Source organism: Megalobrama amblycephala, linkage group LG24 (genome assembly GCF_018812025.1).
Source record: "Megalobrama amblycephala isolate DHTTF-2021 linkage group LG24, ASM1881202v1, whole genome shotgun sequence".
Classification (NCBI taxonomy): domain Eukaryota; kingdom Metazoa; phylum Chordata; class Actinopteri; order Cypriniformes; family Xenocyprididae; genus Megalobrama; species Megalobrama amblycephala.
Window position 1 is genome coordinate 26,057,880 of NC_063067.1, and position 72,089 is coordinate 26,129,968.

Consider the following 72,089-nt stretch of genomic DNA (forward strand, 5'->3'; position numbering starts at 1 on the left):
TGGAGACTTGTGACCAGGGCGTTTCCATGACGGCCTCTCTGTGAACTGTGTGTGTGCAAGATAACCCTCTCCTTTCTCTGAACGCTTTATCCGTAGGGCTGCGGCAGAGATCCACACAAACAAACACAGCCGTAGAGAGGAAATACTTTCACTGCGATGTGCCGCCCCAGGCTGACACCCGTAAAATCTTGTCTGGCGGTTCTCCGCCCATTCACACAGACACACACATCACCTGTTCCTCTACATCTCTGGCTAGAGTGCCTGTGGTTATGTGAGAACCCTTGTGTATGTGTGCTGTGAATTAGACGTCCTCTTTTGTACACTTTGAGAGACCGATGTATACAATGATTTACTTACTCAAAGGGGCAACTTCTATTGTGTATGTGTGTGCACCCAAACAATCCCAAAGACCACACACACACTTGCAAATACAACATACACCCACGCTTGATCACTCACGCTCACAACCCCACGCACACACATCTTCCTGTTGACCGTGGCTTATGCCGTTGAAATCCAGCTGCAGTAACAGTTGTTCGCCGCTCTTCCCGGATCTCCACAGAAACCAGAGCCTGGCTGTTATCGGATCCTGCTCGGCTTTCCTCCTCGGGAAAGAAGAATGCAGTGAGAAGGAGGGGAGAGAAACAGAGGGAGGCAGGGTGAAGGAGAAAGAGAGGGAGGGGGGGCGATGGTTTGGTCATGGTCCCGTGTGGGAATATTTAATAACAAACATTAAAAATACCACAGAAAGACTTTGCCACATTCCCACGGTCCAACTGCAGCCAGGGCCTGACAGCACGGTTATAAATACCAGCTATAGAGTGGCCCCAGAGTGCACTTACAGTACAACACACACATACAGTACACACAATCCACGCACATAGACACACAGTTACCGATCCATGTACAGTACATCTGGAGAAACTATGTGGAGTTGCTTGGACACTTTTTGTAGCATATACATCCAAGCTTAAATGCATGAAATGCATGCTTACGCAATAATACACAATCACTCAGTCCAAGGACCTGCATAGGCTTCATTTTAAGGCATCATAGCCTTCATTAGGTCGGCATTATAATTAAAGGCTTAGTTCACCCAAAAATGAAAATGCTGTCATTAATTACTCACCCTCATGTTGTTTCAAACCAATGAGACTTTCATTCATCTTTATCTGTCATAAAAGTAACTCCAGTGGTTTAACCTCCAATTTATGAAGCGACATGAATGCTTTGTTTGCACAAAAAAACTATTTACCACTTTATTTACAAAAAAATATCTACAAAATATTAATACTTCGGGTCAGAGGTCATTCTTCCGCCTGAATTCAACTTGCATATGGCAGTTGCCGGTAGCCAGTTATTATAGTTTAAATATGGATAGTTTTCTTACAAAAACGCATCGCTTCAGCCTTTATTAATGCCCTGGAGCCGTATGGATTACTTTTACAATGGATGGATGTGCTTTTTTGGGCATTAAAATCTCTAGCACCATATACCATTATAAAGCTTGGAAGAGCCAGGATATTTTTTTATATAACTCAGATTGTGTTAGTCTGAAAGAAGACATCTCGTGGTACCATCTAATATTATCACCGTATCTATATGGGACGCAACTTTTTTTTTTTTTTTTTCAGCTAAAAGCTGTCTACACTGAACGCAACAAGCCGACCATTGCAAAGCACTTGGACTACATCAGAAATAGAACAGGGAATCTGTTTACTGTCGGTAATTTGTTGTGTTATGTCGCGACGTGCCGCATCCAGTGTAGACAATATCACTGATTATAATGGGTTCTATTATCTTTGGACGCAAGTTGGTGAATGAAGATACTTGCCAGGTTACGTGTCACTACTCTGCTTTATTAATTTATCCAGTGTAAAACCTGGACACCGCCACACAAATGTGTTTTTTTTTAATGACTGTCTTATTACAGGATTGAACACAGAGTAACAGCTCACTACCAGTTACAAAAGACATTGTAACAAGTCAAGTCAAATCACTTTTATTTATATAACACTTTTTACAATGTAGATTGTGTCAAAGCAGCTTTACATTGATAACTGGTACATAATTTTGGCTGCACAGCAGCTCTTAAAGAATAGTGTCAATGCAGGTAGATCAAAGCACTGTTGAATATATCAAATGTCAAGTGTCCCCAACTAAGCAAGCCAAAGGCGACAGCGGCAAGGAACCCAAACTGCAACAGGTGACATCAGGTGGCAAACAAGTGGCAAATAGGTGTTAAAATGGAGAAAAAAACCTTGGGAGAAACCAGGCTTAGTCGGGAGGCCAGTTGTCCTCTGGCAAACAGTGCTTTGTTACGATTCAGGTTGCTATCATAAGTCCGATAAGATCGCAGCATTCAAAGTATTTATTTCAGTTCCATCAAGTTGAGGATCGTATTCATCACGTTGGTATGGACGGTTGTTGAGGAACTGTGCCACTGGTTGTTGTGTTGATGAGGCCTTCACAATGGATGATCTAGTTGACTCAATCTCTGCTGATACTTCAGGGTTGCGTTGTGGTTGTGTCAAGGCGCAGGTCTTTGGTCTCACCTGGATACAGCCCGGATCTGCTTGACTATGGTAAACCACGGGATAAACAGAAAGACTAATATTAGCATAGATGCCATTCTTCTTCTGATGTAACGAGTACATCTGGTGTTATAGGAAGTGTTCCTGGTTCTGGCTGACCTAATTTATGCAGGTCATGACCTAATGACCTAATTTATGACCTAATTTATACACTGCCTGTGACAGTCTGTCACAGGCAGTTAGTAGAATTTTTCATTAATTAATTTCTTAAATTATCCTTTGACTATGTTCTGGCCCGGCATCTAGTGGCGAATTTTTTTTTTCGGCCCGATGCCAAACTTACTTGCCGACCCCTGCGCTAGGGTATGCGAATAGCATGCAAGACATACATTTTGTCATCAGCATATTACACGTGTATTGTACATGTGCGGCCGGTTTATTTAATCGCCCATACTTTGTACACTACTCGCGTATGAACCTGGAATTTTTGTTAGTTTGTCCACAAGGTGGCAACAATGGACCGGGCCATTGTTTCATAGTTGACAGAGGAATGGAGATGAAACAACATCAACAACAAACTAAAAAGTATACTTTGACAGGCTATGAATTTGGCTGTACATATATGCTAAGTGTATGCTACTAATTTTGTCTCCACCATTTTGTCAATAAGTCACTTTCATCCTCACTTCGGACTGGCTGAGGAAAACAGGGGAAGCTCTCACTGACTTATTTTCCGTTCCTGAAACAATGAGACTGGAAGCTGGCCATCTGCCCCCGTCTTTGTGTGTGTTTGTGTGCATGTGTGTGAGTTCTTTCGCTCTCAGTCTTCACAGGTCGCAGGGCTTAACCCAACATGGCTCCCTCGTTCCTGTTATTGGACAAGACATTAGTCTCAGTGTCAAGGAGCTTTAGGGTTTGCTGCCAATTTTAGATGTACTACAAATGAGGGTGTGAAACAGCAAGAGCATAAAAACAAATGATCAGTTTGGTGTGTGGTAACTTCAGTGGTATAACAGAGTGCTTTGAAGCATTTATAGAGTGGACTAATTTAATGTGACACATTTGTTTACCAATAAACGTATGGTCTTGATTTTTTTATTTTTGGTCTTTTTAATGTTGAAGACAGTGGAGAGGATAGGAAATGATTGGTAGATTGGTAGGGGGGTTCATTTTCCCACATGTGCATGGAGCATGTGTCAGTCCAATGCTATGGTTGCAATCTACAAAATCTATTAATCTATATATATAAAAAAATAGAGATTCTTTATGCAAACTGGAATCAAACTTGTTCTTCTCACATGTATATCACTGTTTTGTATGTCTGAAGCAAGTGAGCTAACAATTTTGGAAGTGATTTGTCATTTGAGTGATCATAATCAAGGTACACAACAATACAACCTATTTAAGAGATTAGAGATTCATCAGAGAGTCTATCCAGGACCACCAATAAGGGGGGATAACTGGTTCTTTTGTCCCGGGCCCAGGCTTGAGGATTGTGAAGGGGAGGACCTAGAAAATGACTGTGCCAGAGGGATCAGAAACAAGATTTTGTCCTGGACTCAATAATTACTTACTACAGCCCTGCATCTACCCCTCACAACTTCAATTTCATTTGTCTGTAAGACAGCATCTATCCTTACAAATGCCTCTCAGTGATATGCGTTGTGCATTTGAGTCCAATATCATGGACTCAAAGCTTTACTAAGTCTTGCTTTTGCTGTGCATATGGAGTTTGTAATCTTACTGATGTTTGATAGAGTGCCATAACAGCATGAAAGTAACACAAACTGGCCAGATTAATCACTACCATATTAAGGCTACAATGCTTTAGCACTCAGCTTGGGACATTTCAAACAATACTTCAGCAAAGAACAATATTTAAGAATTAATTTGATCTGACTCTTAAGATGGACACTCCCTTGAACATGCAGAGGAGAGTGTTTGACTCATTGCAACAACAACATCTTCTCTTGTGTCTTATCTACACAAGCAACTCCTTGCTAGTTCCTATGGTTGGAAACAGTATAAAAGAGTATTTTCTCATTGTCTTGCTTGTTCTGTCTTCCTTACAAAGGCGGGTTCCACAGAGCGTATTTATTGCGCTAATAAAATGAAATGCATGTCTGTGGTGGCAGAATTATTGTGCAATAAAAGTCTGAAGAACCAAAAGATTCTTACCGCAATAATCGAGTCTTAGACACCACAGATATTTCACTTATGGTTTGGCCAGTGGCTGGTATGATGTCACAGGCTACGAGTTAAGTAGGTGTGGGTCATTTTCAGGGTGAAAATTGATTTTATAGTCACAATATCTGTCTGAAATAGCAACTAACTACATTAAAGTATAGGGTCATCCCTACTTTTAGTGCTTTGGGTTATTCTAGCTACATCCATTGCAATGCTCTTAGGTGAAAATTAGAACACAGACAAGCCATGGGATGCTACCTTTTCAAAGTTCTCAAATTTCTTCCCTGTTGAGCTTTCAACTATCAAGACTTAAAAAAATATTGTGAAGTGGAATGTGAAGAGAAGTTTATTTACCTGCTAAAAAGTGACAAACTAACTTATTCGTTCACAAGTTCACCTCCTCTGATCTGATCTCATAGGGAAGGGGTGGGCAACTCTGGCCCTCAAGGTCCACTGTCCTGCAAAGTTTAGCACCAACCGTAATCAAACATGGCTGAAAAAGCTAATCAAGGTCTGCAGGTTTACTAGAAGGTTACAAGTTTACAATGTTTATTCCACATATACCAGTAAAATTAGATAGATTAGATAGATTTTAGTTTGCTTCATGCTAAGAAGATTATTGCATTAATATGGAAGGAGACCCAAAAACCCTCCCCTAGTCAATGGATCCAAAATGTGTCCTGTAAACTTACTTTAGAAAAGCTGACATATGTAAGGGACGTTAAAAGTCTTTTACAAGAATTGGACTCATGTGGAGTCCAACCAAGTGGATCAGAGAGCATGGGATGATTGAACTGATCATCTTTTGAGAACTGATGACGTCCAGTATTTCATGCAGATGTAGAAGTTCTGTCTACCTCTGACGTAATCCATGAATAAGAGCCTTTTAATTACGCTCGTTTAGTGGTGTATAAAAGTGCCCGTAGTGTCGCTATGTGTGTGCGTCTTCTCTGCCTCAGGTAGTGAGTCACCTTACTTCCGGCGGGGCGTGTGGACGTTTGTGAGGTAGGAGCTGTTGGCAGTGATTGCGGTCTGTTTGTGGGTTTATTATACAGGGTTTCATGGGTTTATTTTTTTGTTAAAGGGTGGACTGAGGAGCTTTGTTGGATGCCATCATCTGTTTTTACAGAAATGCGTTTAGCACGCAACGGTTTATGTGCCATGTGAGTCGCATTACAGGTATGTTTTGATTTTGAGCATATAACCGTATGAACGTTAGCGGCCTGGCTGGTTAAATTTAAGTTTTGCGTGTTGAATTTTACATTTAAGGTGCGGGCCAACATGCAAGTGACGTTACAGTGGGCTTTGTGTCTCGTTTAAATCTTTTTCGTTTGGATGCCTGTCGTGCTGGCATATATAGATATATAATTTATATATATATATTACTTTGTTTATTTTCTGTGATTAATTTAAGTGGCTTTTGTTATTATATTCTTCTTTTTGCCTTGTTTGATGTGAGGTTGTTGTTTTGAATGTGTCTTTTTTTGTAATACTGCTGGCTACTGTTTCCAACCTGACAACCGAGTGGTTATTGTGGTGACCGGATGCAGCCCCTTGACCAGTTTGGTAGGACTGACCTGGCGAACTTGCATACTGGTTGAAACTGTGTGATGCATGTTTGTTTTACTGTGTTTTTTTAAAATGACTTTGTCAGTGGCTGTTTTAGTGTTTTTTTTTGGTTTCCCTTCAGAATTGGGGCAGCCCGCTGCAGAGGACCAGCGTCTCTCGTTGCTGTGGTGGTGGGTCTTTTGCCTGAATGCAGTGTTCACAGTGAGGTGTGGCGTGCTGTGATGTGACTGCTGGGTTTCTTGGATTAGTGTGGCCAACCCCAATTCTGAATTTCGTAAACTGCGTGAGAGTAATGGGTTTTATTGAATTAATGTGGTATTTTCTATTATCTCAAATAAAGATCATTGTTGAAATTGACACCTCCTTGTCTGGTATCTGACTCAGCCTTAACGAACCTGTGAGCCTAGTGTATTTTACCGTGAAGGGCGATCCCCGGTAGTAGGTCCCCGGGGTGGCATAGTTGGTCACTTAGATACAGTTGAATTTCCTCTTTAATTGGGAAGTGATGGGTGGGCAAAAGGGAATTTAAATTTAAATCCTTTTTCATTTCTCCCATTTATTCCCACTGCCACATTTGGCGTATAGTCAGCAGGATGTATTTGGCTGTTGTTCAGTGTGGCGAGGGGGGCGTGGTTCAGCGAGGTCTGCAGCGGGAGAGAGCATCGGGAGATCTTTGGTGAGTGAGCGAGTTAAATGTAAATCACGAACACCTGTTTCTCGTTTCAGTAATTGGCGCGGAGACAGGTTAAAACGCCGCGAGAAGCAGGAGTCGGTGAGAGAGAGGGGGACTGCTGACTGAGCCGCTGGTGCACGACAACTTGGAGTGAAGCCCTTTGTGGATTGTATATGCCGTGACCAGGAGTGAAGCCCTTTGTGGATTGTATATGCCGTGACTGGAGTGAAGCCCTTTGGGGATTGTTTTGTTTTGTGCCCTGCACAGTTTTTGTTTGACATTTCTGAATTTTGAAATAAAGCTCAGTCAGCAGTTAACCGCCGACCCTGTCCCCTTCCTTCCTACACTAACGAACATTGTTTGTACTACATTCAGATTCAGACCTTGAGTAGAGTTGTCTTTCTCTTGTTTTTTTGTATGTTTCTACATATTTATTTTTGCAGAACGTTGGTGACTGTGCAGTGGGGTTTTGATTGGGTGAGTAACCTTTGCAGCACACTATGGACAACGAACTACAAGAGATGAGGGATTTATTGGCCCAATTAAGGGCAGACACCGAAAAGCTGCGACAGGAGCGGGCGGCGGTCGATCCTGGAGCAACTTCTGCTAGCACGGCGTGGCCTTTTACACCTCAGTCAGCTGATACGGGTGCCGGTGTGGTTGAGCGATTTGTGTTTGTTCCAAGAGACCGACGCTGTCCAAGTTTCAATGGCAGGTCTGGTATCAGTATTGACGAGTGGGTCGAGGAAGCCCGAGCGTGTATGCGTATTCGTAATATGACGCCCGCTGAGCAGGCCTATTTTCTGTATGATCATCCTGAAGGAGAAGCCTGAGACAAGATTAAATATAGGTCAATTGCTGATAAAAGTGATCCAGACAAAATTGTTTCAGCATTGCGCAAATTATATGGTTGTGCAGAGTCGTATATCACACTACAGGAAATATTTTTTCTCGGTAGCAACAGGAGGGAGAAACCTTGTTAGAGTTCTCCCTGGCTTTGCTGAGTGTTTTTGAGAAGGTAAAAAGCCAGTCGCCTCCACGTTATTTCTAATGGCGATATTGTCGTGAGAGATCAATTTGTTTAATGTGTGTCCGATAAGACGCCAGTCCACTGTAACGTTGTTAGAGGTCACATTAGCCAGTTGCTTGATGCGCAAGTTATTTGGGAGAGTTGCAGCCCATATGCCTCTCCAGTTGTGTTGGTGAGGAAGAAGGATGGTAGCCTACGCATATGCGTAGACTACCATCAGCTTAACTCCAAAACATGCAAGGACGCTTTCCTGTTGCCTCGTATTGAGGAAACATTGGATTCCTTGACAGGTGCCCACTGGTTTTCCCATTTAGATCTGGCCAGTAGGTACAATCAAGTTCCTGTTTCTGAATCCGTCTGCCCTAAGACCACCTTTTGCACGCCCTTTGGGCTATTTGAATGGAATTGGATGCCCTTTGGCTTGTGCAACGCGCCAAGCATGTTCCAACGCTTGATGGAGCGGCTCTTTGGCGACCAGCAGCACCAGTCCGTCTTGTTATATCTCGACGATATCATCGTGTTTTCTTCCTCCGTGCAACAACATCTGCAGAGACTGAGGATGGAGCCGAAGGCCTCAAAGTAAAGCTGGGGAAATGTGCATTTTTTCGTGAAAAGGTAAGGTATTTGGGGCATGTAATTTCGGCTCAGGGAGTGGCAACGGATCCAAGTAAGGTGGAGGCTGTAGCTCAGTGGCCTTGTCCTAGGACGGTGTCAGAGTTGCAAACCTTCTTGGGGTTTATCAGCTACTACAGGCATTTTGTGGAGGGGTTCGCCATGTTGGCGGACCCATTACACAAAATAGTGGCCGAACTAACTCCAGGTAAGTCAGGTAATTGTAGTCAGGCGGTGGCAGTGGTATGGTCCCCACAGTGTGAGGAAGTCTTTCAGACCTTAAAACATAAGCTTACGACTGCACCAGTCTTGGCATATGCAGATTTTACGCAACCTTTCATACTGGAAGTTGATGCAAGTTATGCAGGGCTTGGAGTGGTGCTTTCACAGGAGGTTAGTGGGAAGGTCAGGCCTGTTTCTTACGCTAGCCGTAGCCTTCAGCCGGCTGAGCGTAACACTGCGACATACAGCTCTATGCGGCTCGAGTTTTTGGCTCTTAAGTTGGCCCTTAAGTTGGCCATGGTCAAAAAATTTAGAGAAATCTGTTAGGGCACAAGTGCATTGTACGCACCGATAACGATCTATTAAGTCATCTGGCCATGGCCAAGCTGGGTGCTACAGAGCAGAGGTGAGCTGCTGAATTCGCCGCGTTTGATTTTGAGATCCAGTACCGGGCGGGTAGAGCTAACCAAAATGCTGATGCATTGTCATGGTTACATTCTGCGGGGCAATGGACTGATGGTAATGACTCGCTAAGGGTGGTTGTGCCGGAGCTGTTGAAGGCGAGCAGTGATTATAGAACCAGTGCAGGTGACCATGTTGAGTGCAATGCATGCTTTGCTGAGTCGTTCAGCACCTGACATTATGGCTTTACAGGAGGCAGACCCAGTCATAGGAGAAGCCTTGAAGTTTTGGCAACAAGGGCAATACCCAGGGCCACAAGTGCGGCGACTCTTGCCTATGCCAGTGACCATGCTCCTTCGAAAATGGGACTGGTTAGTGGAGCAAGAGGGCCTGTTTGAATTGTAAGGCTTTCCGTCCTGACAGAGGGGAAGTGGTGCTCTAGGTAGTAGTGCCGGTAACCTTGCAGCCAGAGGTATTGACATTCATTACACCAGCACCATGAACATCAAGGCATTGAACACAGCTTAGAGCTGGTACGGCAGCGGTGCTACTAGCCAGGTATGTCTGCTGATGTGGCCCATTGGGTTCAGGAGTGCGAGCGGTGTCAGCAAGCCAAAGATGTGGCACCAGTTGCTCGAAGTTACATGGGGCATTTGTTGGCCTTCCAGCCGAATGAGATAGTGGCTATTGATTTTACAGTGTTAGAACCATCTCAGGCTGGGCAGGAGAATGTGTTAGTAATGACTGATGTATTCAGCAAATTTACTGTGGCGGTTCCCAACTGGGATCAGCAGGCTAGGACTGTGGCTCGGGTCTTGGTGGAGGAATGTTTTTTTAAATTTGGGGTTCCTGGGCGGATTCATTTGGACCAAGGCCGCAATTTTGAGTCTAGCTTGATTCAGCTGTTGTGCAGTCTCTACAAGTTGGGTAGGTCTCGCAGCACTCCATACCATCCAGCCGGTAATGGCCAGTGTGAAAGGTTCAGTCAGACCTTACACAACTTGTTGCGAACCTTACCCACCGAGAGAAAGAGAGACTGAGCATCTTGCCTAGCACAGGTGCTGTTTTGCTATAATACCACTCCCCACCAGGCCACCGGTGAGTCTTGCTTCTTTTTAATGTTTGGGCAAGAACCAAGGTTGCCTATAGATTTCTTGCTTGGCCAGATCCAAGAGACAGTGGCAGGTTGAGTACACAGGTGGATTGAGGAGCATCAGGCACAGTTGCAGGTCGCCATTGATGGTGCTAGAGAACGGCTGCAGGTTGTGGTAAGCCGTTGTAAGGCGGGATATAATCATTGGGTGAAGGAACTACCATTGACTACACTACGGTGTCTGGGGTTGCCATAAGATCCATGATCTGTGGAGTTCCACTGTGCATCAGGTAGTTAAAGCCCCTCAGACAGGCAACTCTGTGTATACATTGGCCCCGGTAGGTGACCTGAATCAGGTACGGCATGTCCATTGTTCCGCATTGAAGCCTCAAGTCCAAGGGGAGGCAGCATTAGTTGGTCTCCCTGAGAGTCTGGTTGACTCACCGGTGCCGTTGGAGACAAAGGGTGGAACTGGAAGATGTGGATGTGGTGTCTGAGGCTCCATTGACTGGTTGTGAAGGGTCTGCTGAAAGTATGCCAAAGATTTAAGAGCTCCGGACTCTCCAGCATGTGGGGCTAATGCCGTTATGGCTTTGTTTAGGCCATGAACATTAGGATATTAGGTTTTGTGGGGTTTAGATGTTCCACCGTCGGGACATTGGGGGGGATTGGTAGACTGTAGCAGTTCTGTCTACCTCTGACGTAATCCATGAATAAGATTAGTGCCTTTTAATTACGCTCATTTAGTGGTGTATAAAAGTGCCCGTAGTGTCGCTATGTGTGTGCATCTCCTCTGCTTCAGGTAGAGAGTCACCTTACTTCTGCCGAGGTGTGTGGACATTTGTGAGGTAGGGCCTGTTGGCAGTGATTGCGGTCTTTTTGTGGATGAGGATGGACTGAGGAGCTTTGTTGGATGCCATCATCTGTTTTTACAGAAATGCGTTTAGCACGCAACAGTTTATGTGCCATGTGAGTCGCATTACAGGTATGTTTTGATTTTGAGCATATAACCGTATGAACGTTAGCGGCCTGACTGGTTAAATTTATGTTTTGTGTGTTGAATTTTACATTGAAGGTGCGGGCCAACATGCAAGTGACGTTACAGTGGGCTTTGTGTCTCGTTTAAATCTCCGTTTGGATGCCTGTCGTGCTGGCTGCTTCACTTTACTTCTTCTACTATGCTATGTCTCCATCTCAACGGACGGTGCAAAACAATAGGGATTGGAGTTGGGAAGAACTCATGTTCATGAATTAGATTATTAACGTTACTGTAGTATGAAGCAGAGCAGGACCGAGTGTTGTGGGAGCTGAACGAGGCCACTGGAGCGATTGCGCAACACATGCCTCATGAGCAGCAGAACTTTTATTATGACACAGTCGCCGGTGCCGCTTTTCCACTTTTCCGGTCATGAGTATGAGGTAACGCAGCTCTGTTTATTATATTAGATACATTTGAGTGTGGTGAAAATGTTATAATGTAATAATGTAAAAGCATGGTACTCGCAAAAAAATCAAGAAAATTAGATTTGAACATTAAGACTAATGTGTTGAGCTATAAAACAATCTGTTTTCTGTCTATAAATATATCAAAATAGTTGTTCCCTTGTCTATTAAAACGTGTAATATATTACAGCGTCTTTGGTGTTTCCATGGTTTCTACAAAATAAAACCGGAAACCGAGGGTAACACGGGTATGACGCAATTGACAGGCGACTCCTCACACATCCCGGTGCCTTGGTTAAAATTGAAATTTTCTCATGATTTACAAATAGCTGGAAACATTTGGGATATTGTAAGTACTCAAGTGAACAAAATATATAACACTGGCGTAGTGGTTTTTGGATATTTTACTGCAAAAATATTACATATTGTACCTTTAAGTGGCTTTTGTTATTATATTCTTCTTTTTGCCTTGTTTGATGTGAGGTTGTTGTTTTGAATGTGTCTTTTTTTGTAACACTGCTGGATACTGTTTCCAACCTGACAACCGATTGGTTACTGTGGTGATTGGACACGGCCCCTTGACCAGTTTGGTAGGATTGACCTGGCGAACTTGCATACTGGTTGAAACTGTGTGATGCGTGTTTGTTTTACTGTGTTTTTTTAAAACGACTTTGTCAGTGGCTGTTTTAGAGTTTTTTTTTTTTGTTTCCCTTCAGAATTGGGGCGGCCCGCTGCAGAGGATCAGCGTCTCTCATTGCTGTGGTGGTGGGTCTTTTGCCTGAATGCAGTGTTCACAGTGAGGTGCGGCATGCTGTGGTGTGAGTGTGCACATGTGACTGCTGGGTTTCTTGGATTAGTGTGGCCAACCTCAATTCTGAATTTGGTAAACTGCGTGATAGTGAATTAATGTGGTATTTTCTATTATCTCAAATAAAGATCATTGTTGAAATTGACACTTCCTTGTCTGGTATCTGACTCAGCCTTAACAAACCTGTGAGCCTTGTGTATTTTACCATGAAGGGCGATCCCCGGTAATAGGTCCCCGGGGTGGCGTAGTTGGTCACTTAGATACAGTTGAATTTCCCCTTTAATTGGGAAGTGATGGGTGGGCGAAAGGGAATTTAAATTTAAATTCTATCCTTTTTCACTTCTCCCATTTACTCCTACTGCCACACAGATAACTTGCATTCCTGTAAATGGCAAAATAACACTGTGGATACTTGTGAACTGATTTATGAGGATGTACATTTTATTTGTTTATTTTTATGTTCCAGTTTTGTCATAATGTTCTACATTGATGTTTAAACAAAGCCAATAAATATATTTTGGAAAGAAATGTAAAACATTTAGCTTGCTGGCTGAGAACAAAGTGGAAATAACATCCTGAGTTTAGATTTTTAGAAAATAAACCAATAATCAGGCAACAAGGGGGGGGGACTGAGACTGACTAGAGACTGACAGAGCACGTGGCACACAGAAACAAACAAAACGCCAAGATGCACGGAGCATGGATGTCAGAACCCCAACACCGAAACTGAAACAAGACTAGACTGAAGCGTCAGGATCCAGACACCATGCCCTGAACATCTAAGACACAGACATAAGAGAACAACCCCAACCCCAACAACAGTTTTTGGTTCACATCCCCTACCATTATCAAGGTGTTTCTAGTTTAGAGGAGAGCTTAAGACCGCATTTAGCAGTTGTTTAATCCAAAGTGTCTTATATTACAGGGACAATCCAACTGAAGTAGCCTGTGGTTAAAAGACTTGGCAGCTCAAGGCTTGTGTCTTTCAGGGCCTGAACCAATAACCTTCCGGTTACCATGACTTCTACTACACCACTCTATCCTCAATGGAAAGGTCTGAGGAAAGTAAAATCTCAGGTCTCACATAGTCATTTTTAGCACGAGCAAAAAAGGACACCATCAGCAGACGCTACTGGAAAGAGTGATGAAACATGCAACACCATTTGCCAGTTGCAAACACTTGATGTTCCAAAAGAGATTGGCGGATGCCAGGAGAACATTACCTCCCTGAATTGCATGGTGGCAAATGTGAAGTTTAGTGGAGCAAGATTTAACTTTTTTTTTTTTTTGGATATAACTCCAATGGGGAATTCTAATACAGGAGAAAGCAGTGATGCACTGCTGCGTTATTCTCAGCATGACGACGTCCCTGTGCAACAAAATGAGTTATGAGGTGTGTGTATAGGAACTTATCTGACCAGCACAGAGCCCAGGTGTCAACTGTACTCTATACCTTTAGGATCAATACTATTTTTAGATTAAAGTTTGTGTGAATTGGGCATTGGCTGTGTTATTAGACACTCTGTGCTGCTGTCAAATGTGCGTGTACACTACAGTGAGTTTTTGACTGCGTCGTTCACTCATGTTCCACTTGTGCGTCAGCACTCTTACCGCAGTCTCTCTTTCCAAAATCTCTCCCAAGTTCTTTCTAAACCCTACAAAACCACCACTGCCCTCCCCATCTCTCTCTCTTTCTCACCCAGCTGTGCAGAAAGTGAACCCCATTTCCTCAGCTGCCTGTTTCTCTCTCTCTCTTTCTGGACCGATGTGTGGAAAGCAGGCTTTAGTTTCTGTGGTCACCATTCCAGGGGAGCCTCCCTCATTCCTGCCGGTTTATGTCAAACAAGCTTTGCCGGTCTCCTGTGTAGCAATAAATTAGCCTGGGTTTAAATACTAATCTTATAGAGAATTTTCATCTAGTTTTGATGTGCTCTGTAAATGTTTTTGACCTCTCTGGAATGTCTTTTCCCTAAAATTTTACACATTGTTTGTGTATGATTCATAGTCTTTAGTGCATGATGGGTTCATAAATTGGGAGGTGGCTGCATAATTTGGCATGGATATGTAGTTTAATTAGCTCAAACAGCAACGCCTACTTTAAAATGCTGTAGTTGACTGGAAAAAAGCATAAATTTAATATTCTTAGTGGGGTCATTTTACTTATTTGTATGCTTGTCTGCTTGATAATGATACTCACATGAGCTCTAAAGGTTATAACATCATTGACTTTGTGGTGGATCTTGAATCATTCTTATCATGGTGTGTGAGAAAACTGAAATCAAAATTACAATTAAAAACAATACTTTAGCGCCCCCTGTTTGTCTAATATGACCAATTCTGCTTTTTGAACTAACAATTAGAAGTTGCCAGCAGATGGCACTGTAAACTAATAACAATAAATGTACACTTATTACAATAAAGCAGCTTAGGCGGTAAGGGGTTTCTAAGTGGAAATAATTAATAAAATAAAATAAAAAATCACCACAAAACTCTAGACATGTACATGCTTCTTATAGAACAAACAGTACTGAGTCAGCAATAAACTGAAGTTTATTGATTATAATGGTTTGACGTGATTCCAAAGGTTTCACAGATTTAATTTCACAGAGAAGGTTTGCTACTTTATCAAGCAGACATGAACTTCTACCTAGACTGCTGAGGTCCTGTGGTACAGAGATAGACAATATAACCCACACCCCTCCTTCACCTAATTTTACCCTTCATTGCTGATCCTAATAAGGCCACAACTACAGTAGGGAGTAGTGTGTGTATGTATTTGCGTGTAGTTAATGAACATGTCAGATGCAAACACACCTGGGGATATGGATATGTTACACAGCAGGGTTCTTACAGCAGGCTGGTTTAAATAAACAGAATTCCATTAATGTTGCAACATTTTCCCTTTTAATGAATGATGCAATTTAATATGACTTATATATAGCCAAATTGAAAGGAAATAAAATGCTTTAACCAGCCAAAGGTCTTCCAGTCTGGTGTGGTTTATGTGGTATCCCAGCCTGTCAGCTGATTCCTTGAAACCCTTCTCACAGTTTGGTGGATTTTATGTCCCTATGAAACAACACTGTTTTTTTTATTTTTATAATACATAAAAATGTTAATCAACTTTTTGCCACATGGCCTTCCATGCATAGATCTACCATTAACGCAAATTCATAAGTATTAGTATATTTACTTGTTCTTCTTTAGATAAAATACAATTTATTGTTCTACATATTTTTTTATGTGTAAAACTGTTAAATTAGTTAACTGTTAAACTGTCTCTCAAACTCCAGTCTGCCCTGTTAAATTGGTGCTACTTTAAATCACAGGACTTGCTAAAAATGAAATAATTTCCTTGGAAGGGTAGCAACTTCAAGAGAAAAAGTAAATATTAGTCATAAACTTTTCTCTCTTTTCCTCATTTTTATTAGACTTACTTAATAGTGTAAAACATAACATGTCCACCCTGTTGTGACAATTTATACTGGACATTTTTTTTTTTTTTAACAGATTTTATATGTCTATTAAAATTCTTCCTAAATGTTAATCTTCTGCTATACCACGTTGTTATGTATGCATGCTAATAATGGACTTCATTAGCTTAAATGTCCACCCTGTTACACATTACATTGTAAAATCTCATGTAACAGGGTGGACAAATTTCCTAGAATGTGAAAGTGAAATATTTGGTTAGAATTATTATACAGTCTTGTAGGAATGACCCTAAAGCCATTAAACATACCAGTTTATCTAGTTTTGGTCAGGTCTGTAGTCCAGATAATCACCATATAGGCTTGTTTAAGCTAGCGGGTTGCTGGATTAATCTGGTGTTTAGCTGGTTTAGCTTTTCAGTCAGCATGGTCTCCCTGTTTTTTTTTTTGTTTTTTTTCATCAGGGTATTATATCAAAACTTCATTAAAAAAATACATCTTGAAGTATAAAAAATAGCCATTACAAATAATAAATAAATACTGAGCAATTATCTTTACAGGTAGTTTATGAAGTACAAAAACATAAGGGCTGACATGGCATTTTGCAAATATTGATGTAAATCTAGGCCGTACTCAGAAAACATCTTAAGTTTACTTAACTTGCTGATTTAGGAGAAACTCTTAAAAATAATGGGCATGTCAGTCCTAAATTCACAAATAATTTTATCGCTAAAACTAGCTCCTAAATCTGTGAAAAGTTAGGAGTAGTCAAAAGGACTCCTAAGACTAAATAACAAACAATCCTAAAATGGCTGTTGCTGGCAATCTGCCTCAGCAATCCACCCAAAGACACAGACACCTATTTGTCAGAGTAACTAAAATGCTAAATATATCTCTGTGGCTTGAGCTCAGTTTTGGAAATTGTTGTTCTCAAAGTGCATTATGCTACAATAAAGACAATGGCCAGCAAGACATGGTCTTGGCCTTGTATCACACAATAATACCAGCCTGCTCGCACAGAGCCTGTGATTGCTCTGTGAGGAACAGTGTTTCTTGGTCAAGAGGGACAGAAGGATGGGAAGAGGGAGAGGGGGAGAAGGATTATTTTGTTCTTCTCTCCACTCTATATTACATGGTCAAAGCGGTTAAGCTCTGCGTGAAATCGGCCAAGGTTTTGTGCCACAATACCACAGAGCAGCTTTGCTTTTAGTTCAGCCTAACCTCCCTCTTAGACTGTGGGTGGCTACAAATATTGAATGCTGGTGTTTATAGTGCACAGATATATTTCAGTGCAGGTTTGGCCACAGTTTGCAGAAATATAAATGTGTGTTTTTCTATACTAACAAAAAAGTACCATCGTTAATTGGATGTGGTACTGTGGTAATATCTTGGTTTTTGGACATGTAGCATTGTGGTAGAACCATGGTAATCTCTGAAATACAGTAGTGGCCAAAAGTGATGTGCAAAGTGATTTGCTTTTAATGACCCTATAAGTTCGATTGAGCCATCAAAATACAAGGAAAATATTTTATATTTTTTAAATATGAGGGAAGAACAAAACACTAAACTTGGTTAAGGTATTGATCTGACAAAGTTATTGGGCAAAAAAGGCAAACTACGGCTACATGTTTTATTTTACTATACAAAAAAAAAAAAAAAAAAAACATGCATAGAAAAACCAAAGCTCACAGGAAAAATCATACATTGATTATAATAAAATCAGTTATGAATATTTCATTGGTTCTCTCATTTTTGCATTGTTCATAATTTCTTTGACAGTCTTTCAGCTGCCATGACAGTTGGCGTGTTTCATTGCATTAAAATAAAAGAACTGACTCCAAGCACTATGCTACGCCATATTCTTACAAAACTTTTAAAGGGGCCATAAACTGCATTTTTAAAAATGTATAAAGTTCTTTGAGATCCACTTATAATGTTAGCAAGATTTTTACATTAAAAATATCCTAATTTAGAAGTAATAGAATAGAATTCTAAAAGAATTTCTATCCTGTTTTTGACACTCTCTTTCAAACACTTTTGATGGACATGCCGCATTCAAGACTTGCTATGATTGGGTAACAGTTTTGCATCTAAAAATCATTTTTCAACTTCCCACCATTAGACTTGGAATTGTTTTGAAAACTTCTGATGTTCGTCATATATGTTCGAACCAGACTCTGTTCCCGAATTGGAAGACAAACCTACACCTTAAATACCAATGATACTTCAGTCTGCGACAGTGTGGTAATTGATCATCTTTATTTATATTTATCCTCATGTATTTGTGAGGTAGCATTGTATTTTATTACATTATATTAGTGTTGAAACAAAGACGAAATGTGTTTATCTCATTACATAGTTGAAAGATTTGCCAACTGTGAAACATTTATGAATATTAAATATGCTTCATAAGTCTTGGTTGTGGCAAATAGTTTAAGTACTTGGAGTTACCACAGTTAGTTTACACCATAACTTGGGGTGTTTTGTGTTAACAAATTATGAATGAATGACCATCGTTTGTCGCACTGTCGTTCTTATATTCATCGTTCATCATTTTCGGTAAAGTAAAAGTAAAGTGAGTACAACAGACAAAGCAATAGTGACACAAAGGTAAAAACACTATTACTCACACTTGTGTGTTGCAACATTACTGTCGGATATACATGTAGCACTACATCATTTTTTATTTTCAGTAAGCCAGCATCAAACTGTCTTATTTAAAACAAATCTGCAGTAAAATGAAGCGAACAAACAAACAGACTGACGCGATCTGGAACTTTGTTAAAAATAAAGTTCATCCACACTTAAGATCACAAGTAAGTCAATGCAAAGACATTGTTTTTCCACAACTTGACACTTCAAATATCTTGTAATCCTCAGAGGCATTGCTATCGCTTTGTTGCTGGAGTAATTCTGTGTTTGCGTCTCTCTCGTATTTACTACTACATTACATGAGTGAATTGGTGGGCGGGGCTAAAGTTTTGCGTTCCGAGACCTCTTAATCAAAAGATCAAAATTTGATTTCTCAATTCATGAACCCTTTAATAATATTTGACAAAAGGGTGACATTTTCCTTGGTCAGTCATCACTTTTGGAAACTACTGTTGCTAGGGTCTTAGATATTGTATTTGATGATGTCTTTTTGTTGGGGAAAAATTAATTGAAAATGAATAAATTGTAAGTGGGTGTGTAATTAAATTACTTGATTTAAAGGGGACCTATTATGCAAAAGAGTGAACATAACAGTCTTTATGTATTTATTTTTGAAGTGAATGTGCCCCCTTATACCTAAATTCATTTATGTCATTTTACACCAGACTGCTTTGTGAACAAGGGTCAATGCAAAGGGACAATACAAAACAAGTTTTGCTAAAAAGATGTTACTCAAGGATGGATCAGTACCAACTGTTCATGATCCAGCTTATAGTCTCCAGAGCGATACTTGTTACAGCAGCAATGAAGAGAAGAGCACGTACTTTATTACAGTTCATCTAAGTTGTTTTATGGATATAAAGTTTACCAGTTTATTAAGCACCCCTGAAAAAGGCTTAAGGTCTGTATATATTTGTTTACTGTTAGTTGTAATGAATGTTTTTGAGTAATTCAATCACTGTGTATGTTAATGCAAGGGAGAGAGAGTTTATGGATAAGACTTTAATGCACACCTCTTGTACTTTGTTTTATTCAGCTCTTACGGTGATATTTCTGGAGTGAAAACGGATCCTTGATCTTTTGTATGATGTACAATAAACTTCATAAAACTCATTAGTAAAGTTTTGGCCATCATTCGGACATGGTCCGCTACAACAGGCTTGTACTAATAGTGGATAAAAGCAAGATGACAACATAAGTTATAATCGCTATTAAACTAAACTATACCTGTTCTGTCTCCATGCAGCATATATTCTTTGGCTCTGTAGGCATCATTGTCCGACTCCGGTTTGAACATATAAGGCTGAACACACCTACTGACAGTCTCTGACATTTTATTGCGTGAGATTGTACTGTTTTGATGTTGCATGAGCTCTTGAAGCTCCGCCCTCTTCTCAAAAGCTCATTTGCATTTAAAAAGACACACACAAAAACTGCGTTTTTGCTCACCTCCAAAAAGTGGCAATTTTAACATGCTATAAAAAATTATCTGTGGGGTATTTTAAGCTAAAACTTCACATACACACTCTGGGGACATCAGAGACTTATTTTACATCTTGTAAAAAGGGGCATAATAGGTCCCCTTTAAAGGTGCCATCGAACGTTTTTTTACAAGATGTAATATAAGTCTAAGGTGTCCCCTGAATGTGTCTGTGAAGTTTCAGCTCAAAATACCCCATAGATTTTTTTAAATTAATTTTTTTAACTGCCTATTTTGGGGCATAATTAGAAATACACAGATTCAGGCTGCGGCCCCTTTAATTGCTCGCGCTCTCCGCCCCCTCCCGAGCTCTCAACTCTATCATTGCATAAAGAAAGTTCACACAGCTAATATAACCCTCAAAATGGATCTTTACAAAGTGTTCGTCATGCATACTGCATGCATACATCGGATTATGCGAGTATTGTATTTATTTGGATGTTTACATTTGATTCTGAATGAGTTTGAGGCTATGCTCCGTGGCTAACGGCTAATGCCACACTGTTGGAGAGATTTATAAAGAATGAAGTTGTGTTTATGAATTATACAGACTGCAAGTGTTTAATAATGAACAAAACGGCGGCTCTTGTCTCTGTGAATAGAGTAAGAAACGATGGTAACTTTAACCACATTTAACAGTACATTAGCAACATGCTAACGAAACATTTAGAAAGACAGTTTACAAATATTACTAAAAATATAATGTAATCATGGATCATGTCAGTTATTATTGCTTCATCTGCCATTTTTCGCTATTGTCCTTGCTTGCTTACCTAGTCTGATGATTCAGCTGTGCACAGATCCAGACGTTAATACTGGCTGCCCTTGTGTAATGCCTTGAACATGAGCTGGCATATGCAAATATTGGGGTCATACATATTAATGATCCCGACTGTTACGTAACAGTCGGTGTTATGTTGAGATTCGCCTGTTTTTCGGAGGTCTTTTAAACAAATGAGATTTATATAAGAAGGAGGAAACAATGAGTTTGAGACTCACTGTATGTCATTTCCATGTACTGAACTTTTGTTATTTAACTATGCCAAGGTAAATTCAATTTTTAATTCTAGGGCACCTTTAAATGTGAAGCATGAAAAAGGTAGAATTTGCAATAAATAAATAAATAAACAGGTTAAAATAGGTTTCCCAAATGCACTAAATTAAACTGTGATAGGGGAAAGTATTTTAACACTAAATTACACACTTCTCCTTTAAGGGTGTATTCCAGGTACAATCACCCCACGGAGATGAATTCCTCCTATAAACTACAGCTATACTACACTCAGGAGACACCTGCCTGAGCCCTGACTGATCAGCACAGCAGCTCAGATCAATACATGGTTTCTAATAGAAGCTCTCACACAACACACTTAGTTTAGACACTTAAGCCTGTGGAGATGGGGAATGGTAGAGCAGCAGGGATCGACTTGGAAGAGTAGAAATGAAGCATGGGAATAAATGAATGCATGTCGAGAGCTAAGGGAGGCTGGGATTGGGACTGTGAGCATGTGTGATGGATGAATAGGTGAAATTTGAACAAGAGTGTAAGAAAAATGCAATGAATATGTGAAAGAAAATGGCACAATGAAAATTAAGGAGTGACTGAAAAAAATAAGATCGGCAGTAGTAAACATCTAGGACTGTTTGTTTTGCAAAAGGAATATTCTGGCTTCATTACTTGTATGTATTATAATATATTTTTTGTTTTCTCACAATATTTGTGCGATAGGTTTTTATTTTGCTCTTCTAGAGTACAGTCACATATGCTGTTGACAGAGTCATTTAAACCCAGATGATTCCTTAAAGGATGTTCAGTGACCTGCGTGTATGTTTTTTCTTTAGGAAGAAAGGCACAGTGTAATGTGTTGAAAAGTGTTGGCGCTGGTTTACTCCCCCTCCCTCAATCCCTCCCTCCCTCTGCTTCTTCTCAAGGTGACACTTCCATCTGCCCCTTCCTTCTCTTTTCCAATCTTTGCTTTAAATGCCCCTCTAGAGCCGATGTCACAGCTTTTTCATGGTCTTGCTGGAGGATATGCTTTACTCTCTAATCTATATTCCACTCATGCCTGCATTTCCATTCTCTTTAGAGTTAGTGTCCATTACAGCCCCAATGATATTTCATTGCAACTGAGAACGAAGGTTGAGAGAAAGAGAGGGAGAGCGAGAGACTATTTGCATGAAGCACACATTGTGTTCCTTTCTTTACAGTAAATGGTAAATAAATGGACTCTCATGTCTTTAAATGCAAGAACAAAATACACTCTGCTCTCGTTCACATTCACTGGCTACCCTGCATGGCCTTTTGAAGTATTTTCATATATCCCTTTGATCATTTAAATAACATCATCTAAATTTGTACCATTTTATGCAGTAAAAAGAGTGGTGCTTCGCCGCCATGATACAAGTTTGCTAAGTGCGTTCCAAGGGTGCTCTGATTGGTTGTTAGTGTGTTCCTGTGTGGTTACTAGATGTTTGCTAAGGTGTTCTGGGTGTCTGCAAGGGCATTGCCAAAATTCGGATAATGGCTTGAACACGAATAATGAATTCTACTGAATAACAGGAAAAATATCCAGCAGGCACATTCACTCCTCTTTTTTTGCTAGAGAACAGGTGAGCCAGGGGATCATAGCACGATATTATAGCTGCATAAACCTCCAAAATCACTACACTATAATGAGTGTGTGAAGTGAATGAGTTGCGTTGTCACTCTGCATCTCTCAAAAATCAGAGCTTCAATCAAAAGTATAAAAAGTAAAAGTATAAGATACTAGGCTACATAATACACATTTTTTATTTTTTGATGTCTATTTAAATGTTTTAAACCTTGTACGATATGATACACGAATGAGTGTAAACGCAGCACATCACATCCTTATAGGAATGCCAACCTGGAGGGCAAAACATGGCAATCCTCTGCTGCCGGCCATTTATTTTTATCAGGTTTGTACTAAGTACTAATGTGGTAAGACAGTGGTAATAAAACACCACATTTAATATACAACTTACGTACAGGCAAACAGATGAGCCTAGAATATAAATGCAACGTGCAAAGTTTCACTTTAACAAAGCACAACAAAGCAGAAAGTAGTGCTGGGCGGTAAACCGGTTCATACCGAATACCGGCATTTATTTTTGTTATGATATGAATTTTGATGATACCGCAATACCGGTATGTGTCGCTTAACCAACGTTCAGAACGCGGTGCAGCCCATCACTGTTTGAGGGGGGGGGGTCCCGTTTCACTGTTGCACTGTAGTGAGATCACATCACAGCCTATGGTAAGTCCGAAATCACCCCTAAAGCCTCGTTCACTATTCCCTACGTTATCCACTTATATTGTTCACTTGAAAGAGTGAATGAAAATGAGTGAGTGAATTTGGACAGCCGTTGTGTGTACAGCAGCTGTACACTCGTTATTTTGGTGCAATGTGAGATTGAATGAGTGCACTCAATAATGTCAACTATGGTTTCGGACACCACTACAAATGGCTGTCCCCTCAAATAATGCCCTATTTGAGGTTATAGGGGGCGATTTCGGATTCAGCCCTTGATTACAGCGGAGAATTCAAACTACATGCGGCACGCGCCATAGAGCGGTTTCTGCTCGGAGAGCCGTGATGAGATTAACAACGTTCTCCTCATGGATCACATTATATAGACCGGAGCGAGCGTGTTTAAGTTTTTTATGGACCTATTTCATATACTCTAGTGCTCTAAACATGAACCAGCAGCTTGTATGCGCACATGTCACCACGGCTTCTTCAAATGAAATGTAACGTTATGCAAAGGACACTGAACTGTACGTCTGATCGCGACCGCGATGACACGATGGGTTATTCTGCTACACAGAAGATGATGTAAGTTAATAAATAGACTGACAATTCAAAGAAGAATGGGGAAAAATTTAACTGCTTGATTCTTTCTGTGTTAAACTTACGTGTGTCATTTGTTCAGAGACTGTAGTGCTCTTAAATATACTGAAAATATCCTTAGACAGTTTACATGTTCTTAAGGTGCCCTCAACTCTTTTTTTTTTCTATCTCCATGGTCATATTTTAATATTCATGTGTCTATAATGAGTGTGTTGCAGGTCTGTGTTTTATTGGTTGTTGTCTCCCCACAGCATCATTTTGTGGGGCTTTGTAAACCTGTATTAACTCTAGTGTGGAATTTTTCTACAATATTCAGTCATCATGACAGTAAAACAGGGCATTCTAGTCAATCTACTGCAGTATTTCCTCTCTCAATCAGTAGAAAATGTGGTTAACGCCCGGTCATGCAAGGGTCGGTCATGCAAGGTCTACCTGCATTTCAGTTGTAAATGAAATATAAATGTTAGCTAGATTATGTTTATTACCTGTCTAACGATGTATGTTTATTCTGAAATAACGGTTTGTTTGTTTTTTAAAAATGTTTTCACTGTGCATTGTTGGACTTTTTAGGGAGCAAATGTTTCAGTGCACTGGAAATATTTTGCAATTGAGACAACCCTTAAAATGAATCTCTGATTGGTCCCTGGTCCCTGACTACTGAACTAGGGAGCTGATTGAGATGCACCCTGTGAAAAGCCTCAATCGAAGTCTTAAAGGGCATATTGCAGGTTAGAGCTTTAGTGATTCAATGTGTAGAAAAATAATGTATGAAATAGATTTTCTTGAAAAAACACGCATAAATACGCTCCATAGGCTTCTGGAGTCGTTTTTTGTGAGAGAATTTTACTTCCGCATCTGAAAAATGCCAAATCGGACGTGACGTCACTGAAGGGAACGCGATCAATATAAACTACAGGAAAACAATGGATCGCAATGACAGTTCGAATGCTGAGGAAATTGTAAATGTTTATTTATACTCGTATAACTAATCACAGCCATACAATTAGCTATGTGGTCAAGAGAGCAGGGACAGGCCAGAATTAGACAAAATAACGGTCAAAAGAGACAAATTGAGCTGTTGTGTGAGGAGAAGCAGTGGAGAACAGGACAGAGACCGGTGTTAGCTTATAGATATAACGTTAACGACATGTGCTCAGATCACAATATTGTACAGATTATTATCATGAATCAGGCAATAGCAAAGCTATTGGTCATCTAGGAGTAGGCCTAACTGATTACTAATAACAGAAACGAATAAACTTTGATCAAGCGTATGTCACACGCGTTAATATCCGTCCACACTAACGTTACGTGATATAGCCGTTTCTCATAACGACTGATTTGGTAGTTAGCAAATGTAATAATCAAACACAAAACTTAAAATGTGCACCGTAAGTCTTCATCGAGCTGCATCTCTGACGGATCCGTGATCATGTCTCCCGCCGGCGGCCAAACATATAGTGTTAACTTACTGTATGTATTTCATGTTATCCTTTATTCATTAATTCTGTGTTATGAGTTTATTCCGTGCCCATTCACTGATTGTGTGAGGATGTATGACGCCGTGATTATGTAGTTGTGTGAACTTGAATGTATATATAAGTTTACATGCATGGCATGCATGAAATTGGAGTATTTACATTACCAGTACATCATTCAAAACTGTTTTGTGTGAGTGTGAGACTGTATGCATGTGTACATAATTTGTATTCATCAGTGTTGAAATTGATTCAAGTAAAAACGGTGAAGAAGCATAGCGTGTGTAAGTTTATTCATTTAATATAATCATTTACAGAAGTATTACAATGTTGAACTCCATCATATCGCCAGGATGATAATCCTCCAGTCTAAAATGAACGCGTTTTTCGACGCATATGCAGAAGTGAAGTCCCGTCTCTTCACCTGCACAAAACAAACCCCGGCACAGAAGATAGCAGCGTAGTTTTTCTTGTTAGTAAACCTCTGTACTCGATGTCCTGACAGGCTGAAGTTTGTGCAACCTCCACAAACACAATAATTTACCATTACGATGATAAATAGAATACAAAAACTACCGAAAACACACTGATTCACGGCCGCTGTTGCTAAATACCAATATATTCTGCACTGAATCAACACAGAGCTCTGCGAACATCTCCCTGTAGTGACGTAAAATGACGCGACGCTGAAAAAAAAGCGGTTTTTACAGAGACCGTCACTTTATCTACTAAATTAATGCCCTTATGTCTCGCAAAACATTTTTAAACCCTGCAATACCTTTTTATATGGTATTTTTGTACAAGGTTATATATTCATCTCGAAAAAAATGTTAAACCTGCAATATGCACTTTAAGTTTTCTTCCGGGAACAAATACGTCACAACATCCATCATTTAAATGATTCCCGCTCAAGGCATATGCAAAAAAAGGGTTGAGGCCTGGTTGAATTGCATTAGTAGTGTGCTGAAACTCGTAGTTATGATAAGGGGCTGGGAATTTAAGAAACACGGTGGAAGCGGTTGACTAATCGCAACACACTAGCACACTTTTGCTTTATTTGATGTTTGATTCATCTCAGGTTCCCTCATATGTCATACTTCGGAGTTCCCTTGTGCATTTTACAAGCATGCGCACTCTAATTGTTGACACACTAAAATATATGGATTAAAATGTATATATATTTAAATGGGATGAAATATATAGAATGTACGTTAGCTTGTTTATTGTGCCCATGAGCATGATGATGTAATTTAACAAGAAATTATGCTTCTAACCACAGATCAAGAGCTGTAACCACGGAGCTGTAGCTCCAACCACGTAAGTTTGCGATGCTGTGTGCGAATGCTCATTGGAACTATGGTTTTGGGAAATGCCAGAGCATTGAACTATGTTGGTAACGATGGAACTTGCGACCATAGTTGGCTAATGATGCTTTCGGGAAACGCAACCCTGAGCGTTAATGGTTTCTGGTAACTGTATGATGATTGAAAATCATGAAATGGCCTTAAGCAATTATGAAATAAACTGCAAAATGTTACGTTTTCTAATACATTTCATGCACAGATTGCTTCTGACAGCACTGGGTGAGCATGCGGCACCATCTGAGGGACACTATTAGCATGTTAGCCAGGGTTCAAAGCACCAAATGCAAGTGAAAATCACCAGTGAAACAATTACTCGCCATTTGCCGGTAACTTTTTGACAATACATGGTTGTGAGAATGTAATATGGCTTAGTGCGATAATCAAATCACAATGGCTGTGATGTAATTAAATAAATTTATAGTCTAACACACTGCATGTTTCAGAGTAAAGCCGTTTCAATTCACAGTAAATGCTAATCTGTAAGTGCACTGTGTGTATTTGAGCCCATCTTCCCAAATTCGTAATGAGAATCGTTTATAAATCTGTTGTCTCCTGTGGTTTTCAGCCAAAATAAAAGCTCAATGGTTTAACGTTTGAAAATAAAGAACCAAAAACAGACAACCATAAATATATTAGTATTGTAATTTTATTGTTGTTCTGTAAAATAAAATAAAATAAAATAATAAACGATAATTATTTTTATTATTGATAATAATGATAATAAAATTCTATTAATACTTTTTATTATATTAACATATATTGAATTATAACATATTATGATGATAATGAAATTATCTTTTTTTTTAATGGAATAGTACAATATATATCTTATTGCAATAGTGAGATATTTCTTTAGTAATTTAATAAAATAATAATATTATTGTAATAATAATTTTGGGGCAGCAAAATACAATTAGAAGTATTTTGCTGGTTTATTGTGGTGTTTCCACATAGCAAGTAGTTCTTATGTTCAGTAAAATACTCAGATCACTTGTTTGGAGAGGTTTTTGGACTTTTGAGTTACCATGGTTACCATGGTTCCAATTGCCATAACTTTTGTTTACTTTTGAAATATCAACACAAACTCTTGCTCCGATACAGTTAACATGATTGTGAACAAGACCAACCTTTTTATGAATTTTCATATATATCGTTCTAATAGTCTCCAAACATGATCCAAATCTCTTTTTTTCCTGTCAAATGAGACTATTGATCACATTGATCCTACCCTTTTTTGTAGAGTTCTAAGCCTTTACTAAGTATGCTAGTAAGGTAAAGCTGCAATCCGTAAGTTTTGCCTCTTTGTCGCCATTCTGTTTGAAACCTGCAATTGCAGTAATGTGCCAAATTATCATCTTTATGAAGGTTGTGCATCAGCGCGGATGAATCTAATGTTTGGTGTCAGTCAGTCATTGGTCTGGATACTGTACTCCAGAATCACAGATTCTACGTCTTGGGAAAGTACGATCAAAATGAGAATTTTCACGAGAAAATGTCATCTGAACAAGTAAGTAACAAATCTGCCACTTTTTGAGAAAAAAAAGCATTACAATAAATCACGCTACCAATGGTGATTAAATCTAACGATTGCTTAGCTCGGATCACATCAAACCGCGCAAATTATTATTACTGTTATACTTTGTTCTCAAGATTGTTAATGTTAACAACATCACCATTGCGTGACTATCTGTATTTAGTGTGTGTTAGTGTTACCTGTAGATTTCAATTTCTGTAGCCACCCGGCAGTCCGAAGTCTTTTGCTTTTGACTACGAGTGAATCTCCAGTTGTCACTGATTGTCATTTGGACCTTTCTGGATTACAATCCACCATCAAACCGCTAAGTTTAATTATTACAGCTACTGTGAGAAAAGGCTATAAATGATCCGCTCCCAGCAGCATCCTCACATGCCATATAGCCTACTAGCTGGGACTTGTTCTTTCTGTTTACAGATGTGACATAATGAAGCAAAGACGAACGGCTGCATGCTTGAATTTCCCGTGGAAACCCACCAGTAGCGATTTTAATAGAAAACATTATTACAAGCTTTGTGAATCGGGCTAAGGTAAGGAGATAGTTTTGAACACTGGTTGGTTATGTACTTGCTCAAAAATTGATTTTAGATCATTTTTAACCAAAAGAAAGTTACGGATTGCAGCTTTAACTGTGATATTATTTAAAAAAGCAATCGGGGTGTAAGGGGTTAAAACAATATGGAATTTATGGAAAATAAAAATTTACAGTAACTGACAAATTACTCTTTTTTTCTGAACTAAATTTGCTGCTTCTTTTTGTGCAACAAAGATGCTTTCACACTGGCAGTTTAGTATGAAACGAAGCATGGTTTCACATAAAACATTGGTAATGTGAAAACTGTCATGTGGACCGGGAACGCACCACGTTACAGAACCTGAAACTGCCTGAAGAAGGTTGCGGCGGTCGCAGCATCTAGGGGTAAGGAGAGACGAGCCGAGAGAAAAGGAGATGGAAGGATGAGGAGCGAGAGAGATGAGAGAGGAAAAAAAATTCTTGGTCCGGTTCCCGGACACACTGGCGATTTGGTCCTCATCCAGCTGAGAGGCTCTCACTCGCAGTGACATGTGATGGTACTGGACACTCCTCGGTGGACGGCTCGATCCTCCTCCACTTCCTGGTGAACAGAGATGGCTCCTCCTGTTGATGGCAGCCAGCAGCGAGTCCCCCGTTCTCTGCTCCTCCCCATCATGGCGGACGGCAGCAGGCTCCGCCCTCCTAGCAAACATGAGTGACTCCTCCACTCCCTCTCGGAGGGCAGCTATCCCGTCCCACCGGGTCTTCCATCGCTCCAGCACCACCACCTCGGGCAGCCACTGGTGCTCATCACGCTCCTTTATGCTGCCCGACCTCCTTGGCACTGCGATTCCCCTCAGCAGAGAGGACTCTCTGACAGTGTGTCCCTCTTTCCTCCCGGGTTTCGGCACCAGGGCTTGACATTAACTTTTTTTGCTCACCAGCCACTGTGGCTAGTGGTTTTCCAAAGTTACTAGCCACTCAGCATTTTCACTGGCCACAATTTTGATGTTGGTAAATTACATTTTATATGATTAAAGTTGACTTTGTTATGATTAAATTACTTTATTTTGAGTCATTTTACTTGATTTAGAAGATTTGAAACCCTTTCAAACTTTTAAATGCGGATTGACCACACAAATCAAGACTACATTGTATATCAGCTGGTATGTACAGGTGGGCAAGAGGTGTACAATATGAGCATGGGCTAATATGAGAAATTATATAAGTTATTTGTGTCGGCTATATAAAAGAACAAAGAAGCAAATTACAAAAACAATAGTAAATTAAAAATAATCTTTTTTTTCAGATACAGTAGATTTTTTTAACATATAGCCTACATTTATTTAACATCTTTTGTTGTTTGATTAACATTAATGACAGACAGGTAGGCCTATTTAATTGGGCCGCTGAATGCATGGACATAACTGACGCATATTCAGTTATTACCCACCTGTTTACGTTCCACTTAAGCCATAACCGACTGTATTCACGCGAGATACTCCACACGATGGACATTTAGACTTCTGTGTGCACAAGTATTTGACTATTCAGGCACGAGGAGAACTGATCGCGCACGCGAGAGAGCGCTTCTGTTGTGAGTCATTCAGCGCAATTCCGCCTATCCCTCCTTCACTAACTGCACGGTAAATAACGAACTGTGTGATTGGACTGTAATTTTGTGCTACGACGATCTTCGACGATCATTTGGCTGTAAACTGAAATTATATTCAACCCGCCAAAGTGGCTAGCGCGAGTGGCTGTCTTACCCGCCAGAGCTGAAATCTACCCGCATTTGGCGGGTTGGCGGTTGTTAATGTCGAGCCCTGTTCAGCACCAATGTAGCATGGTTAGTGTTCAGGGTAGAAGGAGGTGGGAACCGGGAAATGTTCAGCGTAATCTTAATTATATAAAATAATCAAACACAAAACTAAAATAAAATCGGCAGCCCCTCATGGACGACTGCCGCACACACATAAACAAAACATAACATAAATTGCTCAGGCCTAGTCGTCTCTCATCCTTCACTGTCATTGCTCCTCCTTTTATCCTTCCGAGCTCCTCCGTGAGATACGAGACTGGTGCGGCGCGCAGGTGACACTCATTAGCACTCGCTCACAGCTCGGCCTCATCCTGCCCGCCACAATGACGCAAAAGGAATGTAAATGCATTGGGTTTCGATACCATCAAGTGTGTATGAAACCAGTCCAATCCGGGGAACAAATGCACTCAGATTCGGACTGAATCAAACATGCCCAGTGTGAAAGTCCCCTATGTTCCCTCCTAACTTACAATACCTGACTCCTGTGCTACTCGTGATATTTGTCCCTGCTGAAACCATTCATGCTGTAAAACCTGCTCTATAGTCCCTCTCTCAGTTGGTTCACGTGTCAGGCACCGCCTTATCAAATCCTGGCATGCTGTACAAGTTTTCAAAAGAATGCTGGTTAATCCGATATGTTCTTTATGTACATTGTACTGATGCTTTATGTGTTTTAAATGTTGTTGTCATTACGTTGTCAGTAATTAACTGTTCTCTTACCTCTGGATATTCTGGAGTTAAACCTCAGAATGCCATAATTCATGTCGCCAACACTTTTGAAGGGGCTGACATTTGCACATCACTCTGTACATCATGACGCCCAGAGACCAGACTGTCGTTGGCTCTGCCTCATATCTTAAGTCCACGTAGTATTCAGGCGGTTGACATCCTCCTGTTCATTAAAAGCAAGAGATATACAGGTTAAGCAAACATTTCATTTACAAAAGTTAACTTGTCTAAATGTCCATTTTCACATATCTATTCTTTGCTATTAAATCACCACACAACAGACTTTATTGCAATGCTAATAACACAAATAGCCAACTGACCTTCAAATTCTCCCAAGTAACCACTTTTGATGAGGTCACCGCAGCCAAAGTCGATCATTTTGACTTGGTTCGTCATTCGTGTTAATCAGAAAGTTATTTAACTTAATGTCACGGTGGAAGATGCCTCTGTCAAAACAGTGTTTGGTTCCGAGCACTGCTTGGTACATCAGTTCACGTGCCTGTGACTCATTCATCCGCAGTTCGTTGCTAACAAAGAATTTGAGCAAGTCCTTGCAGGGTTGCGGATACTCTAGGATGAGGATATACTGATCTTCCTCATCAAACCAGTCCAGCATGTGGACAACATAGGGGCTTATCGGAGGCTCATTAAGCAGCAGGTTTAGAGCCACTTCTGCAAACAGTGGCTTGGAACACCCAGGCTGGAGAAAAGAGTTCAGCAAAAGGTTAGCTGACTTTCAATATCACATTTCACTTGTATTTAAAATATATTATTTGTATTTAAATATATGCATTATGTTTTACCAACTTACAATTGCAATATACCGGTCTGCTGCAATCTTAGGGATAAATTTGATGGCGACCTGAAAAAAACAAACAAAAAACATTAATGATTGTATATTGACATCATCACAAATTGTCATCACAAACATGTTTTGGTCAAAGTGTTGATCTATAAGATGCATTTGGTGAATACAGAAAGATTGATTTTACCTGCTCGCGTTTGAATTTCGAAATCCCCAGGCAGACGGTGCCGAAGCCTCCTTCTCCAATCTCCTCTCCCACTTCATAAAGCTCAGAAAATGGAACTGCAAAAATATACATAAAATAGCATGTTAATATATGAGATTCATAGTCTTAAAAGACCCAGGGCTGAATTCACAAAACATCTTAAGGCTAAAAGTAGGTCCTAACTTGCCGATTTAGAAGAAACTCTTAAAAATAATGGACGTGTCAGTCCTAATTTTAGGTTTAAATTTTTGCTCTAAGAGTGTTTCACAAAGCATTTTATCAATAAAACCAGCTCCAAATTCTTTGAAAAGTTAGGAGTAGTCAAGAGGACTCCTAAGTCACTAAAACCAAATCACAAACAATCCTAAAATGGCTGTCAACCATTGAGGCAATAGGCGATAGAGCCTTGAGCACTGAGCCTTTTCTTCATCAATGCTCGGAATTTAGCCCAAACCCAGAGTACTGCCCTGTGTCCCTGGCTGGGAATAGGAACCAGCCGAGAGTGAGGAGTCAGAAAACTGTCATGTGAACATATACTTCTTTAATTAGTGTCTAATTTAAAACATTTTACATTTTAAAATCTTTTTTTTTTTTTTTTTTTTTTTTTTTTTTATATGGCAACATTTTTTTTAAAATCTTTATTTGAATATGGCAAAATTATTATTTTAAAATCTTTATTTAAATATGGCAACATGATCGTTCTACAATATTTCAATGAATAAATCACTGACAGAGACTCCTCGCCCAGTAGCCAATCACTGTTGGCATAGTTAGTAAGCGTGTTGACATCATCCATAGTAGCAACAATGTCAACCCCGCCTTTTCTCTTAGCTTAAAATTTCTCTCTATTCCTTAGTAGAAATTTGTCTCAGCAGCTTTGTGAATAGGTTTTAAGAGAAAATTCTTAGCTAAGAACTCTTACTGCTATTTAGAAGAACTCTTAGTGGTAAGATAAATGTTTTGTGAATACGGCCCCAGGAGACTAAATATAATTAAGAGGTAAAGGGAAAAGTAAAACATCAGGTAGGGCTGGACAATAATTTAATATCAATATATATCGCGATATAATTTTTTTCGATAACGGTGATATGATTTTTAAACACATTTCCGGTATTTCGATATATACATTACAGCATCACTGACTTGAGGCGCAGCCGTTAGAAAGAGCAGAACGCGATTGGCTATTTGCGTGATGACGTACACCACAGAGACATGCAGCCACCAGCCAGTGCTCAGCAGTTGTACGCTAAGATCAAACGCGAACGCGGCAAGTTTTACAAAATGAGTACACCTGATGCAAATGCGAAACAAGCTTCCACAACTTGATGAAAATATGTGTGCATAACTACACCGTGCTGGTTAATGTTTGGTGCAGGAGAATGTGTGAAATAAAAACTTTAAACACGGATACTTTATTCTGTATGAGCTCTGTGTCACGTGGCTAGTGTTATTAAACTCATCGAGGAGCTCCGCGCTGAAACCGAGCATATGCGCGCTCTGCCTGTATATCATAAAAACAATCGTATTTTTCATGTGTTCGTATTCAAACTCCTGTTCTGACCGCATTGCGAGCAAAATACAAACAACACACGTGCTGTGCTGAGGGAAACAGCCTGCGGCTTGCGTATTTGAACGCAGCTAGAGCAGGCAGAGGTGAATGAACAGCACTTTTGTGACATTTGAATTCTCCGCTGTAATGCGATCTCATGCGAACATATTTTCCATTTGTGCTGGTAGATGCGCAGTGATTGGATTAAATGAGCTTTATGTCATGAATATATATGTCGAGATTCGCTCGAAACCTGCTCGAAACGGTCTACGTCAGCATGTTCGACCATGCCCATACTTGGGCCGAAAGTACACGATTAAGTCAGATTTTGTGACGTTGCTAGGACTTTTCAAACAAGAAGACAGAAATTGCTATGAAAAATGCAAAAATAACTATTTTTCACTTATGAATAACATTGAGTACCTTTAGTGTTTTCAATGATGTGCAGCCTATACATATCTGTTTACATCTCAAAAAAAGTGTTTTGGGGTTTCATGACCCTTTAAGAATAATAAAATCAGCCTACGTTATAGTTTAATGTTAAAGATATTAATATTACTAAAGTGAGTGAGTCTTATGTTTATTTTTATGTTTGTATGAAGGCTAAATACAAATAAAAGCTGAACATAAATTTATTTGTACTGTTTTTATCTCTAAAATATTATATAGTTTTATAGGAAGAGATTTCATAGATTTGGCAAATTCATTTTTCAGACGTTTGTAGGTACAGACATCCATTGTGGCCGTTCTTGGCAGTTTTTCTGAGGCTATTATATAGTTCATATCGATATCGGAATTATATCGTATCGACCGAAATTAAGAATTATATCGTGATATAAATTTTGGCCATATCGTCCAGCCCTAACATCAGGATAATCAGTTTCTTTCTAATCATATTTCTTTAACTAGGGAATCAGAAAAAAAATACTTCTTGGATCAGGAGTACAAGATTCATCAACATGACACATTACATATAGGCCCGGTTTCACAAACAGGGCTTAGACTAAGCCAGGATTAGGCGTTAGTTTAATTAGGGTATTTAAGTAGCTTTATAAACGTACCCTAGAAAAAATCATTACTGGTGTGCATCTTGAGACAAAACAATAACTGGCATATTTTAAGATATGTCAGTGCAAGAGCCAATTACTTTTGGTTGAAACAGCTCAAACATGCATTTTAGTCTGGTACTATCTTAAGCCTTGTCTGTGAAACTGGGGGTTGGAATGCCAGATGAGGGATTAGAATATGAATACACAGACTTACTAGGGTATCTAGACACAATAAGTAGAGAAAAAAAAAAACAAGAAAAAGTTGGCAAATGGAAAAATACTCACGAACAGATGGACCCGGGTAAGAGGCTGTTCTAAACCATGTTTGATCTCCGACACGTCTTCGCTTGGAAGCAGCGCCTGGAAATTTTGGAGATCTTGGCTCAGAGCCAGATGGGCCTGGAAGAGGATCATCTGGATCCTGCAGACCCGTTGGCACAAGGCCACATGGTCCTACGACAGGTGTTATAATTGAAGCAGCTGGATGTTGATCAAGGATCGGAAGAACCAAGCTGCGGATCTTCTGGAGGATCAAGTTGGATCCTGCAGAGCCGTAGGTTCATGGACGGATGGATCCAGCTGAAGATCATTCGGATCCTGCAGAGCTGTTGGCTCAGCGACTGGATCCGTCTGAACATCAGTTGAATCCTGCAGAGGCATTATCTCATGCGCAACTGGATCCGTCTGAACATTAGTTGGATTCTGCAGAGGTGTTATCTCAAGGACAGATGGATTAAGCTGAAGATCAGCTGGATTAAGCTGAAGATCAGATGGATTCTGCAGAGCCGTTATCTCACGGACGGCTGGATCCGGCTGAGGATCAGCTGAATCTGTGTCAGGCTGTGAACAAAGAGGATCCACCTTGTTGTGCTTTTTGTGTTGTGTTATTTTACGTTTTACAGCCCGACACGTTCTTCTCACGAATGCACAGAAGCCTTTCTTCTTAATTTTTGTTTGTTTTTCTAAAACAGAAACAGAAATAGAGGAGTTAGAAATGACCTCCAGATATTAGACATCAAATACTCAGGTAGAGTACACCAAGAATAAACTTTTTCATGATTCCAAAATTAACTAACATGCTGCAAAGGAATAGATAAATACCCACACTTAAGTGTGAAAAAAACAGTACAAAATTAAAATGACAGTAGACCTACCTTCAGCTGCCACAGGATCATCTGGATTTGCATCACAGCTCGTTGGCTTGACACTGGATGGACCCGGCTGACAATCAGTTTGATCCTGTTAGAGCCGTTGGCTGGAGGCCGGATGGACCAGGCTGAAGAGGAGCCACTCGGTTGCTTCGACGTTGACACTGATTGTCACTTTTAAAAGTCAGCAATTTTCTTAAGAATGCACAAAGGCTATTCTTCTTGCTTTCTGCTTGTTTAAAAAAAAAAATCTGGTTAATACATTGGTTTTCTTTAAATTGAACTAATGAATCAAACATTTTACATAAATCACGAAATGCCACAACAAAACAATAACAATTTAATGACCCTACAAGTTCGATTAAACCATCAAAATATGAGGAAAATATGTTATATATTTTTAAATATTTTAAATATAAGAGAAGAATCTAAATACATTAAATTGTGGTTAAGGCATTTATGTGACAAAACTATTTGGCAAAAAAAAAGGAAAATCATAGAAAAACAAAAAAAGCTCACAGGAAAATGCATACATTGACTACATCATAATCAGTTATCAAAGTTATTCTCTCTTGTTTCCATGTGTTCATAATTTCTTTGTATGGCAGCCTGGCCAAATATTATGTCTGCACAATTTGGCATTGCGTTATCACAAATAAAACTGAAAGCACGCCCAACTCCAAGCACAACTATGCAATATTCTTATGAAATGTTTTACAATTTTATAATAACAATTGAATAAAGGGAGAAGATGTCAATTTTCCTAGGCTGGACACCACTTATGGCCACTACTGTATGTGTGTGTACTTGGTAAACCAAATTAGGTGGGGACTAAATGTCCCCACATTATAGATAGTAATTTTTGACCGGGGACATTTTGTGGTACCCATGATGAAAATAGCTTATAAGTCAATACAAAATGATATTTTTTGAAAATTTAAAAAATAAATGCAGCAATTTTTCTGTGTTTTAGGGGGATGTTTAGGGTAGGGGATAGAATATACAGTTTGTACAGTATAAAATCATTATGTCTGTGGAATGTCCCCATAAAACATGAAAACCCACATGAAAAAAAACTATAGTAATTTATAGTAAACACTATAATGTTTTTGAACCATACTATATTAAAGTACTTGAATTAATTTGTTTTTGTGGTAATATAACAACTATAGTAATATAAACAAGTTACTTTACCCAATTCTGTACTAAGTTTTCTACAACTATAGGGTGTATTATACTACAATACACTACAGTTTACTGTAGTAAAAACGAAAGTATACTACAGTATTTATTACAGTTCACTATAGTTAATACTACATTATGCTGTAGCATCCATTAGCAAAGTGTTGTAAATACTATAATATAAACAGTATACTACAATCTACTATAGTATGGTTCAAAAACACTATAGTTTTTACTATAAATTACTATAGTATTTTTTCATGTGTGTGTGTTAAAATTATATATGGAAAATTAAAGAATTTCACAAAATTAAGTTTGTTACGTCTGAAAATGTGGCATATTTACCTGTCGGGCTGTTCTCCATAGCTGCTACTCTTTCAGCTGTCAAAGTGTTACACACAGGACAGTTAGAGTTGAGCGCCACACAATCAAACACAGGAGAAACTCTAGTGCTTATAATGAAGCGCTTTAAAACTCGCAGTTGTTGTGTGGAGAGATTTCGAGTGTTTGCTCACAGTCTTCGCTTCTGCTCGGATTCACACTGAACTGAAAAGCGATCAGCGTGAGAGCGAAGTTTTATGCTGCATGGAACGCGGAGCTCCTGGGCTGCACTATGACGTCACTGATTCTGTGGCGTCACATGCGTTTAAATTGGGCACGTAGTGTATCCATAATATACTGTCCTGCCTCATGTGCTAGCAGCCTCATGTGCTAATTCAGCCTTTTTTTCAGAAAGAATATGAATCGTGGAAGACCGTAGGCTCATTCTTTCCTTTTTAGTGAGGAGATCTTCTTAAAGGGATAGTTCAGCCTAAAATGAAAGTCATATAATTGTAACCCTGGTAAAGCCCCGTTCACAACCGCCAGCGACACGATCCCACAAAGCGACAGGATCCCATTCATTTCAATGGAGCGCTGGCGACTTCCGGCGACCACCGCGACAGTGACCGTTGGCGACAGAATGTAGGCGTGTCAAGCGACGGGAGACAAGCGGCAAAAGTTCAGATATTTCAACTTTATGCAAATCAGGAGCGAATTTCACGAGCAACAACCAATAGGAGTGGAGCTCTCTGGAGCTCATGTCACTGTCTCCAGCGCAGGCAAGACAGACAGGACATAGCTCCGAAGCGATTTCACTGTTTTATATGATTTGACTGTACATACATGGATATAATAAAACAATGCGTGGAAAAGAAACTGTCGGCAGTTTTGTGAGTTTGATTCATACATTTTGTGTTAATTATATGATGATGTGAGCAGTTTAGCACTGCTGCAGTTCATATTACAGTTTCCCCTGCATTGTGTTGATTATTAGGGACAAGAAAATTGATTATTTGTCAAATTCGAATGATGTTTTAGTATTTTTTGACAGTATGAATGAGCTTAATTTGTTGATAGACCGATCGTTAATCTAGTTAATGATTTAATGCACTGAGCTCTGCAGTCACAACACTCTACAACAGCAGACTGTTACTTTTAATTATTTTAAATCTAATTCCTTGTCAAATTAGAATGGTTTCTTAGTTTTATTTATCATTTGTGATTGCATTTTCTATAGATATGATCAGACGTGCAGTCTACCAATGATATTAGAGCGACAGCACTAGGAACGCCCACAAGCGACTTCACAGTACAGAGACAAGCGACATGCAGCGAAAAAGTCGTTAGCGGTGTGAACGGGGCTTAACCTAGGCTACCAGTGAAGAGATTAAAATAACAAAAGGTTAAGAGAAAAGTAAAAGTAAATTTAAGAAAAAATTAAGTTTATCCACATGTTAACTTACAGAGATGGCTCTTTTAAGCAGCGAATCAGTTTAAGTCCCGCTTACGCGCTGTTTTCTGAGTGTATGAGAGAAAGAACTTGAACTCCCTAGAAAGGAGTCGGCTGCATGGAGCGATTTCCATAAACTCTCCTCATAAATAACCAATTCAGAGAGAAAAGTGATTAAAAACAACAGAAAGATTACATTTCTGAACAGATAACATAACATAAAGAAGCTGTCGCTGGAGTGAGAAGACGAGGCGGAGATTCATGAAATAGAGGCCGATGCAGACCCACGGAGCATCGCAGCGCCGTGAATGAACTTCCTTGTTTGAATTAATATCAATTTCTTGCCATGGTGAGTCACATTTTAAACATTAACTTGATGTTATGCAAGAGAAGTGTTACAAACGCGATAGCAAATCGATATGAATGTATTAAACTTACATAGGCCGTGCAAATACAAGTGCGAGCCGTAGTAATAGCACTAAGGCTAAAGTTCATGCATGAATATGATAACGAGTTAATGAAGTGTCATAAAGTGTATTTAAGATTTATTATTTTTCTGCCTTGTTTTTACAAGGCTTTATTTATTTAATTTATTTAGATTGATGATATTGTCTGTGACAAGTTTTCCTGATTCGTGCAGGACTCATGAGATGCAACTACGGACCTGTTTTGCTTGATGAACTGTTTTGCTTGATGAACTGTTTTTGAGCCATCAAACTGGTAAGGGAATTCTTTTCCTTTTTGCTTTTGGACAAACAGGACGTGAACTCATTGAGATCTGCCTCCCTCCAGGATTTTCAATGAAAGATTTTGAACTGAACTATTAGAAAAGAATTCGATAGTTCTTTGAACTGAATCGTTTGATTCATGAACTCAGGTTAACCGAATCATTGAATCTTGAGCATTTAATTCACCCAACTCAAAAGACTATTGAGTTTATTTGAAATTGAAAAGTGAAAATTCAGAGCCACATTCTGTACAACACAAATTCTGAGTATTCAAGTTATTGAATGTAATATTTTGTTTGAGAATATTGTTTACAGTTTTTCGTCAATTTTGTTGGGTTATAAACAAACTGACAGTGTTGAATTTTTCCAAATGTTTTTATTTTATTTTATTGTACAAAGTGTATGAGAATTGATATCCATCTGATTTAAGGGGTTCAAGTTGCTGAATCCAAGCACCAAGAAATTCCAATAAGGAATAAACTTAAATTTAAATTTTTTTTTATCATATAAAGTGGCCGATCTTGATCTCATTAGAAGACTTGGATTGAACCTGCTTGCTCTGTGTAACACTTAATGTGAAGTTTTCCAAAACATGTAATACTAAGGAATATTACACTAAAGGTGCTTTATGCAACCGGATACAGACATCCTACTCCAGAAAACAAATGAAAGCATACAAAACTATAGAGGCATACTACTTGTTTACTAATGGTTGCATATGCAAGTATTAACTTTTGACAAAGTGGTCCAGAGTTTCCCACAGGATTTTGTGGGACTGTGGTGGTTGTGGAACATTGGTCTTTGAGTCCGGGGACATGGCCCCTCGTAAGAAAGTTTTGTACATTTTAAATTTAAATGCATAAATCTGGTGCATTTTGAGAGCAAAATTAAGTGACTAGATCAATGAAGAAATTTGTTCTCTAGTAAACAATTTTGTGCTCTAGTAGTAATGTATTGGTTGCATAGATGAATGGTGATCGCAGGGCACATTAGTCACATTCATACAACATAGTTCATAAATGGTCAGTAGAGTATACATTTGAACCATCAAAAATATGTAGCAAAAGTGGTTACCTTTGTTGAATTAAAGGTGCCCTAGATTATGTTTTTAAAAGATGTAATATAAGTCTAAGGTGTCCCCTGAATGTGTCTGTGAAGTTTCAGATCAAAATACCCCATAGATTTTTTTTTTATAAATTTTTTTAACTGCCTATTTTGGGGCATCATTATAAACGCGCTGATTTTATGCTGCGGCCCTTTAAATCCCGTGGTCCACGCCCACAGAGCTCGCGCTTGCCTTGAACAGTGCCTTAACAAAGTTTACACAGCTAATATAACCCTCAAAATGGATCTTTACAAAGTGTTCGTCATGTATGCGGGATGCATGCGTCGGATTATGTGAGTATTGTATACTGTTATATTGTTTACTTCTGATTTTGAATGAGTTTGATAGTGCTCCGTGGCTAACGGCTAATGCTACTCTGTTGGAGAGATTTATAAAGAATGAAGTTGTGTCTATGCATTATACAGACTGCAAGTGTTTAAAAATGAAAATAGCGACGGCTCTCTTGTCTCCGTGAATACAGTAATAACCGATGGTAACTTTAACCACATTTAACAGTACATTAGCAACATGCTATCGAAACATTTAGAAAGACAGTTTACAAATATCACTAAAAATATCATGTTATCATGGATCATGTCAGTTATTATTGCTCCATCTGCCATTTTTCGCTATTGTTCTTGCTTGCTTACCTAGTCTGATGATTTGGTTGTGCACATCCAGACGTTAATACTGGCTGCCCTTGTCTAATACCTTTTATAATGTTGGAAACGTGGGCTGGCATATGCAAATATTGGGGGCGTACACCCCAACTGTTACGTAACAGTCGGTGTTATGGTGAGATTCGCCTGTTCTTCGGAGGTCTTTTAAACAAATGAGATTTATATAAAAAGGAGGAAACAATGGAGTTTGAGACTCACTGTATGCCATTTCCATGTACTGAACTCTTGTTATTTAACTATGCCAAGATAAATTCAATTTTTCATTCGAGGGCACCTTTAAGTTATGTCTAGAATAATTAGTGGGGGCCTGTAATACATAATTATTATGTACAGTTATTATTATTATCTACATAGTTAAAATATAAATTTAAATACTCACGGTTCGGTTTGTATCAGTTTTAGAGTCACGGTTTCGGTGCAGTTCGGTATGTGCTATGTTCAGGGAAAAAAGGACTACTGTCAAATAAAAATAAAGAAAATAAGAACAAATAATCTAACCACAAGCAACAGCACAAATAAATACAATAGAGCAAAAATACAAATAAAATAAACCAGTGCTTCTTCAGGTAGGTCTAACTGTTTTCAGGTACAGAAATTGAATAAAGTAATCAAATGTAAAATAACAGCCTATTTGACTGTATAAATTAAAGATTAAAGTTAACACAAGCTATTCAAGTCAAGAGCAGTGAGTGATTTGGTTATCTTTTGTTGTTTGATTAACATTAAAATCACAGAAGGAATATTAGGCTGCTGTCACTTTAAGACAATGCACAGATTTTTCTGGAAAATAAGTATTTTTCTCTGTTTTAATTTGTATTATTTTTACTGTCTGTTCATTTTGTCTTTAATAATGTTTGATCTTTATTAATTAGGAGATTTTTTGCTGTGGTATCAAATTATTAAAGTGTACTTTAAAGTTATAAATGGGAAGCAAAGTTACATTTTTCTATATATATATTTGTATTTATTTATTTTTTTATTTTTTGCTGATCCGAAAAATGATCTGACCTGTGGCTCGAAAACCGTAATATGATTCGAACCGTGAGTTTTATGATCCATTGAACCACTAGTACACATTGAACACACATGATAATCACCAAGATGGGCATGTTGACATCATTTTTGTGTGAATTTGTCTGTTCAAGCGCAAAACTTGAAAGATAACTCCGTATTTGCGCAATGTCTGAGATGCTTCAGATGAGTGTACACACACATCTCACAGCGCGCTCGAGTACTCTTTCGTTTCTTCTGGCTCTTAAAAGTTGAAATTGGCAAGGCTTTAATGAGTTTAGTTTAAACATATTGCAATGTGTGCTGTTCAGGTCCTGTACAGGTACTATACCTGTGCTTGCACGCTATCAACACTGAGGTGTAGGGATGCTCCGATCAGGATTTTGGCAGCCGATACCGAGTACCGTTTTCTTGTCATGGTGATCAGCCGATACCGAGTACCGATTTCAATGCTTCACTGATTTGTAAGCTCTTTGATCACCTTTTTTCCAGATAAAAAAATACTATAGATGTTGCCTTTATTATATTTTTGTTCCATTTTTATGGTAATGTATGTAATGCAACTATAGTTTTAACAGGGCACTAAATCACAACAATTATTCATTATACAGTGAATATTTTAATATGCCTTTAAAATGGTGTTTCTGCACAGAAAAAAACAAACAAACAAAATGAAGCAGTCTTTCTTGCTGTCTGGTGTGTAAAGTTCATGTTTTTTCAGAATGTCTGTAATGGATGGCTGAGTGAGAGTCGTATTACTAGTTGTTACCGTTGCCTTTTTTGCAGTTGCCAGTTTTTCATATTCAGCATAAGTCTCGCGGTGGCTTGTTCTCAGGTGCCGAATCAGGTTCGTCGTATTGAACGTTTTGAACAATACTCCTCCACGAGAGATTTCTTTAGAACATACACGGCAAATCGCGAATTTTTCATTGTTTCTCGCAACGTCATAGCTGAAATTCCACACAGGTGACGACATGACTGCAGCGACTATGTTGACTGCAGCGCTATGTTCCCGCCTGTCACACTCACGCGCTGACGTCATCAAATTGCGATCGGTTCGTGAGATCGGCCAAGTTAGTGAGTACCGATCGAGTCATAAAATATGATTATCGGCCGATACCGATCTCTGGCCGATCGATCGGAGTATCCCCACTGAGGTGATGACACGGCGTAAATTACTGCTAATATACGAGTATACAGCACTCACAGTAGGCCAAGTTTACAAAGAATGTCTATTTTGTCCAACATTTTTTTGATCATCCAGGGCTCCAGATTAACATTTGAGAGCAGTGGCACTGGTGCCACTAAGTTCTACAGAAGGTGGCGCCAGCACCTGATTTGTTGGCGCAGTTTTTTTTTTTTTTTTTTAAATCATAAAGTTAATTTAATCATATTACAATTGTTTTGCATTGATAAGTGCAGTTACTAATAATATTACATGTTTATTCATTGGAAATTTGACAGTAAAGCACTGAGTTCAGTGCTTCAGTGATAACAATATGTGCTTTTTACTTGCTTTCTGTGTAATTCATCACAATTTGAAGAAGTTTTTGTTTTTCATTAGACTTTTCTTACTTTTCATATATTAGGGAGTCAATAAGTGTTTCTCTGCCGCCATCTAGTTGTAATTTCATGTCTTTTTCTTTAAAAATTTTTTTTGTTTGCCTAGAAGTGTTAGTTTTCCTTCATCTTTAAACTTTTAGTTTTACAAGTCATCAACATTAAAATTTGGATAATATTTAAATTAAGTACTGGAATATTTATTTAAGTGCTGGAAAATGTGTGAAGTCCATTTAAAGTGCTTGAATTTCACTTTTAAAAGTTTTGCATGAACCCTGAAATTAATAATGTAAAAGCATTCAAGTATTTCTGCCACAATACCATAGATTCAGTAAGCATTACTACATTAAATCCATGGTGATTTGTGGACTGGAAGAACCTTAACTTGTTCGTGGCACAGTGTTTGTCCTGTTTTCCACATCAGCACTATTTGATCTGATATCTGTGGTTTATAGCAGGGAATTCTGCACTGAATTTGAATGCTTCCCACTAGATCTCACAGCAATGTTACTAATTTTGTGGCGAATTCAAACTCTTTCTCACTGGATCTCCCAACAGTGTGTAGTAAGCAGCCATCACATGATCGAGATCGGCGTGCGCTGAGCTCGCGCTGCGCTGTCTATAGTTGCTCAGTGCTCATAAACGATCCACGCTGCACAGCTCAAACGAGTAGCACCGTTTCATGCTACTTGTTTCTCATATGAAACAGAAATGGCAGCTCAGTTGTGCGATGTGGTGGTCGCACCAGTGCGACCTCTAAAAAAATTTAGACGCACTGGCAGAAAAATAGGTCGCAATATTTAGTCGTAGTCTGTAACCCTGTCATTGCTTTTGTTGTAATGTATTGAGAAGCCAGAATGCGTATCCATTGACTGAAACATACAACATACAACATACAGTACATTAGCTGAACTCTGTCTGTTTTATGCGTTATTTTTAGCAAACCATATTATAGATGCATTGTTAGATTTAAGTTAAACCAAGATGAGGTTATATGCCTAAATTGCTCTCAGCTCCACTCAGGTTGTAACACTTCAAGCATTTGATTCTCCATTTGACTCCGTTACTGAGGGAGAATGACTGCCCACTGTGCCCCCGTTCGTGTGCTTTGTTCTTATGTACACAAAACTAGCTCCTTTCGCTCAGCGGAGCAGCTATTCATCTGCTACGGGGATATTAAGATACGTTATATTTCCTGTTCAGTTCATATATATTTATTATACAATATCTCACAAAAGTGGAGTACACACCTCACATTTCAGCAACCATTTTATTATATGTTCTCAAGGGACAATTCTATAGAAATGAAAATTGGATATACTTTAGAGTAGACAATGTACAGCTTGTATAGCAGTACAGATTTACTGTCCTCTGAAAATAACTCAACATACAGCCATTATTGTCTAAATAACTGGCAACAAAAGTGAGTACACCGTAAGTGAACATGTCAAAATTGTGTCCAAAGTGTCAGTATTTTGTGTGAGCACCATTGTTATCTAGCACTGCCTTAATCCTCCTGAGCATGGAATTCACCAGAGCTGCCAGCATGCTGCAGAGGTTGCTGGGTTCCTCTTCCACTCCTCCATAATGACATCACGGAGCTACTGGATGTTAGACACATGGTGCTTCTCCACCTTCCACTTGAGGATGTCCCACAGGTGCTCAATAGGGTTCAGGTCTGGAGACATACTTGGCCACTCCATCACCTTCACCTTCAGCTTCCTCAGCTGGCAGTTGTCATCTTGGCGGTGTGTTTGGTGTCATTATCGTGTCATTATCATGCCTTTCGGCCCAGCATCATGTTCAGCTTCAGAATGTCACAGTACATGCTGGAATCCATGTTTCCCTCAATGAAGCAGAGCTCCCCAGTACCAGCAGCAATCATGCTGCCCCAGACCATGATGCTACCACCACCATGCTTGACTATAGGCAAGACACAGTTTTCTTGTTACTCCTCACCAGGTCGTAGCCACACATGCTGGACACCATCTGAGTCAAACAAGTTTATCTTGGTCTCATCAGACCACAGGACATGGTTCCAGTAATTCATGCTCTTGGACAGGTTGTCTTCAGCAAACTGTTTGCGGGCTTTCTTGTGAGCCAGCTTCAGAAGAGGCTTCCTTCTGGGACGATGGCCATGCAAACCGACTTGTTGCAGTGTGCGGCGTATGGTCTGAGCCCTGACAAGCTGACCTTCCTGCTTCTGCAACCTCTAAAAGCAATGCTGGGCAGCACTTATGCATCTGTTTTTTGAAGCCAGCTTCTGCACCTTGATGCACAGCACAAGGTCTCAACTTCTTTGATTCAACTTCTTTGGCCTGTTCTGAGTGGAACCCAGTCTTGGAAAACCTGTCTCTATGACCCTGGCCACTGTGCTGTAACTCAGTTTCATGGTGTTACCAATCTTCTTATAGCCTAGGCCATCGTTGTGGAGAGCAACAAATCTAATTATCAAATCCTCAGAGAGTTCTTTGCCATGAGGTACCATGTTGAACATCCAGTGATCAGTATGAGAGAATTGTACTCAAAGCACCAAATTTTAACTGCTCTAATACAAGATACATACATTTGTATAGTCCTGTCAAGCAGACAAAAACATGAACATGATGAATATGACATAAGCTTTGCATGGTTAAACGACATACAGCTGTTATCACTTAAAGGTGTACTCCCTTTTGTTGCCAGCTATTTTGACAATAATGGTATGACAACAACTGTATGTTGAGTTATTTTCAGAGGACAGTAAATCTATACTGCTATACAAGCAGCAACATTGACTACTCTAAAATATATCCAATTTTCATTTCTATAGTATTGTCGCTTGAGAAGATATACTAAAATGGTTGCTGAAATGTGAGGGGTGTACTCACTTTTAGTGAGATACTGTGTGTGTGTGTGTGTGTGTGTGTGTGTGTAATATATATATATATATATATATATCTGGTATCATATATATGATACTGTGACGGGATATATATATATATATATGGTCACACACACTGACACAGTCTAGTTAATGTATAGGAAACACTGTGGTCACTGCACTCGGACAAGATTACAAGCCACTTTGTACTGCAGTTTTTCAGTCAATTTCTTGCATTTTTTTCCCCCTGATGAACAACAACTTTTGGTGCATGGTAAAGGCTCCTTGTGGTTTCTCGGTATGATCGATTACACCAACCATAAACAATGCAATCACAGGCTTTTTGTGGTGCTTCCCTATGTATAAAATCACTTCCTGCACTTCATCCGCATTTTGCGCCACCCTGTGATGTCATGTGCAAACAACCTATTGATCTATTTTGTGTTTGCAAACAGCAATGACGTTTTTGTGGGCGGAGCCAACCTGGTGGCAGAAAATGACAGTTCTGCAATAACGGTCTGTGGAAGCCACAGAATAAAAGAATAAAAATAAAGTTAATTTCGAGTTTACACCTCACAGTTCTGGCTTTTTTCTTGCAGATCTGAGTTTAGCTATATCTCAGTATCTCGAAATTCTGGACTTTTTTCCCCTCAGAAAGAGTTACATAGTCCGAACTGGGAGATATAAACAAGCAAATGCAAGAAAAAAAGTCAGAATTGTGAAATGAAAATGTTATAGTCTATGTTTAAAAGTTATTTATGTAAAATGTTATAGGTTTAAATATTATTTCATGCTGTAACTGCTATGTATGTTAGAGGTCTGCACAGGTTTTAAACTGAGGCCTGAACCCTGCCCGTACCTTAGATCGTTTGACCCGACCCAAACCCGAAAGGTCCTGTTATAGTTTAGCCCGAAGCCGAAATCCGTCGCTATAGAGATGTACCATTCATGCTATCATAAGCCAAGACAGCTTTGTAAGACCTACACTGCACGTAACCACTGAGCTATTTATTGATTGAATGACGATCATATCGTACAACTTTTAAATAGATAGAAACATCAGGCTAAGTAGAAAAGACGCACAGAGGCCATTTGACATGCTATCGCGCATAATTATATAGTACAACATTTTGAACATTTAAATACACATATCAAATAAAATAATACAAAATCTGTACGATGTAGTGTTTTAGGTGATTGTAGCCTGCTATTGACAAAGCTAATTTCTGAGAGACGCAAGAGAAATGCAGCTATTTGATTTACGAATGCGCTTGGTTAATTTCTACGGAGGCCCAAAAGGGACATGGTGGTTGAAAAAAAAAAATGGGATGGAGGAGTGTTTTTGCGTTCCCTCGCAAAATTTTAACATTCCCCGAGAAACCTGTTGTGAGCTCGGACAAACACTTCCCCTTTAATGTCCCGCTGGCTGGCAGTAGTTTTTCAGTAAGCTCCATACATTAATAATGCACAGAAATAATGCGTGGCTCATAGAGTTGTTGGACTCAAATATAAAGAAATGCAGTCAGTGCTTAAAACACACATGCAGCTATTTCCATTCACAGTAACCTAGACAACGAGCTACAACAACCCAATTTTCCTCAAATGTGCTTTATAATATATAAATTGGGCTCTATGAGCAGTCGGCTGGGAGAGGCAAGTCTGAAGGGACTGTCTGAAAAGTGCAAAACCCAAAATACTTTTGCTCATTTTATATTATGAAAAATACTCAATAACTTCACTGTAACACACTGTACTGTCACCAAATTCAGTTCATACGTCTCTGCTCTCCTGCTGGTCATAGGTACTACAACACTTACTCTGGCAAGTAGCACACAAAGGCTACTTGGTACACAGCTTACATACTTAAAACAGCTTTAGCATGATAATTGCTTATTGAATTTGATGGCATTACAATTTATTTCATATTTATACTAAAAGCAGTGAAATTATTGATTTTGTTTGATAATAAATAATCATAAAAGTTTTGCGTTTTTTTTATCAGACTAGGTGTTCCAGTACAACCAGCAGGAGAGCAATGACATATGAACTGAATTTGGTGACAGTACAGTGTGTTACAGTGAAGTTGAGTATTTTTCTTTTTCTTTTTCTTTTCTTTTCTTTTCTTTTCTTTTCTTTTCTTTTCTTTTCTTTTCTTTTCTTTTCTTTTCTTTTCTTTTCTTTTCTTTTCTTTTCTTTTCTTTTCTTTTCTTTTCTAATTAATTATAAAGCACATTTAAAAATTGGGTTGGTGTAGCTTGTCAAGGTTACTATGATTGGAAATACAGTGCTCAGCGTAAATGAGTACACCCCTTTGAAAAGTAGTTTTTTAAACAATATCTCAATGAACACAAAAACAATTTCCAAAATGTTGACAACACTAAGTTTAATATAACATCTGTTTAACTTATAACATGAAAGTAAGGTTGACTAGTAGACTAATCATTGCAGGTTTCATCAGTTCAGTCTGTGACTTGCAACATAAATGTCTGCGTTTAGCTCAAAGGGCATCTTCAGTGACGGTATTGTATAAAAATCAAGACTATATTTTTTGCATTATGATTCCGACTTATTCATTCTCTTATTCTGTGGATTTTGGCCATTTTCCTCCCCTTGTTACTAGTGATCGACCAATATTGATTTTTTAGAACCAATACCGATAATTTGTGTTTTTTATGTGCCCGATAACCGATATGCAGAACCGATATTTATTTACTATTATACTTCTGTTTTTGACACGATTACAACTCCACTGAACTGAACAAACCATTTTATTTATAACGGTCACTCCCTCCTTGCATAGAAAGCAAAACAAATCTTATTTATACACCATTAAATTTAGTTAATTTTAATCTTCATATTACAAAAATAATTTTATTTATAAAAAGCATCAGCAGCAACACTAATGTTAATGATGCAAAAACTTGAGAAAATGCGATCCAGGCAGTCCAGCAATGATTATGTCAGAGATCAAATTTGAATAAGGAATAACACATTTATTAAGTAGAAATTATAGAGAGAAACAAATTAATCAAGTAATTAATAGTTAATAATAAAATCTAGAGTATTGCATGTAACAAATGAAGATCAGAATATAGAGAAAGAAGGAACAAAATTAAGAGAGTGAAATGAGAGGTAGGAGAGAAGAAGCAAAAGCAGAAGATGCAGAAGAGATGCGAGAAGCAAAAAGAGCAAAGAAAAAGAGAAAAGGCTAAACTATCAAAGACCCAGTTGGTTTTATACCATAAGCAGAGGAAAACTTACATCCCACTCAAACTTATGTTTTGGTCTGTTTGGATAGATAAGAGAGGTCAGCTTAAACCTTTCCGTTGTTTTGGAGAATCTAGAAAATGTATGACATTTTATGGTTTCCTGCTATCCAGACCATCCGTGACCATTGACATTATCAGATAGAGTAAAAATAGCACCCAAAAAGTGTGTTTAACACCTTTGTCAGAACCACAGAATAGTAACATCAACACATTTCAAATATCCCTTTTCATTGGAATACAAAATATTATAGGCAGGAAAATGTACATCATGTGCACAAGAACATCAATTCTGAGGAATATCTTCGCTTCGGTGAAACTTGGCAGGCGTCCAATATCTAACCACAAACGTGTCGACATGACCTGTCACATTGGAACACTTGAAGAACAATTAAATACATACTCTTACATAATAGAAGAAAATATCAGTAAATCGATATATTGGTCGTTCTCTACTTGTGTTGTGAGTCATCACTCGACATAGGATCCATTTGCAAGCTTTAATGCAGTATACAGGGTCGTACAGGCGATGGTCAGAAACAGCAAACAAGAGCAACGGAGAACAGACAATACCGTGGTCAGGGACAGGCAGGAAGTCAGGGCAACAGGCAAGTATCACAGTCCAGGTAAACAGGCGGGGGTCAATAGGCAGGCAGCGGAGAAACAGTAAACGGTAAACAGACAAGAATGGCAACAGGAAGGCAAACTGGGAAATAACGCTTAGTAATGACAGCCGGAGCAATGATCAAGACTTCGCGTCAGTCTGTGTGAACTGGCAGCTTAAATGGTAGTCCTAACCAGCTGCAGCTGGCGGATGATCAGAGTCCAAGGTATGGGGCTGATGGGAAATGTAGTGCGTGTCAGTGTAAGTGAGTGAGTGGATGCATGAATGTCAGTATTCTGGAGATGGAGCCCTCTGCTGGCCAGCGGAGGGGATCACGGGGTTCGTCTCCGTGACAGAGCCCCCTCCCTGCGAGCGACTCCTGGCGCGAGGTGGCACACGACGTCGAGGTCTACCCCGTGGTCGAGGGGCCGGTCTTTCTGGGTGGTTGCGGTGGAATTCGTCGATGAGGTTGGGATCAAGTATGTCCTCGGCGTTGACCCACGACTGTTCCTCTGGACCGTACCCCTCCCAATCGACCAGATATTGGATGAGGCGACCCCGACGTCTGGAGTTGAGTAGTTCACGTACTTGGTACGTTTCCTCGCCCTCTACCTGGATGGCCGGGGGACTCTGCTCACGGGACCTCCCCTCCCCCTCCTCGCCGGGGTCAGCAGCGGGCTTGAGCAGGGAAACATGAAAGGTGGGAGAGATGCGATAAGTGTTAGGTAGGGCAAGACGAAATGAGACAGGTGTAATTTGACGTGTAATTTTGAATGGACCCACATACCTTGGACTCAACTTTCTGCAGGGAAGACGGAGGCGGAGGTCCCGGGTGGATAGCCAGACCCATTGACCAGGGTGATACTCGGGTCCGGGGCGGCGTCGACGATCCGCGTGCACTCTCTGGCGGCGGACCGCTTGTTGCAGGTGGACGTGGGCCTGGTTCCAGGTCTCCTCACTCTTGGTGAGCCAGTCTGTGACAGCTGGTACGTCGGAGGGTTCTCCCGACCATGGGAACATTGGTGGTTGGTACCCCAGGATGCACTTGAAGGGTGTGATGCCAGTGGCTGGTTTTACCAGGGAATTTTGAGCGTATTCAGCCCATAGAAGGTAGCGGGACCAATCCTCTTGGTTCTGGCTGCAGTATGTTCTTAGGAAGCGAGTAAGTTCTTGGTTCAACCTCTCAGTTTGTCCATTGGCCTGAGGATGGTAGCCCGAGGTGAGGCTTACGTTGATGTCCAGAGCTTGAAAGAAGGCTTTCCACAATCGGGAAGTGAACTGTGGACCACGATCCGAGACAATGTCCTCGGGTAACCCGTAGAGGCGAAAGACCCAGTGGCACAGTAGTTCAGCGGTCTGCATGGCTGTGGGAAGTTTGGGCTGAGGAATCAGACGACAGGCCTTGGAGAATCGATCTATGACGGTGAGTATGACAGTGTTACCCTGTGATATGGGAAGGTCCGTGATGAAATCGATCGCTATGTGGGACCAGGGACGCTGTGGTATGGGAAGAGGTTGCAGTAACCCGGCAGGGAATTGTCTTGGGCTTTTGTGTATGTTACACGTCTGACAGTTCTGGACGTAGATCGTGGCATCCCTGACTAAGGTCTCCCACCAGAAACGGTTCTGAAGCAGATGAATAGTGGCCGTGATACCAGGGTGACCTGAGGAGGGCAGACAGTGAATGAGACTCAGAACTTGGTCACGGAGATTGGGAGACACATATACCTTATCAGGCGGGCAGGCGGCCGGAATCTCCTGTTGAGCATTCTGCTGTTGTATCAGAGTCATAATGTCCCACTGAATGGGCGCTACCACGACTTGGAATGGGAGGATGGTTTCGAGTCCGTTGGAAGTCTCCTCCTCCTCAAACAGACGAGACAACGCATCGGCCTTCGTGTTCTTGGATCCCGGACGGTAGGTGACTGTGAAGTTGAATCGGGTAAAGAATAGGGACCATCGGGCCTGGCGGGGATTGAGCCGTTTGGCGCTGCGCAGATACTCCAGATTTTTATGATCGGTAAAGACTGTGAAAGGGTAGTTAGCGCCCTCTAGCCAATGTCTCCACTCCTCGATGGCCGTCTTCATGGCGAGGAGTTCACGATCTCCCACATCGTAGTTGCGTTCGGCCGAGCTGAGTTTCCGAGAGTAGAAGGCACAGGGGTGGAGTTTAGACATGGGCCCCTGTCGCTGGGAGAGAATGGCCCCCACTCCAATATTCGAAGCATCCACTTCTAGGATGAAGGGGATCGACGGATCAGGGTGACGGAGTATGGGTGCGGTGACAAAGCGCTGTTTGATCTCCTTGAAGGCTTGGATGGGCTGCGTCTGACCACAGGAGACGATGAATGCCTTTCTTGACCATGGAGGTAAGTGGACTGACCACTGAACTGAAGTTTCGGATGAATCGACGATAAAAGTTGGCGAATCCTAGGAAGCGTTGTAATTCCTTTAAGGTATTCGGTTCGGGCCAGTTGAGGACAGCGTTGACCTTACTTTCATCCATGGTGACCCCCTCGGAGCTGATGATGTATCCAAGGAAGGCAGTGGACGTGGTGTGGAACTCACACTTCTCCGCTTTGGCGTAAAGTTGGTGATCAATTAAGCGTTGCAGCACCGCTCTGACGTGATGGATGTGATCGTCCAGGGTGTTGGAGTAGATCAGTATATCATCAATGTACACAATTACTGACCTGTCCAGCATATCTCTGAATATGTCGTTAACGAAGGCCTGGAAGATTGAAGGACTATTGACCAGGCCGAACGGCATAACCCGGTATTCATAGTGCCCATTGGTGGTTGAGAACGCCGTCTTCCACTCGTCTCCCTCCCGGATACGAATTAGATTGTAGGCGCAGCGTAAATCCAGTTTGGTGAAGTATTGTGCCGTTCTTAGCTGTTCAAGTGCGGATGGCACCAGAGGGAGTGGGTACCGGAATTTCACGGTGATTTCGTTGAGACCCCTATAGTCGATGCACGGCCGTAGACCCCCATCCTTTTTCCGCACGAAGAAGAAGCCCGCGGATGCAGGTGAAGTAGACGGCCGAATGAATCCCTTCTCTAGTTCCTCCTTGATATACTTGGCCATGGCCTCGGACTCTGGTTGTGACAGTGGGAAGATGCGACCCCTGGGAGGCGAATGACCTGGGAGAAGTTCAATGGCACAGTCATGTCTACGGTGTGGTGGCAGTGTGTTGGCTCGTTCTTTACTGAAAGCCAAGGCGAGGTCGTGGTATTCTCTAGGCAGGTTAGGAACGACCGGAACCTCCGGGTTAACCCGGACAGCATGAACTGGCAGGGGGAGTGATTGTGGATAGACATGTTTCTTGACATTGAGTGCTCCATCTGGTTATCTGTCCCTCTCTCCACGAGATCTGTGGGTCATGGAGCCGGAGCCAGGGTAATCCGAGGATGACTGGAGTATTAGAAACAGGGAGCACGTAGAACTGAATATGTTCGTTGTGGAGAAGGCCGGTTGACATCGGGAGTTTCTGAGTTAAGTGGGTGATCAGACCAGACCCCAAGGGGCGCCCATCTATCGTGGCTACAGAGAGGGAAGTGGAACATGGTATTAGCGACACGTTATTAGACCTGGCAAACTCCTCTGAAATAAAGTTTCCAGCTGCCCCTGAGTCCAACAAGGCAGCGGTAACCACACGAACACCATTAATCCATAAAATGATTGGAACAGTGACACAGAATATGGAACTGACAGAGCTTAATGTGGCACTCACCGATTTAGCGGCGGCCGATGATGGACGTGAGGGGCATGAGATCCGTTGGTGTCCAGGCAATCCACAGTACAGACACAGACGATTGGTGAGGCAGCGATTTCAGTCCTCGGCAGACAGATGGTATGTATTGACTTGCATGGGTTCAGGTGTTTCGTCGTGGCATGGGAATACAGCTGGGGTAGGGCGTTGTGAGCTGACGCGGCGTGCGCGCTGCAGATTGTCAATACTAATAGCCAGATCGATCAAACTATTGAGGTCCCTGCCCTCATCACGGCAAGCGAGTTCAGACTGCAGTTCATGCGATAGACCCTTCCGAAACAAGACCTTGAGTGTATCATCTATCCAGTTAGTCTGTGCCGCCAGAGTCCGAAAGTTCATAGCGTATTCGGCTGCCGTAGACCTCCCTTGTGATAGTTCCAACAAGCGATCGCCTGCTCCCTTCCCCTCTCTGGGGTGATCAAAGACTTGGCGGAAACGTTCGAGGAAATCATGGAATGTGGTGAACGCAGTCCCGTCAGCGCGCCACACAGCCGTAATCCAATCTAAAGCCCTTCCCGTTAAAAGTGAGCAAACAAAGGCGATCTTACCAGTCTCTGTGGTATAAAGTGCAGGTTGCTGTTCGACAAAGAGGGAGCACTGGAGTAGAAAGCCTTTACATTTGGACGCATCACCATCAAACTTCTCAGGGAACGCTAGGCGGGGATTAACATGAGACGGCGTCTCTGCCGCGTGGGTAATGGCGACCGCTGCGGGAGGTGGCGTCGCAGCGGCGGCGCTGTGGATGCTCTGAATTCGCCTTTACCAATTCCTCCGTTACCGTCGTCAACCGGTTCAATTGGTGCTGGTTAGCCGCGATCTGACTAGCCTGAGCAGCCATGTTGGCAAACAGATGATCAAAAGCTGCTGGATCGTCTCTTGGCGAAGTCTTCTGTTGTGAGTCATCACTCGACATAGGATCCATTTGCAAGCTTTAATGCAGTATACAGGGTCGTACAGGCGATGGTCAGAAACAGCAAACAAGAGCAACGGAGAACAGACAATACCGTGGTCAGGGACAGGCAGGAAGTCAGGGCAACAGGCAAGTATCACAGTCCAGGTAAACAGGCGGGGGTCAATAGGCAGGCAGCGGAGAAACAGTAAACGGTAAACAGACAAGAATGGCAACAGGAAGGCAAACTGGGAAATAACACTTAGTAATGACAGCCGGAGCAATGATCAAGACTTCGCGTCAGTCTGTGTGAACTGGCAGCTTAAATGGTAGTCCTAACCAGCTGCAGCTGGCGGATGATCAGAGTCCAAGGTATGGGGCTGATGGGAAATGTAGTGCGTGTCAGTGTAAGTGAGTGAGTGGATGCATGAATGTCAGTATTCTGGAGATGGAGCCCTCTGCTGGCCAGCGGAGGGGATCACGGGGTTCGTCTCCGTGACAACTTGTTACTGCCACCACTATATGTGTGCAGCTGCAGGTGAAGTCTGCTCCAAATTGGTCTATGCCGTTCTTTCTTTTATGGACCTTAAAAGGAAAATTTTTAAGAAATGTCCCGCTCACGCTCGTCCTTATTTCTGGCAGTGAATGGCAGCTAGTGTTAATATTCTCTTAATGTTCAATACTAATACATTAACACTGTGCTGCGCTGCCACATGTCAAAATAAATGCTTTTTTTTTCAACAGGAGGTGAAATGAAAGTAGCGAACCAAATTTTGGAGTGGCACCCAGGGTGGCCAATCAGATGTTTAGTGCCTCCCGGACACCCCTCTGGCTCCGCCACTGAGTGAATAGCGACCAGCATTAAGCTTTTTAAAAAAGACTCAAAAGTCTTTTTTGTCTAAATGTTGTTTAACTTTAAAACTAACCTCTCACAAACTCCATCTCTGCATGTGCAGTGAGTTTAACCTTTATTACAGGAACGCAATGTGCACTTGGTTTACTTTATTCACACATTAGCACCATTACCAAAATTTCTGCGGATAGAAGTTTACTGCACTTCACCAGTGTTCTACCAAAATAAAAGCTTGAATGTTTGAAAGTAAAGAATTAAATACATAAATATTAGTAGTGTAACTTGCAGTGTAAAATAAAATAATTATTAGGCCTATAATTATGGAGTATTCTTTTTTTTTTTTTTTTTTATTTGACAAAACAATTGTTTTTTTTTTTAAAGTTATAGCAATATAATTGCAATGTAATAATAATAGTAATAAGCAGCCATATAAATAATTTTAAAATAAAAACAATCAAAATAAGACTTAAATTGTTTACTTCATGTCATGTAACCCTTAACCAACATCAGAGAACCATGAACGTGTTGTTCAATTATTGAAATTCAAGTTAACTGAAAATCTCAGAGTACTTCAAGTAATTATTTCATGTCTTATGACTTATGTTCACACACATTAAGTCTTGAAACGGTAAGTATTTTAATGCACTTCCTTATAGTGCCTCTCTGTAACCCAGATTTCTATTTTTTATTTTTTTTTTAAAGAAATTCACTTTTTTTCCTTTTTTTTCAATCAACGTAATGCCATAAATGCTATAGAATATTCCTTTAAAGGGTTGTTCACCCAAAAATGAAAATTCTGTCATTAATTACTCACCCTCGTTCCACACCCTTAAGACCTTCATTCATCTTCAGAACACAAATTAAGATATTTTTGATGAAATCCGAGAGGTATATGACTCGTCCATAGACTGCAATTTAACCGACTTTTTCAGGGTCCAGGTACTAATGTACTAAAGACATTATTAAAACAGTTGATGTGACTGAAGTGGTTCAACCTTAATTTTATGAAGCGACAAGAATACCTTTTGTGTGCAAAAACAGACCAAAAATAACAGAGAGAATAAAAACATAACCTTTAACATAGCCTTTATGGAGGTTTTGGAATGAAGTGATGTTGTTTACTGAAAGAGAACCTGTTGTAACATTGTCTAATGAGAAGTATACAGGTGTTTTATGCATGTATTGTTCACACAGTAAGTGCAGGCAGTAATTATCTCTCTGCAGCATGCGGCACCATCAGTCAACACGACGCTGAAGGCTTGAGCGCCTACAGCACGATTACACGTTAATTTCACTGACTCCACACCTCCCCCCTGCTCTCTGCTCTGGTCTCTCCATCTCTTTCTTACTATCCCTTGTCGCAGCAACACAGACTCTTTCATTTTTCTTCATGTCTTTCTGCTCTCTGTTAAATTCCCCTCATCACCTCTTTGATCTTTCTATCTTCACCCATCGTCAAGTTTTCATCTGTGTGTTGTTTTAACACAGTGGCTTGATATTAATCAATTAGAGGAGATGAAAAAGAATTGGTAGCTTTGATAAAAATGTGTGCTTTTGGGTGGAGGCTGTAGATGGTGTAAAAGTGCTGATGTAAGCAGGGAAGAACAGGGACTGCAGAAAGAGGACCGAGCTAATGATGTATTGATCTGACACAGCTGCAAGGCACACTCTTCTCTGTCTGGGTATAACGTATGTATTTGCATGCAAGGTGTGTTACTTTCACATTAGAGTGTAGATAGCAGAGCATGTGCGCAGTGGAGAAGATGTGAGACTATTTCCCTATTAAGATTGATCTCGTTAATGATTGAGACTGTAAGATTTCCCTCTAGGACTAACACAACCATTTCCTCTAAACTAAGAGGAACTGAGTCCCCTTGGTATCTGCCTGAATGAATTATACAATCTGTTGTTATATGAAGCTTGCTGCTCGGCATGATTGTAATTTAAGAATTCTTTAATTTAATACAAACACTAATCTACTACAGATTACTCCCATTCACATTCACTTTGGATTCAGATCACTAGCAAATCCAGTTGAACCACTGGTTCAAAGTTTGACTGGGTTTCATCCCTAAGGGGTTAATACATAAAACTGGTAACACTTTATTTCAATGGTCCACTTTAGACATTCTGTTGACTATAAGGAACACTACACCTACATGTAAACTTTCTACTATCATTAGAGTATTAGCATTTGATGATGTTTTATTACCTTTCTGGACATGAACAGTCTACCGTAGAAACACTTTCAATGGAGGGACAGAAAGCTCTCGGACTAAATCTAAAATATCTTAAACTGTGTTCCGAAGATGAACGGAGGTCTTACGGGTTTGGAACGACATGAGGGTGAGTCATTAATGACATAATTTTTGGTTTTGGGTAAACTAACCCTTTAAAATATGGATCAGTGCCCAGTTTATTTGGACCAGCTTGCTCCTCTGAATCTCACCCTGTAAGTATGATTAATATTTGATGTTTATATTTTCTAGCGATAGTTCAAAATTCATAGTTTTGTATGTTATGTTGTGTAACACACCCTAGTCTGTATGTCTCCTGCAAACCGGCTAACTCGCATTTCTGTAGTGCTGCTATTCAGATGTGGGTCCAATATTGTCTAAAAATGTGTCAATTAATGCAGCTTGTCTGTCTTATTAGTTGGAATAATGATCAAGGATGGAGCATGACTTTTGTTTACAAAATGTAATGCATTATCAGCTATTCACGTTTGTGCTCGGCTAACATGGGAGTTTACAAAATAACTGTGGGTCCGGTTTGCTACGTTACATAACTGTAAAACAAACAGTTATGTTTTTTCCTCTGTGTTATTATTACAGTAGAGTGGAGTATTGTAGGGCTGTGCCGATAAATGATATCGTATCGAATCGCGATAAAATATGTCGATAAAGATAAGCTCTAGGCATTTTTACTCTATATGGATTAATATAAGAGCCAATCATAGAGCAGAAATATGCATCAACAGCCAATCAGCGTGCAGCTTTTAATTTTAACGTCAAAGAGAAAAGTCTTTGCTCTTTGCAAAGCAAACTCGACACAAGGACGACAAAAATGAATGGAAGCAGCGACGAAAGTGAAACTAACCTCGAGTTATTATCCAAAAATGATGAAATTGTTGACAAAAAAGGTAGCATGACTATAGAAGTAGTTTGGTGGTTTGAAAAGCGACCTGGCGCAGATTAAAACGATCTGTAAAATATGTCGTCGGACGGTGAAAAACAAGACTGGCAACACAACTAACCTATTCCATCACAGTGCTTTCCACACAGAGACTTTACTTGGGCGGGCCGCCCGGGTATGTTAACGGCCGCCCAAATATATTTGGAGATACATTTATGCTTTTATTATTTTTATCCTCTCATACTTTTGTATCCACCCAAGATAATGAAACTATCCGCGATTAATTAACTAGTGGAAAATCTCCCCTCGCCCTACGTGTTTCGTACCTGCTCGTTATGTGTGTGTCAGAACTGTTTACTCCCACTGACATTCCCACTTGCGCTGCAAAGATGTTGTGGATATTTCACAAAGAGCGCTGCATATTGCAAAGTCACAAGAATCACTTTGAAGCAGCCTGTACTGTTACGCAAGCTTGTAGAATGCACAACATCGCTTCAGGCTGCTTCAAAGTGATTCTCAATCAATAAAAAGCGCAGATTTATGCCAAGCGATTGCTAATGAACTTAAATTGATGAATTATTATAAAATGTTAGACGGTTGTAAGAATCTGAAGGATCAGCCCACAATTGTGTAAACATTTCAAAATAAGATTCCCGGTGTGTTTCGGACTTGTTTATAATTAAGTCACACGCTAAGTTAGTAAGTTGTCTTAATTTTTTAAGGCCAAATGTGTAATCTCTTTTTGTTAATAAACTATACTTTAAAATGTAATTAATGAACCCTCAAATTTTTGTGGCTTTAGTCATAGTTGGGATACTCTTTTAAAGCTGGCAGCATTAACAGTTTATATATTGAAACATATCGTTATTGATCAATATGGGAAAAAAATTATTGAGATACATTTTTGCCATATTGCCCAGCCCTAGAGAATTGTAATAGGATGTTAAGATGCTTGTCCGTGCTAACTAGTTGAAGTATTCTCTCTGTAAACAGTAAACATCCATTGTAATGTCAAACAATGATATAGCTATTTTTTACTTTGTTTTAATTGTATATAATGTCTTGTGAATTGATAGCTGTCATTCAGTTATGGCAATGGGCACGTGGTGTGCGCAGTAGACCAATAACATAGGATTGGGCCATCTGACCAATCAGAGCAGTGTAGACTCACGTAAAGGAGGGGTTTAGAGACTGATTCTTTGAATTGCTTCTAACGAATCGTTAACCAATCATTGAGACCTGAGGTGAAATTAAATGTATATTAACGAGAAAATGAAAGTGTTTTTTGACCTTGCATGTATGTAAACCTGCTGTAGGAGACTCCCAAAACAATATTGGGAACATTTAAAAAGGCATAATAGGGGCACTTTAAAATTCTTTCAAATAATACAAACACTTACTTTTACTCTGTTCGAGATTGCTCTCATTCACATTCACTCCGGATTCAGATAACTTGTAAATTAGATTCACTGATTCAAAAGTTGACTTTGTCTAGTTTGAACCCCAAAGTGTTTGTGCATAAATACCAGGATTATCTTTAAGCAAAAGCAAATGTAAACGTTAAATTCAGTAAATTCAAGAGTAAAGAAGCTCTGCAGCTCAACTCATTTCTATTCAGATATTATCTCATTCGATTTAATTTTATTAACAATACACAGACACAAAAGGGCACTGACCTTAACCCCTCTCACAGATGTTTGAGTAAAGGATTAATTTCATTTGAGAGAGGGGTCATGTCCAACCAAAAATCAACACTTAAAGTGAGAAAGTTAAAACCACAAAAGTTCTCCTGTTTACCATGTGCAATCTTTGCAAAAATTTTATCTAGGTACTGAACACCCAGCGGTGCTGTTTATCAGGAATGTTCAAGACAGTATCCACAGCCACTGTTCCCATACTGATTTGGATTAAACCAACACGGAGATATGTAAACGGTTGCCCTAATCTCCATGAAACAGTTTATCAAGGGATGAAGAGGAGAGGAGGGGTGTTAAGAGGAAAATAAGAGAGATTTCTGAACCCCTCAGAGTGGTTTGTGCTGTTTATGTGGAAAATTACTTGAGGCAGATTTGTCATTAGAATATTGATCGAGTCTGGGCTCTCTAGAGATAAAAGCAAAACTAGATTACAACAGGGAAAAAACTGCAGCGCTCGTGAGAAGCACTCTGCATATCTAATAAGAAGCTGTTGACCAGACCAGTGTTTCCCAACTGTTTTCTTGCCACGGTACAGTTTTTAATAAGTTAAAAATCCCTTGGCACACAATTATGCACTAAAACAACAAAATTGCACAAACATGCATTGCTTCAAGTGGCATATTATATTAAAGGGCACCTATTATGCCCCTTTTTACAAGATGTAATATTGGTCTTGGGTGTCCCCAGAATGTATTTGAAGTTTCAGCACAAAATACCCCACAGTTAATTTATTATAACCATTTAAAAATGTCATTTTTGGGGCCTGTTTTAAAAAGAGCTGTTTTGGTGTGTACCACCTTAAATATAAATGAGCTGCATATCCCCGCCCTGCCTTTGGATGAGGGCGTAACTTGCATACCTATGGCAATAAACAGTCGGTAGAAGCAGAATGGCTGAGAGTGAGAGACCCGCTGTTTTGTATGGCATTCAGCCGTACATGTTTGAACCGGAATCAGACCCAGATGATGAAGAGACTCCGGCAGAAGAAACACAATTGAGAATGGAGCAGGACGTCTCTGAATGGTTATTTGATACATTTATGTACTTATAGAGTTTTAATCACGTCCCCTTTGCAATTATGGATGTGCAACACACACACACACACTGTGATAACGTTCGCGCAATTTTTTGAAACTACAAACACAAATACTGTGATAACGTTTGCTAAGTAAACATACACAGTTTTTAATACAATATCTTTAAAAAATATATATATACGTGTGGATACACACTATACAAACAAGGTTTAAATTATATACACAGACATTCTACGACGACGACAACAACAACTTTAGACGCATTTGTTATTGAATTGGCTGACATCGACTGAAATGACGATTTGCTCAAAAAACATTAAATACACTTACTTCTTCTGGAGGTGACGTTGGATCGCGAACAGTAGGCAACGATCCACACTTGAGGATTAACTTTGAAGCAAGACCTGCTTTGAATTGACCCTCGTTCTCAAAACAGTCAGTCAAAAAATGATTCGCGCAAACATAAACGTATTTTGGAATTTTGAGTGGCGCCTTTCCTTCGTAAATAAAATCCATCCACTGCGTTTTCAGTGGCTCTGATGTCGGAAGTAAGTGAAAACTACTATGTTCATTATTACATCCCACAACAGAACACTTATGTTTCTTAGGAGACATTACCGGCTGTCGTTGAAACAATGGAGGATGGTTGACAGATCACCGAGGGCGGGGTCTATGCCAAAACCAGATTGTCAATCAAACCACGTGGGTGGGGCTTAGCGCAATTCTACGTCACAGTGAGAGCAATCTTAGAACAGGGCGTTCTGAGACAGTGCTTATGAATTATTGAGATTGTAAAACACCACTGGGTGGATTTTTCTCATTCTAGGGTGGTTTTGCTCACACACTGCCAACACACATTTATGGTCAAACACCATGTAAAAGTGAATTTTGCATAATAGGTGCCCTTTAAAAGTAGTACATTTAATGTGAAACTCGAGCATAAGTCAGGTAGGAACACAATAAGATCATATATAGGTAGCTAAATGATGTTGTTGGTAATTATGATAAAACAACAAATTTACATATTGTTGGGCGGAAACCTCGTATTTTTAAATAAACACTGTCATCAAAGTTGGTATTGTGGCTTTATATATGTCAAACACATGCACATTTCATAATATTAACATTTTATGAAAATCAAGCTCAGATGGAGTTGCGAATGACAAATGCTTGGCTTGGTTACAAACATTCTTCTAAGTATCTTCCTTTTGTGTACAGCAGAACAAAGATATTTATACCGGTTTGGAACAACTTGAGGGTAGGCATGGGCTGGTTACCGGTTTCAAGGTATCACTGCGGTTTGAAAACGTCACAGGTTTCAAAACCACTAAAGTTTTCCGTGATACCGATAGCGGCACTCAGTTTTTCTTGTATGTCGCGTCAAATACAAAGTGCAGGAATCCTCCAGGCTAGTGGGTAACACGACCCCTCCCCTCGTTGGTGCGAGCAGTCAGTCAGTCACCTGTGATGTGTGTGTGTGTGTGTGTGTGTGCGTGTGATATGTGTGTGTGTGTGTGTGTGTAGGATGGCAGAAGGCAGGTGAACCCCTGAAACTTTTTCCCCATCGAAAAAGCTGAAGTGAGGTGGCTGGAAATGTCAGATGACTGAAATCGCAAAACGGCCTTAACAATTAGTTCACCCAAACTGCAAAATGAAACATTTCTGTCACCTTTTATTTAACTCACCCCTCAAGCAGATCTGCACAAATAGTCGAATATTTGAACTATTCGATCTGTAATAGTAGGAAAAAATACACTATCTGCTTTTTACTATGTTGCTTTGCTAGCCGTAAATGCAGTGAATCCATGATAAATCCTACGCACTAAAACTCGCAGTTATAACTAAATGCACCGGGTGGCGCTGTGGAAGCGTGTTTAACAAGTTTATTTCATTTGATCGTCACATAATATTGTCGTCTGCCTCGTGAAGTTTGGAATTACTTGGATGAAAATGATCTTGCACAATGGAATTACTTTTGATCAAAATGAATGAATGAAACTGAGTTATCATAATATCACCACCATATTGAGAAAGCAACATGAAATCTAAACACCCGTCGAATGAGGAAAGACAGCTGTCCATCACTGCATTCACGACAGGTAAGAGCAGCTGTAACCCAGAGTGAGCCGAGAAGATAACTTATCTGATAGCAAAATTGATTTTAGAGACATATGCTTCCTTTAAATTTCGTTGAGGGAGACATATTTACGAACAGAAAACAAAGTTCTGCTGTTAGAAACTTAGCTTAGCATACCGTTATTATCGCTATCTTTGTGTCTCTGCAACGTCTGTCAGCGCGGCTTGTTTTCTCACCCGAGCATGTGGATATTATTGTTTTTCTCAACATGAAGATGTGAAACAATATGAAAACGATAACTATATACTGACTTCGAGTGTATTATGTACATTATGTTTTGTACGATAACTGGCCGCTGTCTGCTTTATTAGCATTTTTCCCGTTCGCGCTGCTTGAGCTTAAATGCTTTTGCTCTTTATATTTTCTGTTTACACATTGTTTAATGCTTTGAACTAAAATAAACCCTTAAGATATAATTTAAGCTTGTTGTGTATTGCCTAATCATAAGCTTGTTCAGAAATGGTTACAAAATCTTGATGAATATTAAAAAAATTAGTCTTTCTCATTTAACAAAATGTAAATAAACGAATATTCGAATATTCGTTTTTTACGAGCCCGAAATATTCGAATACAATATTTTGGAAAAATGCCCAACCCTACTTCTGACAGAGCTGCATGAGCTCGCAGAGCAATTTGCAGGACACTTATGATCGCTAGAGTTCAAAGCACCAAATGCGAGTAAAAATCAGGGCTAAAGCGCTTATTCACCAGTTTCCCGGTAACTTTTATGAATTTTGACATTGCATGGATGTGAGAATGTTATGTGTCTTAGTGTGATCATTAAATTCACAACAGTTGTGATGTAAATATAGAAATATATTGTCTGACGCGCTGCACAGAGTAAAACCAGCTTTCAGCTTCGATTCACAGAAAATGCTGCACTGCAAGTGCTGTGTGTTTAAGTTCGCTTATCGTTTGCATTTAGGAATGCAACATGCACCAACCATCTGTACTGAGAGTGTAGTTTTATAAATCTGTTGTCAAAGAAAACACATCTTCCTGGATCTCCCTGTGGTTTTCCTGTCAAAATAAAAGCTCAATGATTTAACATTTGAAAGCAAGAAATAAAGACATCCATGAATATTAGTATTGCCATCTTACTGTTGTTCTGTAAAATAAAAATAACAGATGATTATATCATATAATAACTCTTAATAATTTTTAATATTTTTTAATTATAACTATTAATATCTTCTTTAGCTGATCTCATGCTTAAGCTCACTTAAGTGACTGCAGCTTTTTTTTTTTTTTTTTTTTTTTACAGAAAATAATTCCCATTTTCTGTTCTTATTGTTGAGCTGCAGGTTTAGGCTCACTTAAATGACTGCATTTATTTTATTTTATATCATTTTAATTTAATTAAGAAGAATTAAATTATTTATTTTAATTATTTAACCTAAAATACATTGTTTACTACTTTTTCAAATATTCTGTGTTTCTTAGAAATAAATATATTGTGTTCAAAGGGAAAAAAAAGTTCCCTTTGGAAAGGGAACTCGCATTGCATCATAACGCATATGGGGAATGCCTTAGCGGAGAACCGGTGTCTGAAACGCTATCAAATCTTGGCAATCGAATTGGCCGGTGACAGCCTATGACGTCACAACTACTGCGACCCGACCTGCACATAAGGGGCACCTAGAGAAAAAAGTCATCCACTCTTTCGTCTTTCAGGGACCTGTTTTGTTTGAAGCGCTATTCAAAGGCTGTTTACAGACATTTCAGTCAGTGTGCACATCCATGTATGGTTACCTGGTAACACACTTGACTCGTGCGTCTTTGTTAGAGCATGCATGCCCAGTGCTTGAGAGTTCTGTCGGCACGCATTGTGAGCGTTTCCCGCCGAGGAAAGCGCCACTCTCGTTTGTCTGTCTCGAGGGAAGCAGGATGGGTTTTTTGTTATTTTTGTTATGAGAATGTTTAGCTGATTTAGGATGCGTCCTCTATATCAGTAAGCAATGCTCTATTTATGTTTGGACGAGCGATGTGTAGGTTTGTGTGCAAGCTTTACGTCTATTACACACATTACTTGTACATTGTTTGTTTGGATTAGGAGCACACGCGTTCGCCTGTATAAGGCTGTTTTCTCGCACTTGAGTGTTTCCCTTGGCAACCCCCCCCTTGCCAAGTTTACTCCATTATTAGAGCCCTTCTGTTGGTCCAGCGCAGGGCTTTTTAGTAAGTGTTTATTCCCTTCAGTTTACAGCAGTATGGCAGGACTCATTTACACGTGCTGGTCATATAATTAGAATATCATCAAAAAGTTTATTTATTTCACTAATTCCATTCAAAAAGTGAAACTTGTATATTATATGCATACATTACACACATACTGATATATTTCAAAAGTTTATTTCTTTTAATTTTGATGATTATAACTGACAACTAAGGAAAATCCCAAATTCAGTATCTCAGAAAATTAGAATATTGTGAAAAGGTTCAGTATTGAAGACACCTGGTGCCACACTCTAATCAGCTGATTCATTCAAAACACCTGCAAAAGCCTTTAAATGGTCTCTCAGTCTAGTTCTGTAGGCTACACAATCATGGGGAAGACTGCTGACTTGACAGTTGTCCAAAAGATGACCATTGACACCTTGCACAAGGAGGGCAAGACACAAAAGGTCATTGCAAAAGAGGCTGGCTGTTCACAGAGCTCTGTGTCCAAGCACATTAATAGAGAGGCGAAGGGAAGGAAAAGATGTGGTAGAAAAAAGTGTACAAGCAATAGGAATAACCGCACCCTGGAGAGGATTGTGAAACAAAACCCATTCAAAAATGTGGGAGAGATTCACAAAGAGTGGACTGCAGCTGGAGTCAATGCTTCAAGAACCACTACGCACAGACGTATGCAAGGCATGGGTTTCAGCTGTCGCATTCCTTGTGTCAAGCCACTCTTGAGCAACAGACAGAGTCAGAAGCGTCTCGTCTGGGCTAAAGACAAAAAGGACTGGACTGCTGCTGAGTGGTCCAAAGTTATGTTCTCTGATGAAAAGTAAATTTTGCATTTCCTTTGGAAATCAGGGTCCCAGAGTCTGGAGGAAGAGAGGAGAGGCACACAATCCACGTCGCTTGAGGTCCAGTGTAAAGTTTCCACAGTCAGTGATGGTTTGGGGCTGCCATGTCATCTGCTGGTGTTGGTCCACTGTGTTTTCTGAGGTCCAAGATCAGCGCAGCCGTATACCAGGAAGTTTTAGAGCACTTCATGCTTCCTGCTGCTGACCAACTTTATGGAGATGCAGATTTCATTTTCCAACAGGACTTGGCACCTGCACACAGTGCCAAAGCTACCAGTACCTGGTTTAAGGACCATGGTATCCTTGTTCTTAATTGGCCAGCAAACTTCGCCTGACCTTAACCCCATAGAAAATCTATGGGTATTGTGAAGAGGAAGATGCGATATGCCAGACCCAACAATGCAGAAGAGCTGAAGGCCACTATCAGAGCAACCTGGGCTCTCATAACACCTGAGCAGTGCCACAGACTGACATTTTTTCTCTACTGAGAGAGGGAACAAAGCAGAAACATACATTTGTAATACAGTTTTTTGCATTGTTACTTGTATTAAATAAAAACACTTAATAAACACTTACCTTATTTGAGGATGTGCCTCTTCAGGCTTACCATTCATCTTCCTCCTACCATATAATCATACAGTGGATAAGCATCAGTTAACAGTTCAAGATCAACCAGGGCAACCTCTTTATCAGGAGAGACAGTCAACTGAAAAGCTCTAAAATGTTCTTGATACTATGCACACGGTACCTTCACAACAAAATTCAAACTGTTCTTGACGATACACATTTGAAGAATTTCAGCAAACTCTGGGAGGTCACCAGCTGACCCAAATGAAATTAGCATTCCAGTTTTATAATTGATCCCATTGTTTGTCACATTTTTTTACAAGATGGACCTCATTTAATTCCGGGTTATTTCTGCCTCAAACTTGCAACTACTTCCTTGTTTAAGACATCCACAGGAAGTGTGGAGACACGTGTAACTTCTAGTGTGGACTTTTTAAGCCTACACGACTGGATTTGATAAGCAATCATTTGCTGGTGTTTGGCAGCCAGTGTGAGCATTATGTTTTTGAAACAATGTGTGGCGAGCAACTTTCTTAAACTGTTTCGCCTCAAATCTCATAGTCCACTATCCCACTAGAGGTCTAAAAAAATTAATCATTTGCAGGTAGTGTTCCACATAATGTTGTTTTGGTAACAGTTGTGCTGGAAAAAGTTCAGCAAATCTGTGTCTATGCTATACAATTTTGCAGTTTATGTAGGCTATTGTTTATTCGTTATGAATAGGAGTGATGGCAAGATCAACTATTTCTTTTAAATCAAGAAGTACAAGCCAGGATGGCTCAGCCTCTGGTATTAAGTCTCCAATAATGAATAAAAGCAATCTTGGTAAATTCCAATTTTCATGTGCATTACCTCCAATGCTTCTTTTTGATGCATATGTACATGGAATAATGTGAGGTCTATTGGTTCTATCATCCCACTTATAGGGAAAGTTCAAGATCAATGAGTTCAGAGTATCAAGAGAAAGATACTTCTTGGAAACAAATTCTCTTAAACAGAGTGCAAGTTCCACTGACACAATGCCCTCAAACAGGTTGTGCACAATATCAGGAAGGTAGCCTTGAGTTACATGAAAGTGAGATAAATGTTACTCCACAAATTGTGGCAGAGTTTTTCTTTGCAGATGTAACGTGCGTCATGAATTTCCTTTGGTGATTTTGCCCTTAGAACAGTCTGAACAGATTCAGTCTGGATTTCCAACCTCTTCCCTACACAAAACCTGCAAAAGTACTTACCAGAGAAGCTTTCTATGAAGACTGCTAAACCATGGGCCCCTAGATTATCTGAAATGACAGACTGGACTGTACCTTTTACAAACCATCCAAGTTCTGGGACATAAACACCATGATTCTCTAAAGTAATCAATTCTTGTAAAAGGGGCTCTAAAATTGTTTCATATCCATATGACTTTACATGTTCAGTCTTGCATAAAACTGTACAATAGATAGATGAAAGTGTTGAATTGCATCCAGGTGGCAAGTTATCCAAAATCCAATAGACCCCACAAAGCTTGTTTCTTACGTGAGGTTCCTAGAGGGTTACAGATCTCAAAATCATCAATGTACAATGACAAATATTTTCAATTCCTTTCAACAACAACAAACAAAAAAGTTTTCCTTGCAATAAAGACCATCTCTTATAGACCTATGCTGCTGTTCTTTCTCTTCCCCTGAATCCGTTGTCTGTCTCGTGGTCACCAGTAACACACTTTAAAATATTACTGCAACTCAACAGCTGTAGAGAAAGCAAAATAGGTATTTTCTGATAGGTCGTTTTAGTCTTTTGATCAAGAATAAACTGTTGTAATAAATGTAATAAATGTTCCTTGTAGGACTGTTTCCGCTTAAAAGCTGTGGCAAAGGGACCACCTTGTTCTATGGATTTAACGAAGGGATTTGGACCTGCCCACTGCTTCAGTAACGCTTCTGAATGGCAGACTTATCAATTTCAAAAAAGTTTTGATTTCTGAGAATGTCAGAAATTATGCTAAAAGTCACTGGAATTGATGCTGAGGTTAATGAATAATGTAGTTCCTGAAGTAATTCATTGTCTGCTGTGGCTGGGACATGCAAAATGTTTTCCAAATTTAATAAAACAAGAGCAATATTCAGCACACTTGCCTTAGAAATATCTTCATTTTCATCATCACTGCATGATTCCAACAAAAATTCTGTTGAACATGAGGGAAAATCAGTGGAAGGACTATATGACTCCTGACTGCCCACTGTGATTGTGACATCTAATTTAAAGTCAGTTAGGCAATGAGGGTTGTGCTTCCTTTTTTGTGTGTATGAAAGGTATTATAAATGTTACTTTTAAATGTAACATCCTTTAAACACACTTTAAAGTCACTGTTTCATGTTTGCGCAAATGTTAATTGACATGACTGAAGTAATCTCTTTTATTTGACTCAATGCATGCACACAGCTGACATGAAAATGTGGCTAACTGTTCTTGTTTTGGAGATGTCTGGCCACGGTGGGCACGGTATGTATGTCTTAGGTTATTCCATGATTTTAAAAAAGTGCAAGGACAATTACTGTATACACAAGGATGCCTGAACCTCGCCCCAAAATGACCATGTTTAAAGGTCCCATGACATGCTACGTTTTGGATGCTTTTATATAGGCCTAAGTGGTCCCTAGTACTGTATCTGAAGTCTCTTTCCCGAACAATGAGCTTTCCTCAGGACGTGCCGTTTCTGGGTCTGTAGCTTTAAATGCTAATGAGGAGGAGAGAGGCGGGGCAAGGTGGAGAGTGGGTGTGGCCTTCACCAGCTCACGGCCACTGTACCATGCACTAATGATGACAGTGGATGTATTGCAATGGCTCGTAGACACAGTCGTTCAAGTGTTTCAGTTTGACCCAGAATCCGATCCTGATGGAGAAGCAGCGGATGAGGAAGTTGCAACATAGCGGCTGCAGCAGGACATGTCCGAATGGTTATTTTAAAACATTGTGTCTGGATACGGTACTTTAGTTGGTTTATTATCATGTAGCTAATGCTAGCCTACATTGTTGGCTCTTCATGTTGCTCTGATTGCTATCTCATATATATATATATATATATATATATATATATATATATATATATATATATATATATATATATATATATATATATATATATATATATATATATATATATATATATATTAGGGGTGTAACGATACGCTCAGGTCACGATACGATACGTATCTCGATACGGAGTTCACGATACGATACGTATCACGATATTTTGAACAAAATGAAACTGAAATTCAAACAAGATTTATTAAAAAAACATGAACAAATTTCAATAATTTTCCTTGTTGTACATACAAGATCACATTTCAATAAAATAAATAAATATAAAATTTTAATAAAAACCTTCTGTATTCAAATTAACAGCTGAATAGGGCTGTCTGTCACTGAAAAAAAATGTTAAATTTAACATGAACTTAGAATTATGAATAGGGGCCGTTCACATATCGCGTCTAAAAACGCGTGGAAGGCGCGGCCGCACCGCTTCTCCTTCTTTCCAAAGCGCTTGCGCTCCCGTGGCGTCGGTCGTTGCTATGCAACCATGAACTGAGCTCTCCAAGAGGATCAGGATGTTTCTGCAAAGGATAAATGATTTCTAGCCCTTGCATTAGTTTTACTACGAGATATATTGATGGAGATAATATATAAAAACCACCATGTACAGCTATGATCAGCTGTTCGGCTGAGCTTTTGATGTTTTGTTACGGAAAGGCCATAGCTGATCGGTTGATTCTTGTCACACGACCTGCGGTGCGCTTGCGGCATTCTGAGAAGTTGAGAATTGCATGCGCGTCGCGACCGCGTTGATCCCATTATGAGCGCGCTTGCCGCGCGGCTACATTTGAAAATAATAACTGACTTGCACGCGGAAAAGACGCAATATGTGAACGGCCCCACAGAACTTCTTAAAGCAAAGCATCGCAAGCGTCTTTTGCTTTTCTGTGAGCACAGCTGTTCCTGTGCACTGCGGTGAAAGAAAGCCACG

General features: G+C 39.9%; 1 pseudogene; it reads right to left on the reverse strand.

Moving 5' to 3' along the window:
- Positions 1-30,187: 30,187 nt before the first annotated feature.
- LOC125259783 lies at positions 30,188-36,244 on the reverse strand (annotated as a pseudogene).
- Positions 36,245-72,089: the final 35,845 nt, after the last annotated feature.